General features: G+C 38.1%; 4 protein-coding genes and 1 long non-coding RNA gene across 9 annotated transcripts in view; 3 read left to right on the top strand and 2 right to left on the bottom strand.

Annotated features, from left to right (window-relative positions):
* The window catches only part of znf207b (zinc finger protein 207, b), a 14,255-nt gene extending 7,232 nt beyond the window's left edge, over window positions 1–7,023 (top strand). Inside the window, exons 7-11 of one of the 2 annotated variants that reach the window (XM_052141463.1) lie at window positions 193–335; window positions 754–846; window positions 2,142–2,348; window positions 2,529–2,694; window positions 5,446–7,023. In XM_052141463.1, coding sequence (XP_051997423.1) covers window positions 193–335; window positions 754–846; window positions 2,142–2,348; window positions 2,529–2,694; window positions 5,446–5,606 — 770 coding nt within the window. In that variant the 3' untranslated portion in view covers window positions 5,607–7,023. The remainder of the gene's footprint in view (window positions 1–192; window positions 336–753; window positions 847–2,141; window positions 2,349–2,528; window positions 2,695–5,445) is intronic. The other variant, XM_052141464.1, reaches the window with a different exon arrangement.
* Window positions 7,024–7,181: 158 nt separating this feature from the next.
* On the top strand, window positions 7,182–12,139 carry LOC127654317 (uncharacterized). The gene is made up of 4 exons (XR_007971915.1): window positions 7,182–9,718; window positions 10,049–10,481; window positions 11,001–11,146; window positions 11,500–12,139. It is a non-coding gene; the product is annotated as an uncharacterized LOC127654317 (long non-coding RNA).
* Window positions 12,140–31,380: 19,241 nt separating this feature from the next.
* Window positions 31,381–36,343, top strand: cd7al (cd7 antigen-like). 2 transcript variants are annotated; one of them, XM_052140858.1, is made up of 4 exons: window positions 31,381–31,440; window positions 32,121–32,474; window positions 34,731–34,837; window positions 36,135–36,343. In XM_052140858.1, exons 2-4 carry the CDS (start codon window positions 32,189–32,191, stop codon window positions 36,327–36,329), a joined length of 588 nt encoding a protein of 195 aa, XP_051996818.1. In that variant the 5' UTR covers window positions 31,381–31,440; window positions 32,121–32,188; the 3' UTR covers window positions 36,330–36,343. The 2 variants fall into 2 exon arrangements, with proteins under 2 accessions (XP_051996818.1, XP_051996817.1); XM_052140857.1 differs by lacking the exon at window positions 31,381–31,440 and adding an exon at window positions 31,445–31,584.
* A 1,105-nt stretch (window positions 36,344–37,448) lies between these two features.
* Window positions 37,449–65,083, bottom strand: rhot1b (ras homolog family member T1). Of its 3 annotated transcripts, XM_052140854.1 has the most exons (21): window positions 64,838–65,083; window positions 64,007–64,065; window positions 63,834–63,915; window positions 63,319–63,362; window positions 63,178–63,231; window positions 62,908–62,960; window positions 62,294–62,402; window positions 60,985–61,086; window positions 60,774–60,872; window positions 59,327–59,435; window positions 58,955–59,075; window positions 57,543–57,627; window positions 56,612–56,757; window positions 56,276–56,376; window positions 55,540–55,670; window positions 55,144–55,227; window positions 54,781–54,903; window positions 49,516–49,718; window positions 38,934–39,056; window positions 37,701–37,886; window positions 37,449–37,592 (listed from the first exon to the last, which is right to left on the bottom strand). In XM_052140854.1, the coding sequence occupies exons 1-20, from the start codon at window positions 64,872–64,874 to the stop codon at window positions 37,769–37,771; spliced, it is 1,983 nt and encodes a 660-aa protein (XP_051996814.1). In that variant the 5' UTR covers window positions 64,875–65,083; the 3' UTR covers window positions 37,449–37,592; window positions 37,701–37,768. The 3 variants fall into 3 exon arrangements, with proteins under 3 accessions (XP_051996814.1, XP_051996816.1, XP_051996815.1); XM_052140855.1 differs by lacking the exons at window positions 37,449–37,592; window positions 38,934–39,056 and having other exon boundaries at window positions 37,745–37,886; XM_052140856.1 differs by lacking the exons at window positions 37,449–37,592; window positions 63,834–63,915; window positions 64,007–64,065; window positions 64,838–65,083 and adding an exon at window positions 63,755–63,785 and having other exon boundaries at window positions 37,742–37,886.
* Window positions 65,084–65,345: 262 nt separating this feature from the next.
* LOC127654233 (E3 ubiquitin-protein ligase RNF135) lies at window positions 65,346–69,068 on the bottom strand. Its single transcript, XM_052141328.1, has 5 exons — window positions 68,733–69,068; window positions 68,091–68,186; window positions 67,862–68,002; window positions 67,221–67,335; window positions 65,346–67,114 (listed from the first exon to the last, which is right to left on the bottom strand). The coding sequence occupies exons 1-5, from the start codon at window positions 69,045–69,047 to the stop codon at window positions 66,579–66,581; spliced, it is 1,203 nt and encodes a 400-aa protein (XP_051997288.1). The 5' UTR covers window positions 69,048–69,068; the 3' UTR covers window positions 65,346–66,578.
* Between the last annotated feature and the right edge of the window lie 3,021 nt (window positions 69,069–72,089).

Here is a 72,089-nt window from a genome sequence, read left to right as displayed (position 1 = left end):
ATTAAATCTCATTGAAGAGACTGTGTGTCTTTCCCTTACAGGCTTGTTGTCATTCACGTCAAAAATCAAAGAGGCCGTTGGTGTGAAAAGTCTATTCTGTTAAGTTTTGTTTGAATCAGCTTGAGGACAGTTGTCTGTCCTTGTAAAAATGGTGTAGTAGTTCTGATTAAGAGATTATTTTCTTTCGTACAGGAATGTCATCCCATGTTGCAAGGCCCGGCATGCCTCCTATGGCACCTGCGGCTCCTGTTACAGCTCCTGGTATGGCCAGTAGAACAGCTGTACCTGTCACACTGTCGGCTGCATCCAAACCTCTCTTTCCAAGTGCTGTGCAGGTACTGAACACAGAAACGGACCTAAGACAAACTCCTGGATCTGTAGCCACTGTTTGAGAATAAATCAACCTTTAAAAAAGAGGGAGAAGATTAAAGACTTGAGCAGAATGTAGACAGTGTAATATTTGGCGCTATTTTGTTAATAGCTGCCATTAGAGTATCAGACATTAGCTAATATCAGAGTAAAACAGGGTAATGAAGGCACAGTAATGGTATTATTGCTAGTCTGCTTCTCAAAACATCTAGCTCCTTAAGATGCTGTTGCTGACTATAAACAGTCTTTCAAACTAGGCTTTCTAAATCATAACCAAGTATACGTTGCCAGGTTGAGTGGGGGTAAGGTTACTCAAAGGGATAAGGTTATTAAATCATTATTATGATTATTTTACTATTATTCTTTCTCTTTTCTATGCTTCAGATGGGGACTGGTGTCGCGAGCCCCAGTGCCGCTCCTGCCAGTGCAGAGACACAGTCTTCCTCCTCTAAGCCTTTGTTCCCTAGCTCTACACAAGTATGCTCTAGTTTGTTTGCTTTTCTGTACAGCAATGCAGCATGCAGATCGGACATGCTTATTTCTGCTGTTAGTAAATATGCATTTGCATACAGAGGAGTGGTGTATGTTTATGTGGCTGATATTTAGGTGGGCATTTAGCTGTTTGGAAATGTATAGTTTTGATTTGATACTTGATGCATACTTTAGAGGTAGACCAATATACTGGCTTTACTTATTATTCGGTGCCGATAGTTGCTTTTTGGAGCTATCGTTATTTGCAAAATCTATAGCGACAGTTGTTGATAGTTTTTTTTTTTACGTCAGTGCTCAGTGTGTTTCGGGCTTACTTAATACTCATTATGCAGCAAATCTTCATATTTTCTGGTTATTTTGTGGATTTTGGTTGAACAATAAACTGCATCTAGGATTATATTCATTTAGGAATCTTTGTCTGTCCCTATCATAATTATGAAATAATAGGACTTTTTTTTTTTTTTTACATTCTATAAATACATTTTAAAAACTATTAATCAGTTATCTGCCTTTCCCACCACCTTAGTTATCGTTAGCAGCAAAATCCACTATCATTCGACCTCTAGCATGCATTTTCTTTTTCATTTCGTATTTGAACACTTTTTCAAATTCAACCTGAAATCAATATTGACCCCATTTACTTGATACATGTTTCTGGTCTTGTGAACAATTACAAATAATTGTCATTGTAAGCTTTCAACAATGTAATAATATTAAAACTTGCAATGACTTTCATTTTCGGGTGACATTATGCCTTATTTTTCAACCTCTTCTCTCTAATCGTCTGTCATATAAAGACTAAAATGAAGTCTCGACCTGTATATTATGAAAGGGAAAATGTATTCTGAATACCATTGCATGTTGATTTTAAAGCTGCTGTAAGTGATTTCTATGCCACTAGTGACTTAAAATTGGAAATGTAAAAATGACGGCTTCGAAAGAGGTTTTCCAAACATCGCCCCTGTCTTCCACTGTTTGGGGTGGGAGTACCAAACTTGCACTATTGACAGAGGTCCACCTCCAAATTTGACTGATTGGCTAATATGAGTGTCTATGGGCTACTTTTGTTGTATACAGAGCCTAGGACTGTCACAGTGTGATTTCTCTGGGTACCTATTTCTACTATGCAATGGCAAATGGACATCATTGAGATTTTTATTAACTTTTTCCGCCAGTGCTGTGTCTTGTGATTTGTGGTTGCACAAACCAACTTAGGCAAGACTTTTGTTTTTGTTGCTAAATGTTCTGAAAATGAACACCAATCTCTTCCTCTCCTCCAGGCTCAGCAGACAGTATCAGGACCGTCATCAACCACCTCTGACCCTCCTAAAGTGACATTCCCAGCCTACACCCAGCCCTCCTCCTCACCCTCTGACGCTGCCCCCTACGTGGCTAAGCCCCCTGCCACGGTCACAAGTAAGCCAGCCACCCTCACCACCTTGAGTGCTACCAGTAAGTTGATGCACCCTGATGAGGATATCTCGCTGGTGAGTGCTCGAATTTTGCTCTAACTTCTTTTTTTGACAGTAAGTAATTGTGATAATGATAATTAAAATCAGATGTTCAGTTTACTTGGTTGATAGCTGATGAGAATACATGCAGTCAAAAGTGTATTTATGTTGTTGCAAGTTTCTAATTACATTGTCTTTGCCTTGGTCCCTGTTCAGGAAGAGAGAAGGGCTCAGCTGCCTAGGTATCAGAGGCTAATCCCTCGGCCTGGACAGTCTGCAGCGGCTGCTGCCTCAGCTTCCCCCGGTGGAGCAGTGGGAGGAATGATGCCTGCCCAGCAGGTTATGCCTCCTCAGCAGCCTGGTATGAGGCATTCCATACATGGTAAGATACTGTCTGTTGGATAGGGTTGCCACTGTGTACGGTGTTACCGGTTTTACAAGATGTTACCGTTTTACAAGGAACAACACCGGTGTGAAAATTTATACCAGTGGAAACATTATGCATGGAGCTTCCAATATCAGTACAATAGCCTTACAAATAGAATAGCCTTTAATAAAGAACAGTTGCCTAATGAAGAGTTTGTGACTCATGATAAATTAACCTAAATAATGCATCGAAAGTCAGACGTTTAATTGCAGGTAGCGAATATAATGTGCGTGGTGGGTAACTGTAAGATGTCTCTGATTCAGAATGACACAAGAAATGCTGTTAGACACACAGACGCGCTTGAAGAAACACACTATTATATTTTTAAGAACAGATGACAGAAAATCCGTCTATGCGAATGTCTGACACGCTGTTTGTTCGGAGGCGTGCAGTCTCGTGGAACACGCATATGTAAAAGGTTCTAACTCTTTCTTTGTTTCAGCCTTCTGAAAATGTTGTGCAAGAATAGTAAGTAAGAATGATGTATATGACCTCAGACAGCTCAGGAGGTGCTTTGAGGTCAGGTCATTTTATTTCCACAGAGCAGTTTGTTGTTACCGCAACTCTGCAGGGTCACTTTATATATAGCTTATACACTGGTGGCCAAAGGTTTGGAATAATGTACAGATTTTGCTCTTATGGAAAGAAATTGGTTCTTTTATTCACCAAATTGGCATTCAACTGCTCACAATGCATAGTCAGGACATTAATATTGTGAAAAATGACTTATTACAATTTTACCTTCTTAAACTACAAAGTGTTCTCATCAAAAGATCCTCCACTTGCAGCAATGACAGCTTTGCAGATACTTGGTATTCAAGCAGTCAGTTTGTGCAGATACTCGGATGACATTTCACCCCACACTACCTGTAGCACTTGCCATAGATTTGGCTGTCTTGTCGGCACTTTTCACGCACCTTACAGTGTAGCTGATCCCACAAAAGCTCAATGGGGTTAAGATCCATAACACTCTTTTCCAGTTATCTGTTGTCCAATGTCTGTTTCTTTGCCCACTCTAACCTTTTCTTTTTGTTTTTCTATTTCAAAAGTGTTTTTCTTTGCAATTTTTCCCATAAGGCCTGCACCTCTGAGTCTTCTCTTTACTGTTATACATGAAACTGGTGTTGAGTGGGTTGAATTCAATGAAGCTCTCAGCTGAGGACATGCGAGGCATCTAGTTCTCAAACTAGAGACTCTGATGTACTTATCCTCTTGTTAAGTTGTACATCTGGCCTTCCACATCTCTTTCTGTCCATGTTGGAGTCAGTTGTCCTTTGTCATGGAAGACTTTAGTGTACACATTTGTATGAAATCTTCAGTTTTTTGGCAATTTCAAGCATTGTGTAGCCTTCATTCCTCAAAACAATTATTGATTGACGAGTTTCTAGAGAAAGTGTTTTCAACAGACCGGTGTGCAACACAGTGTCATTTAAATGGTCATTCTCACTCTCTCTCCTCAACAGTTTTCTGTAACTTTTATCTAATGATAAGGCAAAATATCAATAAAACTAATGTATATACCATCTGCAAATATGCACATATCATTAAACAGATGTAATAAACCAACGTCACAAAACTTGAGCAGATCCAGCATCTTGTGGTGCGCTCAATTATTTACCTCTAAAGCACATATTCTATCAGCATCTCCTCAGCAGTTCCCTGTCACTTTTAACATTCTTTTCTAATGATAAAAGGCAAATATCAGTAAAACTTCTATTATATACTGTTTGCAAATATACAGATATCTCGTTCAAACAGAAAAATCCAGTGTTTTCTTCCCATTAAGTACTCATATAATATCTTCCTCTGAAGTGTATATTCTATCGGCCAGAATCAAAATGTAAGGATCAGGATAAAAATTTCCTCTGATTCACAAATCATGACGGACACTGGGTAACAAGCCAAGCAGGCGATCCAGGTCGTTTAAACTGTCAGGAGATTACGTGGGTGCAACTTCAAAGTAAAAGAACTTCACGTGTGCTATAAATAAATTCACAGTCTTACTCACTATGCACTGTATATACAATTGGTTTGATTCTGTATTTTTTGAGAAAATGCGATTGTTAATGTGAACTAGCGAACTCCAGGGGTGGTAGCCAGCGTTTTTACCACTGAGTTACCCGGGCCCCTGTTTTTGTTATGCACTATATTAAATGGTGTGATATATCAGCATTCTATCAGCCACCCTGCTCTTTGATAGGCATCGACCATTAAAAAACCCATATCGGTCGATCACTATAATATAACATCATTAAACCTACATTTTCTCTCGCTCAATCAAAGCAAATGACTCTTGCGCTTCATAAGGCATCTCTCTCCTGCTTCTGGTGCTCCCTTTATAACATTCGGTTTACAGTTTTAGTTCTAGCCGTTTCCGAACTCATACAACACCTGTGGCTTCTAGTGTGCAATTTTATTTTAGAGCTCCTTGTGTGCAATGAAGCGATTTCCATTTGAATGCCAGAGTTACGTACTGTTGGTTTAGGGCATTGCGCATAATGGATAAAATAGATGCAAAAATAATGTTACAAATATAAAACGTCCAATCTGCACGATGCGCATTGTCACATTTTTTGTTTACCTCAATTTATCGTGCCAACTACCCCAGGTTGTTTATCATACTATGTTTTGTTGTCTTCATACAGTTTGCTTCTAGAGAAGTGAAAATGCTTAAGTTTAGTGACGTGCATTTATCTTGGCTTTCAGGTCAGTATGGTGGTCCTCCTCAGCGCATGCCTGGTTATATAGCTGGTGGCATGCCTCCTTTTGGACAGAGCGCCCCAATGTTGCCCCCATACCAAGCTGGCCCACCTGGGGGCCCCATGGGCATAAGGCCACCCCTAATGTCTCCAGGCAGCCGATACTGAAAAGGCACTGTCATCCCACTAGGTTTGGAGGTTAAACCTTTTCTCATCTTGTGCTTAATGTAACCAAACCAATGAGTTCTAAGCCCACTGCTGAAGAAAAACTACATACTGGACATTTTATATGTAACATGACACAAGTTTTTGGATTCAGCTCTTAAAATAAAAACAAGACACAGAAGATAACGGAACAGTATCAATGTTACAGTTGAGACATATATAATATATATATATATATATATATATATGTATATGTATATATATGTATATGTATATGTATATATATATATATATATTGCTTTTCTTCCTATTGTGTTTCATTCAGGTTGTACAAGTACAGTATGTTAGACAATGGTTCATAATATATTGAAGCCGCTGGCCTAACAGTATCTCCATACTCAAGGCAAGTTCCCAGTAATATTTCTGCTTTTATCTTAGTAGTGAAGCCCTCACAGCACCATATTGTGCTGTTGGACTTAATGTCCCCAACATCAGCTTGGTGAGGGCTTCAGATCATTGTTGTCATGGTGTGTTTTTTTAATTTTTATTATTATTAATATACTTTTTGCATCCATTAATTCAGGAGTTAAATAGCACAAGGGTAAAAATGTGTCTCTGTATTTTTTGGAATATGCATTGTAATAAAACATACTTAATTTGATTTTCTTCTTGATTTGTTTTTTGTGTGAGTGTTTCCTGAACTGTGGAGTCTTCAGGCATGATGCCATCAGCAACAGTAACTACTATAAGGAATTTATTTCTGTCGCTCTCCATCTGCCTGCATGCAAGAGTGTGCGCTGTCATCTAAGGATGTGAGAAATCTATAACAATGGATAAAATGTGCTTACTAAAATAAAATTTGTTAAAGTAACATTTAATGAAGTTTGGTACAGTTCCCAGTGTGTCATGGTCTTTTGGACCTTAAAGCATATGAGGTTCTGGGAACCACTGTTCTAGATTATTCATGGAACACTTGGTTAAAAAGAGTGAGCGATAATCAGTCTGTAGGACTTAAAGTAGATGTGATTTAGTTGCATGCAAGAGCTTTCCAGTAATTTGGTCGAATTTAAAATGTTTTTGTGACATGCTTCATTTGATAATTCTCAGCTGTATAAAATTGGTACAATGGCTTGGAAGCTTTATGTGGAAAGCATATCCTGGGCTGCAGGTAAGATCGACTGTGTGAATTACTCTGAAAAGGCCAATCTGCATGTATTTGCATTCACACTTGCTCTTATTCAATGGATTCATTGAACTGTTTGTTTTAGCATCTTGGAAAATGGAGAAAAGCAAGAACAAATATCAACATTCACCAATATCAAACAAAAATACAAACCTGTGTAAAACCAGGCATTCAGAATACTTTTTTCACCACATCTGCGATTTATTGCCATTAAATTGACCTGATTTTCACACAGTATTTTTTTTTTACTGGGGGGGTTATGTCATTGCAAATGTGAATAAACATCTGTAAACTAATTTGACTGCAGTACGATCTGTCACTCTAAACTATGCAAAAAGCTGGTTACTCCTTTTTGTTAAATTGTGCATACTCAAGTCTAACAGCAAGATACTGCAGCATCTAGCCTGCCGAAAAGCAAAAGACGAAGAGTTCGACCAATCAGCGCTGGGATGATTGACAAATGCATAATGTCAATCATATCAAGAGATTGCAAATCGATAGTAATACAAAATAGGTTTTATCCCTCTCGTTCTTCCTCCGTCTGGTTGGTTCATCAAGTGAGGACGGTGCTTTTAACTCCTTTGCGAATTAAACAGGCTGGATGGATTTGGAAAGTTGAAATTGTGAACTCACTGATTCTTGAGACATGGGACAAAACGGTGCAATATTTAAAAAATAAAACCTTGTGCTTAGACAAATTAAACTACATGTATGTATCTAACATGTACTAAGCTACTGAGCTACGCTTCAATACAACCTCCCAACTTTTCTATTTTTTATCAAAATGTGTTTTTTCTTTTTCTATTTTGTGTCAACACCATCAGACACCAAAAACACAAATTAATTTATACTCACATTATGCTAGACCTTTAAGAAGTATAGAAAACATTTATTTTCACCAAGGCTGACAGAGGCCACAAAAAAGTTACTTTCAATATGTATGTATATATATATATATATATATATATATACACTCACCTAAAGGATTATTAGGAACACCTGTTCAATTTCTCATTAATGCAGTTATCTAATCAACCAATCACATGGCAGTTGCTTCAATGCATTTAGGGGTGTGGTCCTGGTCAAGACAAACTCCTGAACTCCAAACTGAATGTCAGAATGGGAAAGAAAGGTGATTTAAGCAATTTTGAGCGTGGCACGGTTGTTGGTGCCAGATGGGCCGGTCTGAGTATTTCACAATCTGCTCAGTTACTGGGATTTTCACGCACAACCATTTCTAGGGTTTACAAAGAATGGTGTGAAAAGGTAAAAACATCCAGTATGCGGCAGTCCTGTGGGTGAAAATGCCTTGTTGATGCTAGAGGTCAGAGGAGAATGGGTCGATTGATTCAAGCTGATAGAAGAGCAACTTTGCCTGAAATAACCACTCATTACAACCGAGGTATGCAGCAAAGCATTTGTGAAGCCACAACACGCACAACCTTGAGGTGGATGGGCTACAACAGCAGAAGACCCCACCGGGTACCACTCATCTCCACTACAAATAGGAAAAAGAGGCTACAATTTGCAAGAGCTCACCAAAATTGGACAGTTGAAGACTGGAAAAATGTTGCCTGGTCTGATGAGTCTCGATTTCTGTTGAGACATTCAGATGGTAGAGTCAGAATTTGGCATAAACAGAATGAGAACATGGATCCATCATGCCTTGTTACCACTGTGCAGGCTGGTGGTGGTGGTGTAATGGTGTGGGGGATGTTTTCTTGGCACACTTTAGGCCCCTTAGTGCCAATTGGGCATCGTTTAAATGCCACGGCCTACCTGAGCATTGTTTCTGATCATGTCCATCCCTTTATGGCCACCATGTACCCATCCTCTTGATGGCTACTTCCAGCAGGATAATGCACCATGTCACAAAGATCGAATCATTTCAAATTGGTTTCTTGAACATGACAATGAGTTCACTGTACTAAAATGAATCCGTGTATCATACGTTCTTTTCATATTCAATTGAGATTCCAAAATCGGAAAATGAAAAAACGGTTTGTTATTTCGTTATTCGTTTATAAATGTGATACCAAAAAACAAATAACGGGTCATTTTTCGTACTTTTGATTTAATGCTCAGATCAAAAAGAGGAAATTAAACAAAGGGTCGCGGACATATTTTGATTTTGATATTTAATTTGTTCGATCTGTGTGAACCGGAAGTCTCGTTAGCTTGATTCACTTCTTCAGTTTAACCAAACATTAGCCTTCAAATGTGAGATCAATCATGGAGAGTTTCAGTTTCATCTTGTTCAGAGGAACTAAACGGGTGACTGTCAAAGAAGACGACATGACGACCGAAAAAATCGGCAGGATCTTCCAGGTAACTTAAGGTGATGATACACAGGGCAACTTTTTGAGCAATGTTGCCGTCAACGGGCAACCAGAGACACAGGACCCACGAGCGATCTAAATTATCCAGATAGAAATGTATTGCCCATTTTCAATGGGAAAGTGCCCAAGTAACAATCGCTTGGCAAGATTGCAGCAACTTTGCTCAAAAAGTTGCCCTGTGTACCATCACCTTTACTGTAGTTTAATCTAAAAATAAGTCTTATTTATTCTGTAAAATTGCACTGACGAAACTGTTAGCTAACGTTACTTTATTTTATAACTAACGTTGTACTGAACCCCTTCCTTCACTGTTTACATTTGCAAAGGTGCATGGGCCCAGTCTCTACATCACCGATGACAGCAACATTGCCATATTTCCTGGGCCTGATGGCCGTTTTAGCACTTTAGAACTCATAGTAAGAGGACATTACGAGGTGCACGGCGAAAGCAGCGTGGAAGACTCATCTACCGGCAGTGTCCCAGCAACACACAACCCTACCCGCTTTCCTTTCCAGCGCTGCAGTTGCTGTTGCAGGTTCTGCTGCAAGGGCTTCAGCAAATCCAAGAGCTAATCTGACAAAAACATTCCAAAGGTGACCAAATAAAACTTTCACCATCACACTAATGTAAAGAGTATGTTAATACGATTTCAGCAATGATATGCTTGTTATGCTAGCCATAACTACAAACAGAAATAACATTTATTCGCAAGTGTGACATAGCATATTTGACACTGATATCTGACATCTGCAGAAGAATGCGCTTTCAATGAAATGGCTACATTATGCTATCAAGTCACTACTATATCTGCATAATTCACCTCGATGCATTTGATAGGCTGTGTTATGATGGCTGTACCATAGGAATAAATCCTAAACAATATAAATTGAGTAAAATAAATGTTTTGTATCATCAATATTCAGAAACATCTTCATCGCTGAACTTGTGGATGGCAAGTTGGAGACTAGCACAACGCTGACTGTGTGTTTTTCAGAATTTGAAGCTTCTGTTATGGGCATCCTCTACAAAGTCAATGATGCCCTTGAACAAGAGGATTCACGCATCCTCACTGACGGCCAGGGGAACAAAATCTTGGACTCGGAAGGAGACTGAACACTTTGTATTGTTTATATGAAAGAAATATGAAATAGTATATAAATCCAGGATACCTTTATTGTATGCTTCAAATTAACTTATTTGTATTAGGAGTTACTGCCCATCTCCTGAGTCATGCTATTTGCATAATTAATGGACTATTTTCTATACAGGATCAGCATTTTGGAAGCAAAATGCAAGGAAAGTATTTGCTGTGAAGGAAGAACACTTCTTGCAAGCTAGTAAAAAGAGGAGACTGAGGTACTTAATTTGGAAAATGCACTTTATAATATTCGCATATTTGTTTGTTTTCATAAATTCATAGGCGAGGAGTAACTGTAAGATGTTATGCCAATATAGGCCCCGTTACAAATAGTCACAAATTGTTCCAGGGAAAGACATTTGACATTTGTACTAGTCACCCTGAGACGTTTTAAATGATTCTAAATATGTATAATATTCAATGATAATTATTCACATTAAACCATATAGATTCTTGTGTGAGTTTCAGTTGATCTTGGCATGAGAAAGAGGGTGAGTGATGAAATGTAGTTTAGAATGAGTTCAAATGTTAATTTGCAGCAAGGTCTTTTGTCTACTCGAGGAGTGGTCATTCCTAGTTGGCACAACTAGTTCTTTCATTTTTTCCAGTCTTACAGCATAAAACCATCTGGCTATTCAATACGATGTCTACAGTGACCATAGTAGCTATTGACAGGGTTAAAATTGTTGCATTTATTGGATATAATTTGCTTGTTGTATATTGTGCTTGTTTTTCAGTCGACGAAAAGATACAGGCCTCGATCTGGTTTTTGATAGAATTGAAGATGTGGAGTTTGCAAATTCCAACCGCAGAACAACACTGTCCCTGACTGAGGCCCAAGCAGCTGCTGTTAGAGATGCCTTTGCCTGTATTGTCTGCAAAAGTAATTTGTTTTTATTAAATATTGTTTTCTTTAAAAACCTGTAATTACCCATAATTCAGAAGTTGTTAAAAAAAAAACATACACTTTTCAATGTCTTATTTAGATATGAATGGCAATTGCTGATAATTAGATAAATATGGAAAATCCCAGGTCAGGTGTTCTGACAACCACAGATGTGGATACAGTAAATAAATAGATGGTACCATACCATAGTACCAATGTTTAGTCTACTTCACACACATATCTATGTGCAACTAATTAACTCTTTCCATGAAGAACACAGACCAAATATAGCAATTCAATTCAATCAAATACTGTAGTTTTTGAAACTGTTTTCTGATTTAAATTGGCAGGTCCAATGGTTGAGCCCATGGTTTCATCGTGCTGCCAAAGCCTTGTTGGCTGTAGGATCTGCATTGAAGAGTGGCAGAAAAATTCTGCCTTTTGCCCAAAATGTCGAGCTGATGATTTTGGTAACAACATTCAAAGACTTACTGGACTCTCTGATGCATTGGCTGCATTGGGAAGCATACTCTGGGAGTGACACTGTGTACAGAATCCAATCATATGTAATTGCATTGATTTACTGTTCTTTGTGTTCAGTTTGTTATTGGGTAACATATGTCAAGTCTACAATTTAAGCAAACTCTTTTTTTGCTCATGTTTCAATTAGAGGTCGACCGATATTGGTTTTTTTCAGGCCGATGCCGATCTTTTGAAATCCGGGTCGGCCGATGGCCGATTAATGCTGCTGATTTAATTTGGCCGATATGTGCTTGTTTTTAACCTCTTATTTGAACCTTTTATTTGAAAGATAAAATGTAACACAAATAATTACTTAAGATAGACAACATTTCTCAACAAATACATTTATTGAACACTTGACCGATCTGAACTTGTACACTTAAATTAAAAATGTTTAATGTAAAAACATATTGTATAAATAATGTATAACAAATATATTAAATAAACAAAGCAGGTGTTACGAACTGCTCCGAGACATGAAGGTTGAGATCCAAATGCAGCTTTAATTAAGGGGCAATCCAGACACGTAATCCAATATTCAGAGCATCCAAGAGAAGCACAGGCATAACTAGGGATGGGTATCGTTAAGGTTTTAATGGTATTACTACTCTTACCGATACTGCTTATCGATCCGGTACTTTAACGGTATTCTTAACGGTTCTTTTTGTTATTTATATATATATATATATATATATATATATATATATATATATATATATATATATATATTACACAAATATAAACGTTATATAGGCACAATGATTTAATTTCAGGAAGGTCTACTAACATTACTGTTCAGGTGTGGTCTAAAAAGAAATCTAATAAAGTAATCAATTGTAAAATAACACTGCATAGTTTATCATAGATAGATTAATGCAGAAGTTATTCATTCAAGAGCTGTAAGTGATTTTCTCTTTGCCTTTTGTTGTTTGATTCGCAGTAATGGCTCAATCGTCACATGTTTAATAGACAGCTTCCCCTTTAAGACCGAGTTCAGATCTAATAGACTCCTGATGCAGCATATTTTCTCCCCAACTATTTCCATAACTACGTCCATTTAAGACATAAACGACTCGGTTACTAGCGTAACCTCGGTTCCCTGAGAGGAGGGAACGAGTATTGCATAAGTAGCTTACGCTATGGGAAAACTCCGTTTCTCGAGAAATATTGAAGTCTTTATGTAAAACGCATTGCAGCTGCACAGCAGACAGCGATGAGCGAGGCAGCTCGGTCATTGGCTGTGCCGCGGCAACTGCTCGAACCAATGACGGGGCGACTCTGAACGCGCGACCAATGGGCGCGCGCCTCGCGTTCGCGCGCTCAGAGCCTGCCGAAATTAGCATAGTCAGGCTATATAATGGGCACCCCGTCATACGAGTTCCTTTAGGTTCAATCGACTGAAGCGAACTGACCAAGCACAAGCACGGCAGCTTACGCAATACTCGTTCCCTCCTCTCAGGGAACCGAGGTTACGCTAGTAACCGAGTCGTTCCCTATCGAGAGGCCTCTCCTATTGCGTAAGTAGCTTACGCTATGGGAACACCATGTAAAACGCCGTGCGTGCTGACTTCGCTCTATAAAACCAGAGGCAGGTGCCTGAGCTTTAAAGCAAAGTGATTATTCCCCGAGCCGCCAACGGCGAGCTATATACTGGGATATTACAGAGCGCCCTTGCCCAAGGCGGCTCTTTGTACAAACACAAGCACACATCTTATGTACTAAGCTTTTTATGTACTGGTACGCATAATAAATCCTCTAAGTCGGTCAGAGACGGACCTTATAAGGGAGGAGGTGATGCCCAGCATACACACACTCTATTCCATTCTATAGTCAGGCTGATAGAATGTTGGAATGCAATGAGGGGACCTGTAGGTTATAAAACCTGATAAATGTCGAAGCGAGGCCCAGCCTGCCGCCACACAAATATCTTCAATGGGTATCCCACTCGACCACGCCCACGAGGAGGCCATGCTCCTTGTAGAGTGAGCTCTGATGCCTAAGGGGCATTGAAGGCCCTTGGCTTCATAAGCCAGCGCTATAGCATCCACTATCCAGCTGATATTCTTTGCTTTGAGACAGTGAGACCCTTAGTTCGGCCGCCAAAGCATACGAATAATTGTTCCGTCTGTCTGAACAGGGCAGAACGTTCCAAATATACTTTGAGCGCCCTGACCGGGCAGAGTAAATTTGCGTCGCCTTCATCTGCTGGGGACGATAGCGCTGCCAGAGATATCACCTGTGCTCTGAAGGGTGTAGAGAGCACTTTAGGAATATACCCGTGCTTTGGCCTAAGGACAACTCTGCAGTCGTTAGGTCCAAATTCCAGGCAAGCAGCGCTTGATGACAGCGCGTGCAGGTCGCCCACTCTTTTAACTGAAGCGAAGCCAGCAAGAGCGCGGTTTTGAGCGAGAGCTGCTTAAGGTGCACGGTTCGGAGAGGTTCGAACGGGCACCCTTGAGTGCGCCCAGGACCGTGGCCAGGTCCCAGATCGGCACTGAAGGTGGGCGAGGAGGGTTCATCCTCCTAGGCCTCTTAGGAAACGAACGATCAGATCGTTTTTCCCTAATGAATGTCCTTTATCAGGATTGTGTGACGCCGCTATGGCAGCCACATAGACTTTGAGCGTGGAGGGTGTGCGGCCCGCCTCCAGCAGCTCCTGCAAAAGGCGAGTACACTTGGTATCTCGCGACGCTTTGGGGTTCAAACTCTTGGTATCACACCAGTCACTGAACACTTTCCACTTTCGGGCATACAAGCGCTCGTAGAGGGCGCCGCGCCTCAGTAATGGTTCTCAAAACTCCACTGGGGAGGTTCTCGGGAACCCGCTGAGGAGCCATGCATGGAGGGCCCACAGATCGGGCGGGATGAAGAATCATCCCGCTGGCCTGTCCGAGGAGGTCTTGCCTCAGCGGAATCGGCCATGGGGCAGATTGCATCATCTGTATCAGTTCTGGAAACCACGCCTGGTTTTTCCAGAGTGGGGCTACCAGGAGCACTGCACATTTCACCTCCCTGATCCGACTGATGACCTGAGGTAGCATCGCGATCGGGGAAAAGCATACAAGGGGCGGCTCGGCCAAACTTGGGCGAAGCGTCCGTGCTTTTGAGAAGAAGAGAGGGCAGTGCGCGTTTTCCTTGGAGGCGAAGAGGTCGACCTCTGCCTCGCCAAAGGTTTGCCATAACCACTGAACCGTCAGAGGGTGGAGAGACCATTCTCCTGGGAGAACCTTGTCTCTGCATAGCATGTACGCTCCTTGGTTCAGGACACCTGGCACGTGCGCTGCCCTTAGCGAGCGCAGGTGGTGTTGTGACCATAGGATGAGCTCCCTGGCCATAGAGTGCAGGGAGCTCGACCTGAGTCCACCTTGGCGATTTATATACGAAACTACCGTCATGTTGTCCGTTCGGACCAGGACGTGTTAGTTATTTAGGTACGGAAGCAGGGCTCTGAGAGCCAAGGTGACCGCTTTCATTTCCAGACAGTTTATGTGTAGGCGCTTTTCCGGGTTTGACCAAAACCCGGAGACAGGCCTGCCCGCGTAAAGGGCCCCCCATCCTATTTTGGAGGCATCTGTCATGATCATTTTTCTCCGCGTACTCACGCCCAGACTCACGCCGGTTTGATACCAGTTGATGGCTTTCCAGGGCGTCAGGGCTTTTATACAGCCGTGATTCGCTCTGATCAAAAAGTGGCCCGAGCGCCACGCGTGAGTGGGGACACGGCTCTTGAGCCAGCGCTGGAGAGGACGCATGTGCAACAATCCTAGCTGGAGTACAGCTGATGCCGAGGCCATGAGACCGAGCATTCTTTGAAATCGTTTGATGGGGCGTGCGTGCCCGTTCTGAACGATGTTGCAAGGCGTCGAATAGAGAGCGTGCGCTCTGATGAGAGGCGCGCTGTCATCTGCACTGAGTCTAGCACTATTCCCAGAAAAGAGATATTCTGGCTGGGGGATAGCACGCTCTTTGCAAAATTGATTCTCAGACCCAGGCATTCTAGATGGCTGATAATCCAAGATCTGTGCGTCATTAACTGGTGCTCTGATTGTGCTATGATTAGCCAATCGTCGAGGTAATTCAGTATTCGCACTCCCCGCTGTCTCAGGGGGGAAAGTGCCGCGTCCATACATTTCGTGAATGTACGGGGGGCCAATGATAGGCCGAATGGTAGTACTGTGTACTGGTATGACTGTCCCTCAAAGCTGAATCTCAGAAAGGGCCTGTGATGAGGCGCTATCGGAATGTGAAAGTAAGCGTCTTTCAATTCCACTGATAGAAACCAATCCCGGGCTGAACTTGCGCGAGGATATGTTTGGTTGTTAACATTCTGAACGAGCGAATCATTAAAGCTTTGTTCAGATGTCTGAGATCCAGGATGGGGCGAAGGCCACCGTCCTTTTCGGACGAGAAAATAGCGGCTGTAAAAACCCGCCTCGCTCAAAGAGGGAGGAACAGTTTCTATAGCGCCCTTCTCTATCAGTTTGAGCACCTCGGTGCGTAGAACATGTGACACATCTTTTCTCACTTTCGTCTCGACCACCGCTGAAAAGCGGGGTGGTCTGCGAGCGAACTGATGTGAGTATCCGTGTTTTATTATGTTCAAAACCCATTTCGGCATGTCGGGGATTTTTTCCCAGGCTTCTGCTCGCACAGATATGGGCTGAATGCTGGCTGGGGGCGTGTCGCAGTGACGTATGGGCCCCACCGGCAAATCGCTTTGTGCTAACACAGAGTCTACGGCTCTCAGAGGCGCAGGTGCGCTCTGAGCAGCCGTATTGAGTGCCGAGTGCAGGGGTGTGTGTGAGAGTACAGGCACGTGCGCTATCTCCGTGCAATACTAGTGCAATACTTTGTCATTGTATGCAATATTTTATTTCACCTAAAAGAGTTCAATACAACAGAGTTTAAAGCAAAGGTTTATTTGTCAAATTATTCAACTGACAACTTGGGCGCACAGTGGCAGTTACATACGATTTTTATAACAATCTGTATGCCTAGGTTTTTTTTAAGAGCAGGGTTATCCAGGGTGCTCTCACAAAACATACAGTAAAAAGTGCAACAATTTAGAGAAGAGTATCAATAGAAGCTGTATGCAGACTGATTACAGTTTTATGAAGTAAAGAACAAAACATACAGAGACCGATCAATAGTCGATTCCAACAGTGTGGAGGGCAACAAAGATTTTATATAAAAACTATAATTGCATAAAGGGTTGACAAACTTTGAATCAGCACTGTAGCATAACAGTCTTATGTCCTAGCTACTAAACACCACAGCATTTCAGTTACTTTTTTCAAACATATCTTTGGGTGACATTTATGAGGTGCAACAAGGCATCTTGGAAAGGTGTATAGTCATTGTTTACTACATGATTAAAAAGAAGAGACATGTCAGGGTAGGTGTCTGCAAAGTCTTGTTCTGCATGACATCTATCCTCCTCAGATGAAAATGGGTCAGTTCCAAAAACTGACTCCCAAGTCAGCGAGGATCCAAAATCTTGCTCATACATGTTTGCCACAACAGAGGCATTGGGCAGCAGCTCTTCAGAGATTTTAGCTGGACAGCCACCTGCTGTTCATTGGGTATCCCACGGCCTAAAACAAGGAAACAAATAACTAACAAAGCAATGCCATTTATGCTGTATGTGGTTGGAGTTTGAAAAAATAACTGCTTCAAATTGTTGTACATACTCAGTTTAGCATACCTGGGATCCTGTGTGCATTCCACGATTGCACCACTCTGCCTAGTCCAATTTGACATGTCAGGTTTGAAATGCAGAATTTAGTCATATTGTCCTCCATGTTGAGGACTTCTTGGTCAAGCAGGTGTACCAGGGCGTGTTTCAATGGGTAGTTCACGCGATTGTTCACCTTGGGCCAAATCCTTTCCACTCGAAGAGTCTGTTGGAACACAAACATGATTTTAGATGGTATGAAAAGTAATAGGTTAAAGATTAGTTTGGGAAATTAATTCCCATTTTAAACTTTTTCACTCCTTATATGTTAGAAGAGTAAATGGCCAGAGTCTTTCTTTCTTTACTATCTTTGATTATATTAGTTGTACTGTTTGTCCGTATTACAAAAACCTCACCCTTTTTGATGTTGTTTGAAGGTATGGTGGCCTGCTAGGGTTGTGTCTATGTCTTGGCAGCAACTCTTGCATGTACAAGCACATGTAAAACTCCCTGCCATGGTCAAGCCTGACTTGGTCCCACATCCCATGGTTAACCACTGCAGATCTGGGATAAAATAATGTGTACATGTGCAAAGGGCTGCACTGAACTTGACTTATCCAATAATGAAAATTACATAAAATGAAAAGAGAATATACATTGAACAGAAACTATTATGACAATAACACTGGTTCTGAATGTATTCACCTGTAAACTTCCTCATAAATCACAAGGTTGTTTTTCACTGGCATGGTGGCATTGGCAACAATTTTGCTGCTGTAGCCATCAACCGCCACAACATGTGTCACTCCGAACATCACAAGCTTCTCGTTTTGTTCCAGGTGAATTTTATGGCCCATATATTCAGCATTATACGGGATGGGATTTAGATTACGAGCACCCTGAAGAATTTTTTTTTATTTTGATTAATGCAGCTCTTTGTCACATGAGCCCAAAATATTCACGAAACATTTTTACAACAAATAAATTATTATGTGCATGGGCTGGTTATATTATTCTAGTTTTTTAAGTTCAACTCCTAAATATATTTAAGCTTTTCTAAAGATTATCTACACCAATCAGCCATAACATTATGACCACTGACAGGTAAAGTAAATAACACGGATTATCTTGTTACCATGGATATATTAGGCAGCAAGTAAACATCATGTCCTCATAGCTGATATGTTAGAAGCCGGAAAAATGGGTGCCGAAATGTTTCTCAGTGTTTGTGAATTATACCTATATTTAAAAAAAACAGCACTTAATTTCATGTTAAAATGCATTGTAGGCCGTTTGTTGGCCAAATGAAGAACTAGCCCCCTGATTGAGCCTGGGTTCTCCCAAGGTTTTTCTCCATTCTGTCACTGATGGAGTTTTGGTTCCTTGTTACTGTTGCCTTTTTCGCCTTTCTTTGCCTTTGTGGCCATTAGCTTTTGGCTTGCTTAGTTGGCAACATTTCATTTTATATTTATAAATATTATTACAACATTATGTTCCTGTTATCTCTGTAAAGCTGCTTTGAAACAATCTGTATTGTAAAAAGTGCTATATAAATAAAGGTGACTTGACTTGATATTGTAATGCGCGTTACTGAGATTGTAATGGGGTATAATATTACAGATTTTAATTTTGTACTGCAAGTTATATATAACTTACAGCAAAATTGCGTTAACAGCAAAAAGCAATAAATTAGGCCTACTGTATTTGCGTTACTTTTGTAACGCGTTACTCCCAACACTGGCAGGTGGTCATTATGTCATGGTTGATCGGTGCTATTAATATTATTACTACTATTATTATTAGACCACATAACAATATCCTGTAGGCCTAACGTTACTTGATTCTTAGCATATGACTTAGCCTACCTGGCGTCGGAATTCGTGGTATGGCTGATGAATCTCTCTGAGGATTTTCCCAACTCGACATTCTCCTGCACGGACTCCCATTGAAGACAGATAGCCAGTCATTAACTTGCGGCCATAAGACGGGCCTGTCTGTTAAGAAAAAATACAGCTAGCTACAACATTTGAAAGACGAGCAGGATATAAAATGTGAAAACCTAAATAAAAATCTTACTTCATATATTGATCCAACCACAGCCCTCTCCAGTTCTGTGTCCGATACATGTCTTTTTCGCCTAAGGTTGTGCTGAACACAGAATCTTCTCACAATCATTTCAGAACATCGCTGGATACCCATCTTCTGCAGCGTAGTGGAAATCTCTGTGTCTTGACAGTTTCAAATAAGTCTTTAATTAAATCAGCAAATGCTTCCAGTGCGGCCATGGTGTCGATACGCAATTACTCAAAAAATACTGAGTCAATCACTGCAAGATTGAGGTTTTTCAGGCTTCTTTTAACTCTTTGCAAAATTGCGGCAAACTTACAAGTGCAACACATGAAGATAACTTCCGGTTCACACAGATCGAACAAATTAAATATCAAAATCTGTCCGTGACCCTTTGTTTAATTTCCTCTTTTTGATCTGAGCATTAAATCAAAAGTACGAAAAATGACCCGTTATTTGTTTTTTGGTATCACATTTATAAACGAATAACGAAATAACAAACCGTTTTTTCATTTTCCGATTTTGGAATCTCAATTGAATATGAAAAGAACGAATGATACACGGATTAAAATGGCCCCCACAGTCACCAGATCTCAACCCAATAGAGCATCTTTGGGATGTGGTGGAACGGGAGCTTCGTGCCCTGGATGTGCATCCCACAAATCTCCATCAACTGCAAGATGCTATCCTATCAATATGGGCCAACATTTCTAAAGAATGCTTTCAGCACCTTGTTGAATCAATGCCACGTAGAATTAAGGCAGTTCTGAAGGCGAAAGGGGATCAAACACAGTATTAGTATGGTGTTCCTAATAATCCTTTAGGTGAGTGTATTTTATATAGATATCCATCTGTTTTTTTAATTGGGATGTGTAATAGAATTTTAACTTTAACAGCAGTCAAGATGTTTTTAAGATTTGAAAACACATTCTCATGTTAGAAGACAGATTACATTTTCACATATGACCAACAATTCCTCAGCAAATATGAAATATCATAATGAAATATTATCAAAATATTCATCTGACGGAGGTGACATAGACCTGACAGAGTTGACGCATATCTGACAGTGATGACAAAAACCTGAATTTGTAGTCATTTTAACTATCAAATACATTGAATCAATCAATTACTGCATTAAAACAAACAAAACTTTGACTATGTTATTGTTTATAAACGTTTTAATCAAGATTCACATTTAAGTATTTTGATATTTATCACTGGAACACAAATGATCTATAGATATTTTATCTCATCTCAAAAAAACGTTAATGTGATTTGCCACTATCTTTGTGTGAACTCCTTCTGGAACTTCGTCGCTGTCCTGCTCCATTTCCTCCATTAGCATGGCAACAGGTCCTCTTTGCAATGTTTGAGCAGTAGCACTGCTACCACCTGTGATCTCAGCATGCCTTTTCGAATTCATCACTTTTACATGCTCATTGAGATCAAACATGGCTGGAGTGAAACACTGACAAATCTTCAGTTCACAGCAAAAGCAAGACAATGATCTGCAAGAGATCTTCTTCCCCTCAGGAATAACCTGATTAACTTTTCGCTGTTCCGAAAACAGGTTTCATGGGTTGAATGAGTTCATCATAGCGCATCATTTCTTCATCTTTGACATTGGAGTTGGATGTTGGTAAGACTTTTCCCCACCATGTCATAGAATGTTTTCCCACTTGCAATATCATTCCCTTGCAGAAGGAGACTATCTGCAGTTCTTTTGACCATCTCTCCGATGCTGTCTGGTGCTCCTTTGCCATGAGAAGTTGCAAAGAAGTTCCAAGTTGCTCTTTGGAATCCGAACCTTAAAGGGACATCACATAGAAGAGAGACATTTTTCTTGTTTTTATATTGTTTGCTAGGGCCATCAGACCAAAAGTGGATGATGTGAGCACCAGGAAACTTGTCTCTTATTGTTTTGAGGACAGGATCCATGTATGCCCAAGTTGAGGCAGCATCCTGATGCTTGGATTCCGACACAGTGCGAAAGCCAACCTTTTCATCTTTTGTGTAGTACATGCCAGTGTGCAGATTGAGTTGAGGGAGGTTTAGATCAAAATGGCATGACTGTACTTCAGAGCTATCTTTGCATTTCCATGCTTCTGTGAAGTCAACATTCATGATTATACTGTTTTCATCACAGTTGTCTATCATCTTCCTGTATTCTCTGGACTGATTTTTAACCAAACACACGTGTTGTTGTCTCATTGCGCAATAGGTGTTCATACAGCCGTATGAGTTCTGCTATGGTCCCAGTATGCTTCACAAGTGTAGTGTTGTAGTGAGATTCGCCTGCCACTTGGTCCTTTACCCATTCCCACTGCTGCCACTCATCATTGATCAGCTCTTGCTGTGCTGCAATAGGTGTGCTTTTGTGAAGACATCGAGTACAAACGTGCAGGAGACATGCTTCACTTGCAACAAATAAGCTAAAAACTATCCTTAAGCTTGCTACTCTGAGTAACCCCATGTTCTCTCAAGACCTCAAGCATCATCTTTGCATTTTCATGGTATTGGCACTGACAGGTCTTTGGATCAGACAGTTTGGGTGCTGTGACATAGAAGGGGCGAAGAGTGCAGAAAGATGAATAACTCAGACTAACGTCTGGGTGTTGCTTGGTCAACTTTTTGTGGAGGTTAATCATTGTGTCTGTAATGCTTTTTCTTTTTTCATGTAATTGTGTCTTGTTTGTCAATGGTCATACGTGCAGAATTACAAAATAAGTTTTGGACTGTTTGTGTGATTGTTTGAAGGTATGTGGACCTTCTGACTCTGGATTTCTTTGGCCTTAGTGTTTTGTATGTCAGATTGCCTCATTTTGTATAGCAGCCTGTATTTTTTAAGAATCCTCCCTGACAAAAGAAGGTTCTTAGATTTTGCATGAGATCTCTGAAGTGGTGACTGTTTTCCTTCGTTGAATTCTTTCATTAGAACATTGTGGAACAGGAGAGCATTCTTTACTGAAGGGGAGCTTAAATTTCTATCGCGTATCATTTTCTCTCTGGTGATTCTTGGCAATTCACATTGTGTGCTCTTGTGTGTTGTTTTCTGTTTTATGCGCCATATCTGCTTTCTTAATTTGTGGTTCTCTTTTTGGGCCTTTCTGAATTTTTGAAGTTCTCTAGAATGTACAGTATCTGCCTTGATTTGACTTTCTCTTTTCCCTGCAGCAGCCTGCCTGCTCTTCTGTGGTGTCTCATTCAAGTAATTTGATGGACTATCTGGGGGGTGTTTCCAATGGTTGAGTGTCTGTCTGTCTTTCCACTCTTGATTTTCTCTGGCTATGCTTCCAGTTCTTTCTCCTTTTCCTCTGTTCTCTATCTCTTTGATTTGCTTTATTTTTCCTTCCTCAACTGTCTGTTTCCACCTTTGTCTCTCCTGTCTTAGATATTCCTCTTTTAATTCTGGCTGTGTACTGATTTTCTCCCTTCGCTTTTTTTGAGTCTATCTGTTCCTCCCTCTATGCTCCTCCAATGAGAGATGCTGCCTAGCCAAGCTGGACTGAAACACACAACAGCACTCTGAATATCTTTAATCATATTTGCCTATACTATGCTAGAGGGGGAGTGTGTCTTCCCTCAACCCTAACTCAGCTAGAGTTGATGACTATCAATCCAAAAAAGCAATATATGCTGTCATGCCACATATTTAGTATTTATACATTATTAGAAAAACTAAACACTATTTCTATATTTCATATAATTAAAATGTACTTGATAACTACAAAAACATGACGACTTAACATTGAAAGTCAACTCCGTCACTGGCCCGTCACCACCATCAGACAAAATATCTGATGGAGTTGACATCTGATGGTGTTGACACATTAGGCATTTCTTTCACAAAACAAATGGAGTTCATGTAGTAGCAATTTAGTTTTTTCTATTGATGCTAGATGCTAATAGAACCAACTTCAGGAGATTAAAATGATCTAAACATTTCAAATAATTTCCTCAGAAATTGGTAGAGGATGTTGACATATCATGGTTGTGACACAGGAAATATTAACATTAAGATTTAAAATATTCTAAAACTATAAAAGTTACCAGAGCCTGTCTGACATTGATGCACTCTGCAGAGGTGGGAGGTGGGGTCTTTCAGAGTGACAGCAGCCCCTGATAGTGCTGATTTTATTTTACATTTTAATGAATGTCTGACGGTGTTGACAAAAAGTGGGGACACAACTTTGAAACCTTATGAAACATGCATGTGCTGTTGAAAAACAACCTTGCTCTGATATGAGATATTATTAAGAGTTGCTTTTGATTTAACAAGTTCTTTTTAATAATTAAAAACACATTTGTATCCATTTTATTGCATATGAATGATTGAACCCTTCTCTGTGGACACACTGTTTTAGATGTAGTGAGAAGACAATAAGTTCCATAAATTTGATATAATAATCATTAAATGAATTTGATGGGGCAAATTGTTTTAAATACATTCTATTATTAATCTCTCATAACATCTACAATTTAAAATATTTTCATTTTTAAACCTAATAGCAGTTACAATTGCAGGACGTGTTTTGTCTCAAGAATCAGTGAACTTAACGCAGTCCTTTCAAACTTGGGAAAATATTTAATGCTAATAACGTTAACTTAACGTTATGTAATTTGCAAGCTAGCTTGCTTGTTCATCAGGCATTAAAGATGGTAATGTAACGTTAAATTATATGGTCCGTGTGTCACAGATTGTTAAGCCTCATTTAACAATAGTACTGTATTCATAATTATTATAGGTGCCAAACCAGTCACCGTAATGAGAGGAGCAGATCGTGTCAGGATGAAAAAAAAGCGAGCACATGTGCTGCATAAATAACATTACCTAGAAAGTTACCGGGAGGTGTGTGTGCCTTGCAGTTAAAATAATTATGACGTCAGATGAGGAGGACACTGACCGGAAGAGAGAGAAACGGACCTAAAAAGAAGCGAAAGTTCCTCACAAAGAATCAGGAACAATGGCCGTGCCTTATTTCCCTCAAAACTGCCAAATCAAGCATTTTGCCCATTGTGCAATTACGATTTTGACGTCCAAGGAGCTTCGGGTAATAATGTGGCCAAACATCTATTTACAAAGTCCTACATTCCTATATATATATATTTTTTAATTGAATAGGCTACCTATTTTTCCATTAGGCCTATAATATGTGTTTATATAAGCTGATTCAATTATTTAATTATTAAATTAAATGGAAATCTTGAACAGAAACTTGGGTTTTATTCATAATTGACAGTGTTTACGGTGTTTTATTTTTATTTTTATTACAACACAAGTTTCTGTAAATACTTTAAAATGAAAACATATATTACAATATATATAATTTTTCCATTTTATTAAATAACTGAATGCAGTTCACGTATGGTTATCAGTTTAAGCACACATAAAAATGGTGTGTTTCATCGTATTCAAATATTCATCGTCAAAAAAAAAATGGTTTTAAGCAGGTATACTGAATCTTTTGACTTTCACTGTATATTTTTATATAGCCCAGTGCAAGTTTGTATAATATTAAAAGAGTTCTTCTCAAGAATATATGATTGTATTGTTTTCTTCATGGCCGATTTATATGTTGAATAACTTGATGAAATGGTGGTGAGTAGGGAAATTACCATGTGCAAAGTAAAGTGCAAAAGCATGTGAACTTAGTGTTACACTATTGTGATACTCAAAATATTTTCCCATGGTTGGCAGGTCTGTGACTGTAATGAGTCTAATTTCTTGATACCAAATACAAATGTTTAAAACTTCAGAATTTTAATTCAGATTTTCAGCATGAAGAAGAGTAAACCCTTCATCATTTGAAGGGTTATCATTTGATGTAACTTCATTTTTATGTAGCTTAAAAAAAACTTCCTGAGTTGATAAAAACAAGAAACCAATTTAACGCTTGTGCATACATTTAAAAAAAAATTCCTCAGAAGACCTTCGAAGACAAAAATGAGAATCAGCTTGATTGTCAAGTATGCTTACACATACTCTACAAGGAATTTGTTTTTGTGACAGGAGCTTCCAGTGCACAAATGATACAGCAACAAGACAGAGGCAATAATAAAAATAAAAAGTGAATAGAAAATAAAGTATATATATAAATACACAATAGGACTATATATACACACATATATACAGTGGATATAAAAAGTCTACACACCCCTGTTAAAATGCCGGGTTCTTGTGATGTAAAAGAATGAGACAAAGATAAATCATGTCAGTGTTGGATGTGTGCTTTGGGTCGTTGTCGTGCTGAAAGGTGAACTACCTCTTTATCTTCAGCTTTCTAACGGAGACCTGAAGGTTTTGTGCCAAAATTGCCTGGTATTTGGAACTGTTCATAATTCCCTCCACCCTGACTAAGGCTGAAGAAAAACAGCCCCAAAGCATGATGCTACCACCCCCATGCTTCACTGTGGGTATGGTGTTCTTTGGGTGATGTGCAGTGTTGTTTTTGCACCAAACCCTTTTGGAATTATGGCCAAAAAGTTCAACCTTGGATTCATCAGACCATAACATATTTTCTCCACTTGATGATAACTGTCTTCACTGTGTTCCATGGTATATCTAATGCTTTAGAAATTCTTTTGTACCCTTCTCCTGACTGATATCTTTCAACAATGATTTCCCTCTGATGCTTTGGAAGCTTCCCACCACCATTTCCTTTATGTCTATCTCTTCTAATAGTATTGTATCCATGCATTTGTGGTTTTAGCCATATTTCTTGTACGCATATAATGTCAGGATAATTTTCTTGATTTGTTATGAATTTCTTAAATTCTTGTCCGTTAGCAATTAAACTTCTTGCATTCCATTGCAGGATCGTAAATACCATTATGAACCACCACATGCTGCCTGACTATTTACTGTCTGACTGTTTGCTGTTTGCATCTTAAGCCTTTCGTTTATCATATCAACATTAACATCCACTAATTCCAAGTACTTTTCAGCAGCTCTGATAATAATTTTAATTCTTTCTGTCCTACTTTCTGTCCTACCTTACAAAACAGCAACATTTTACCATCCCTTAAGGTCTTAACACTTTCAGTCGTCCCTAATATTTCTTTCAGTGCTTTAGTTAATTTCAAAGGGCTGATGATGTTTACAGATTCTGACATAAACTTCAACAACACCTTATATTCCTCTTTCCTCCTTCTTACCTGTTGATATACCTTCTCACTATCCGTTTCTGATATTTGCCCCCAACTTTTCTTTCTTTTCCTAGCTTCTACCACCTTCCATTCATTACTTGCATTTCCTTCTTTATCCACATCCGCCATTTCATCCTCCATTTCCGGATCGCTTCCGGAGTCCACGCTACTTCCTACCATCAGTGCTCCAGTCACAATCCAGCCGTCACCAACCGCCTTTGTGTCGAAGAGTCTCGTGCACCACGCAATCTCAGGAAAATCCTACTAGAACAGCTGAACTTTATTTGTGATTAATCAGAGTCACTTTAAATGATGGCAGGTGTGTAATGACTTCTATTTAACATGAGTTTGTATGTGATTGGTTAATTCTGAACACAGCCACATCCCCAGTTATAAGAGGGTATGCACACTTATGCAACCAGGTTTTTAATTGTCATTTTCCCCCCCAAAACATTTCAGTTTGTTTTTCAAATGAATTGTTCCCATTATAGGTCACATTAAAAGTGAGAAAAGTTCTGACATGATTTATCTTTGTCATATTCTTTTACATCACAAAAACATGGCATTTTAACAGGGGTGTGTAGACTTTTTATATCCACTGTATATGTGTGTATATATGGGATGGGGGGGGGGGGTCAAAATCAAAAGTAACAGTCAGTATCTGGCATGGCCACCAGCTTTATTAAGTACTGCAGTGCATCGCCTCCTTATGTAGGCTACTGCACTAGATTTGCCAGTTCTTGCTGTGAGATGTTACCCCACTTCTCCAGCAAAGCACTGGTAAGTTCCCGGACATTTCTGGGGGAATGGCCCTAGCCCTCACCCTCTGATCCAACAGTTCCCAGATGTGCTCAATGGTATTGAGATCCAGGCTCTTCGCTGGCCATGGCAGAACACTGACATTCCTGTCTTGCAGGAAATCATGCACAGAACGAGCAGTATGGCTGGTGGCATTGTCATACTGGAGGGTCATGACTGTTTGAGCCTCCAAGAAGGGTACCACATGAGGGAGGAAGATGTCTTCCCTGTATTGCACAGCGTTGAGATTGCCTGCAAATACAACAAGCTCAGTCTGATGATGCTGTGATGATGATGATGGGGCAGCTGTGGCTCAGGTGGTAGAGCAGCTTGTCTAATCTAATCGCAGGGTTGGTGGTTTGATTCCCGGCCCACACGACTCCACATGTCAAAGCGTCCTTGGACAAGACACTGAATCCCAAGTTGCTGCCAATGGCAGGCTAGCGCCTTGCATGGCAGCTCTGCCGTCATTAGTGGGTGAATGGGACGTGGTGTAAAGCCCTTTGAATACCGCTAAGGTTATGAAGGCTCTATATTAGTGCAGACCATTTTACCGCCCCAGATCATGACAGACCCTCCATCTCCAAATCAATCCCGCTCCAGAGTAAAGGCCTCGGTGTAACGCTCATTCCTTTGACGATAAACGCGAGTCCAACCGTCACCCCTGTTGAGACAAAACCGCGACTCATCAGTGAAGAGCTCTTTTTGCCAGTCCTGTCTGGTCTAGCAAAGATGGGTTTGTGCCCACAGGAGACATTGTTGTCTCTGATATCTGGTAAGGACCTGCCTTACAACAGGACTACAAGCCCTCAGTCCAGCCTCTCTCAGCCTATACCGGAGAGTCTAAGCACTGATGGAGGGATTGTGCGTTCCTGGTGTAACTCAGGCAGTTGTTGTTGCTATCCTGTACCTGTTCCGCAGGTGTGATATTCGGATATACCGATCCAATGCAGGTGTTGTTAAACATGGTCTGCCACTTCGAGGATGATCAGCTGTCCTTCCTGTCCCCCTGTAGCACTGTCTTATGGATCTCACTGTACAGACATTGCAATTTATTGCCCTGGCCACATCTGCAGTCATCATGCCTCCATGCAGCATGACTAACGCACATTCACGCAGATGAGCAGGGACCCCGGGCATCTTTCATTTGGTGTTTTTCAGTCAGTAGAAAGGTCTCTTTAGTGTCCTAAGTTTTTTATTGACAATTAACTGACCTTAATTGCCTACCGTCAGTAAGCTGTTAGTCTTAACGACTGTTCCGCATGTGCATGTTCATTAATTGTTTATGGTTCATTGAACAAGCATGGAAATCATTGTTTAAACCCTTTACAATAAAGATCTGTAAAGTTATTTGGATTTTTACAAAATTAACTTAACCTGAAAAAGAGATGTTTCTTCAGGATTTTAAACCTTTAAATGTCTGTTTCAGTTTGTGTATGTAATGCCACTTTTGTTTTATATGGAGAAAAAAAAAACCATGAAATTATTTTCCATTCTAAGGGGAAATGCTAAGGGGAATTTGTTTTCTTTTTTTTTTTTTTGGATTATCACAGTTTGGGATATGTCAATGATTAGCAGCAGCATTGTTTTTGATGCATTATTTTTTTTTTTGTGCAGTGTCAGATAAAATAGTACCTGAGAGTACAAAAATATCCGTGTAAAAAAACTGCCGTATAAATATTATATATTAATATTATTTTCCACTTTCACAGATTTTTTTTAATCAATATCAGTCCTGATCATCACTACCAGATATTCATACATTTTCAGGATTTTAACCATTTAAAAGCCAGTTTGTTTAAATGTTTTTTACACACACACACACACCCACACCCACACACACACTTCTCAATACACATACGCATTTACCTTTGGTAAAATTTATGCTGTTGGCATTAACACAGCCAAAATGATCGAAAAGACAAACATTTCCTGAAGGTCGCACAAGGGTTAAAGTTGTCACAATGGTTTTCTTTACCTTTAAGAGGTTTTTTCCAAATCAAGAGGTATAGTTGAAACATTTCCTCTTGATTTGTATACAGAGGCAAGGCAATTATGTGAACCCTTTGGAATTAGCTGGTTTTCTGCATTAATTGGTAATAAAATATAATCTCATCTTCTTCAAAGTCACAAGTATAGACAAACATGGCGGTGCTTAAGCTAACAACACAAACAATGATACCCTTTCATGTCTTGATTGAACATATTCCATTAAACATTCACAGCGCTATAGTAAAAGTAAGTGAACCCTTGGATTTACTAACTGGTCGATCCTCCTTTAACAGCAATAACCTCAACCAAGCATTTCTGGTAGCTGCGGAATAGACTTGCACAACGTTCGGAAGGCCTTTTGGACCATTCTTTCTTACAGAACTGGTTCAGCTCAGCCATATTCTTAGGATTTTTTGTGTGAACAACTCTCTTGAGGTTGTTCTACATCAGCTCTATTGCGTTAAGGTCTGGGCTCTGACTGAGCCACTTCAAAAGGATGGTTTTCTATTTCTATTTTATTTTTCTATTTCTCTGACATTCTGTATTGTATTTACTTTGATGTTTAGGGTCATTGTCTTGCTGCATCACCCAAACTCTTCTACTGAGCTTCAGCTTTTGCCTAGCCACCCAGACATTATCTTGTAGGACATCTTGATCAACTTTAATTCATTTTTTCCTCGATGGTGGTAAGCGGTCCAGGCAACGAAGCAGCTCCAAATTATGATGCTCCATGCATAGTGCTGCATGTTCTTCCCAAACAATTCAACCTTGGTTTCATCAGTCCACAAAACATTTTCCCAGGAGCGTTGTGGAGTGTCAAGGTGGTTTTTGGCAAACTTCAGGCGTGAAGCAATGTTTTTGTTGGAAAGCAGCGGCATCCTTCGTGGTGTCCATAATGTTAACCAGTTCTAATGATTTGAGTTATTTTGGCTGGACGACCACTTCTATGGAGAGTAGCCACAGTATTAAATTGTCTCCATTTATATAGCTATCCATGAGTTTCATTTATTTTAGAAGCAGTTCATTTAGGAAACTTTTTAATGTTCCTGTGTTTTGTAATGCATGTGATTCATCTACAAAAACGTTAATCCACACTTCGAGGGAGAGTAGCCGCAGTATAATAATATTTTTGTATTATTATTATTTAAAATATCTCTTACCCACACCTCAAATCTTGATTCGTTAAATGAATTCCAGGTTTGCCAACTAATTTGCTTTTGTTCACATCATTAGCCTACGGGGTTCACCTAGACTGTGAATGAGTTTTGTATTCAATATGTACAACAACAATACAATCATCTGTGTGTTATAAGTATATATATATATATAGAGAGAGAGAGAGAGAGAGAGAGAGATACACTTTATACAGATAGAGATGTATGATAGCACAACCCAGCTGAAAGAAAACCCCTTAAATCAAGAAACAATTTATTATAATTGTATATGTATTATTATTTAAGTGTTCAACTGTTTTTTTATTTTTTATTTTTTGCAAATGGCTGATGATGGTCTGTTACATTAAACAAAATTAAGTATCCAATATTCCAGGAAAATAAGGGTACTTGCAGAATAATATATTTATCTGTTGGTACTTGTTTTGAATCGCCAAAACAAAAAGACATTGCTGAGATCATTTGAGTAGCTTTATTTTAAACACTATCAAATGAGTTCAGTAAAGTATTTTTATATCAGTATATTCACACACTCATGATTTAAACATTGATAACATCAACTGAGTTTGGGTCAGACAATGAAGATGTTTGCTGTTGCTAGTTAAAAGACCTGAGAACATAATATACCATTTCTTTTTTGGAGAGAAACCTACAGTTAGCAAAAATGGCATTAAGCTGCTTTTTGTTATCCTTTATCCTATTTTTCTGGCACATTTGCAGCAGCCCTCCTTTAAAACAGGCCATGATGTGATATTGCGGTTTTGTGCAGTGACTCTTTTTGTGTGACAAGTGACAGTTTTGAAATGGTTGTAAACTTGTGACAACCCAGTTTTACTTCCTTTTGATGAATACAGGGCCCCAACTGCACATCCCTACAAGGTGGAGTCAAAACATTGTGCTATTCATTTTCATACGAGGTGATTTCTTGGTTACACTCAGAGTTGAATGTTTCTTTCTTACTGTGCACACTCTTTCTCTTTTTCTTTAATCATCTTCAAAGATGTTTGTCTATAAGTATGCTCAAGTTAATCTGCTGTTTTTTATCATCATCTCTATAACAGGTAAGTACATTTTTCAAATAGAGTACATACCAGTTTTAACCCTATTATTATTTGTATTTTTTAAGATTTGCTGACCAATTTTTAATTGTTGTTATATGTTATATAATATTGGCCAATAAGTGCCCAACATAGATGGGAACTCCTTCAATACTGTTTAAAAAGAATCTCAGGGTGATTCCTCAAGAAGTTGGTTGAGAAAATGTCAAGAGTACATATCTGCAAACTCTAGACAAAGGATGACTGCTTTGAAGATGCTAAAATATAACACAGTTATATTATTTTGGATTTTGTTTAATCACAGCATAATTCCCATAGTGTCATTTATGGTATTGCATAGTTTTGATGACTTTACTATTATTCTAAAATGTGAAAAAAAAACAAAAAACAAATACAATATATTGTAGTCAGACATATCCTTCCATTTTATTTAGCCAATCCATGACTTTTATTTTAGAAGCTTTTTAATGTGCCTGTGTTTTGTAATGCATGTGATTCATCTACAAAAATGTGACTAACTTTGGACCATTTCACCTCAGCACATGAGGGTTTTGTTTATATCCACAGAATAAGAAATTCATCCGTTGACATTTCCTGTGAATCAGCAATGAAAGAGTACAAACCGTTTGCCTTTTCACTGAAACGCAGACTGCTGCAGTCCAGATCAGTGCTGTATCTTTCCAAAGGCTTATCAGCATTCATCAGTGGGCCTGTGGACAAAGATCGCATTACTGTCCATGATGAGTTAGACAACCATACAGTCCATCTTAGAATCTCAAACCTTCAAAGACTGGATACAGACGTGTACTACTGTGAATTTCACTATAGTGATCTTCCATTTGATAAGAATATTCCTGGCAAAATGGAGTTCTTTATCTATGTTGAAGACTTGAGTAGGTGACCCTTACAAGTGCTACATTCAATTTACTGATGTGATTTTGAAGAGCAGTTTACATTCAGTCTGCCATCAACTCAACAAACCTTTATAAATTAATACAAGACTAGTCTATTTAATTATTATCAGGCTGATAGCTTGTTTATTTCAGTAAATGATTTTTATCCAGCACAGATGGATAATGCCTCCACCAAGCCCTGAAAAAATCATTATAAGTGCGTCATTCTGTCAACTCAACCTGATTTGTTTTTTTTACTGATATTAGATAAACATAAATGGTGAAAGCCAAAATATGAAATGCCATGGATCAGTAATTACTGATTTATGCATTATTTTGTAAAGTCAGCTGATTTTAGTAATACCTACCATTGCATAATTATGCACACAAATCTCTATCTAAAAATAAAAATAATTATACTGCTACCTTTCTAAGGTTATTTTTTTAACTGTGCTTTTGCTCCAAAATCATAGCCTAAAATTGTTGTTTTGACACTACAAATTAATCATTCATGTTTATCTTTCATTTGATAATTTATGGTAACAATTTACAAGAAGGTTCCATTAGTTAACATGTATTAATCTTAGTATTCATTTTAACGTATACTAATACATTTTTTAAAATTGAAAATTGTTTTTGTTAACATTAGTTAATGCACTATGAACTAGCAATGAACAATTGTGTGTTATTAACACATTTAACAAAGATTAATTCATGCTGTAAGAATATAGTTCATTGTTTGTTCATGATACCTTATGCATTAACTAATGTAATGGAAGGAACCTTATTGTAAAGTGGTACCAAATGTATTAACAAAATCCAAAATTGAATCCAGGGAGTTTTCTAAAGATTGGTTGATTTGACATGGAAGAATTAACCCGTGTAAGTGCTGCTGTTTTAGAACGTTTAGTTTGTGGGAGCGCATGCTTCAGAATGTTTCAATCAGCATACTTTAGTCCTGTTAAACCGGATGGAAACATTTTGTAACCTTTAAATTAATTAAAAATATACAAGCCTTATGCACTGGATTCCCACTGCAATTTCCTTTGGGTAAAACCTCATTGAGGTACAAGAAAAGTGTTCTGTGAGTGAAAGCAGGTGGAGAAGCTGTGAAAGTGAGATATTTCTCATGAAAGTTGTGATACAAACAGATCACAGGAGTATTTATCCATCCTACACAGGTCAATGACAGATTGCTAAGAAGGTTGTTTTTGTTCAACATTTTTTGTGCATAGTTCTCTCAACCTCTGTATTTGCTCTCTTTTACACCTTAACAGCTGACTTTTGTGTGTTTTGTTGCATTTCTGTAATGATCTACTCTGCACTACCAGGCAAAGGTGGTGTTATTGTCAGGCCATATCTGTGTAAGGCTGGAGAAATGTCCTTGTCTGCATTGCACTTAAAGTTTCTCACACTGGCAAGACTTTCTAAGTACATCTGGCATTCACACATTCTGACTGCAAAGTATAATGATAGCCAGTTACTTGATTTAGAAAATCAGCCATGCATATTTTTTTTTTTTAAATGTATTGCAGTCTGGGTTAAGTTGTCGCATGAGCGAGTTGTCACAAGCAAGAGTAATATCTCATCAGCTTTGTGCAATCAAAGTCCAGTTGCACAAATGTGTCTTCTCTAGCAATGCAGTACATTGCTTCAAGCACCTAGTTCAAAACCCTCTTAAAGTATTTGTGTAGAATAATTATATTATTAAAAAAAATTCCAATATCACATTTTTGTTATAAGTGTAATAAGTAAATAACATAAAACCACACTGGCATACATTTAGACAAGCATCAATGATAATTACTGTAAGTGTTTTTAAATATTGGTTTGCTATTAAATGGCAGGTTCCATTGTGACAACTTACCCCATAGAATTTCTCCTGGGCAAAAGCACATTGTTCAGTAGCTTTTTCAGTACCCAAGACCTTAAGGGACACTATATGGCCAAACGTGTGTGGATGCCCCGTCTTATTATCAGGTCTAGTCATTCCAGTGAAAACAATTGTTAATGTGACACCATGCAATGGCATTCTAGAGAATTCTTTGCTTACAACTTTGTTGAAACAGATTGGTGACACTTGTAGTCAAGTGTGTATGTGCACATAACTTGACCCTGAGAAATATTCACTGGAGTAGTGAAACAAACAAAAACTAAACATTTAAAGAAAATAACCACACATTTTGTTGAAATAGTGTTTTAGAGAGTGGTAAAACATGTCTTCTTATCTGAGCAAATATTTGTTGACTGTTGCAGCTCATCAGACCTGCAGTTGTTTAGGTTACCTGCTACTGCTGTATGTGATCTCAGGAGCTGCATGTGTGCTGGGTCTTCTGGTGGTCACCCTCATCACAGCTTATTATGTAAGTATCTCTCTCTGTTTCACTTTTGCTTTAAATTATAAAGTGCTTTGCATTTCTGTTCAAATCAGGTACAGCTGGTGGCAATCATTTTGTTGAATAATAAACTGCTGTTGTAACCGTTGTTCACACACCAGAGCCACTAGTGTAAGATTGCTCTCAGAAAGAGAGTTAATGCAGTAAAAAAAAAAAACAACTATGTTTTTAATTTCAAAATGTTAATAATAATTTATAATATTGGTTCCACAAAATATATCTTCAGTACAATTACTCTGTTCTAAACTGTTGATCATACATTTGGAATGTTTTATATTTAAGCAATATCGCACAAGCAAGAGTGCTGTCGCTCCATTATTTGCAAGGAGAAATTAGATGATACAAATAGTGAAGCGTCCCAGTGCTGTTAAACTGTACTTCAGCACTCTTGGAATGTTGCTCGTCCAATCAGATGAGGACAGAACTAACTGTTGTATAAAAGTGGATTAAAATACTTGTCTCATTCATTTGACCTCTATGTGAATTTGGTTTTCAACTGGTTTTGCATTGGACATCAAGTGGTGACCCAGCAAAGTACCAGAATTGTTAATCATACAAAATGTATGAAAACGTTCTTAAAATCAAACATGAAATGTATTAATATTACCATATACTGGGCCAAAGAGGTTGAAAAATTATTAACATGACAGAGCCTGAATATGAAAATTGACAATTTTGTTAAATGTACTGTAAAAAATTTAAAGATACTCGGGAGCACCAGTTGGTATTTCTTTAGCTGCAACACTGATGAGTCCTCTGGAGGTCCTCCAGACACCTTTATTAGTTTTCTAAGAATCTTACTCTTAGTTCCTGCAAGAACTATAAAGGAATTTAAGGGTTGTCTTAGAGGCACTAGAAATATATCTTGAATTTCCCTAGTGACATAATGAATTTCAAAATTGTGATATTGTGTGATACCAGACTCACACACAGAACAAATACTGGGGTAAATATTGTATTAGCATAAGCCATGTTACAAAGTGACAGATGCATTTGTGCAAAAATACCATGGAGTTTGAATGAGAACAGTGTATTTTATGCCAACAACACTCCCTTTTAAAAGTTGATAATCCTATTTATTTAGCTAAACTTAACTATGCAGAATTATATAGTAAATTGCAATGTATTTTTTGCATTTAGCATAGTTTCCCCTACTGTCCAGGACCTAATCTGAACAGGCAATTGTGAACTACTGTTTTGCGTGGTTTTTGAGGTTGTCTTTTTGGTTAACCCCTCCCTTCTACTAACTTCCTTTCACATACAGTGCAAGTTTTCTAACCGTAAAAATCCACAACATCTAGTTCCTGTTTATGAGGAGATGACTGGGGTGCGGCCAGCCAAAGGAACAGCCACCAGCCGTCATGTGGAAAACACAACACTGGATGAGGAAATTGACTCCACCTTACTCAGTAAGGAAAACATCTATGCTAAGTCTAATTCAAGAAAATGTAGCAAATGAGGTGCTCACACAGAGCTCACTCTTCTGGGGTTCACTCATGATGTCATGCCACGGGGCATTGCTGAATCATCACTGGAAGTTTTAAGTTGAATGTTATGAAAAGAATTGTCTTTTCATCTCATGTTTTATACCTCCAACTTGTTTACTCTTAAGACATTTTTATTACAACAAAAAAAAGAATGTCAGCTTGTCAACCTTTTTTGTCTGTAGCACAACACAGTTAAAGGAGTAGTTCACCCAAAGAGGAAAGATTTCTCATTATTTACTCACTATCATACAGAAAATCTCAGCTCTGTATATTCATTCAATGCAAATTAATGGTGACCAAAACTTGGTGAATGGTGATCAGACCTTTGTAGCTAAAAAAAACAAATCACATAAAGGAAACATAAAAGTAATCCATATGACTCCAGTGGATAAATCCATATCTTCAGAAGTGGTTTAATAGATGTGGGTGAGATACAGATCAAAATGTAAGCCTTTTTTTTTTTTACTCAAAATTCTCGTGTGGTGCCGGTTAAGATTTAGGGTAAAAACATTTTGATCTGTTTCTCACCCACACCTATTTTATCCACTGGAGTCATATTTCACTTGTATTGTATGGACCTATAGGCCTGAGATATTCTTCTAAATATTTTTGTGTTCTGCAGAAGAAAGAAATTGAAATTGGTATGAGGGTGAGTAAATGAAGAGAGAGGTTTCATTCCATTGTCTGTCTGCAACTTCTAAGTGGAAAACATTTTATATCACAAAATACACTGTTGCAAGACCTGTTTATTGAAAAGTTTGAATAAATAAATAAATACAACTGACAATGGGAAAAGCCTGTTTATAAGCCATTTACATAATTAAAAAAATACCACATTGAAGCATGCAAATGGAGTCCAGAAGCTTCAGTGTTTTTACAGCTTGTCATTAACCTAGATAGAAGCTGCAGAGAAAAGTCTCTCACACAGTTATATGATTATACATTTATTTTTACCACTAACACCCTCAAAGTTTGAAGTAAAAAATAAATGTGGATATGCAAAAGCAAGCAAGTGTATTTTTTTTTTACATGTTTAACGTGTTGAAGAGATATGAATGCTGTTTTCATTAACATTTCATCAAATAAATATGCTCTCATTATTTACATTCTATTTACGGTTTTTCTGTTTGTTTCATTATTAAATATCATTTCAAATTCAAAGCACATAAACAGGGGATACAACAAGGGTCACATATAACAAGGGTCTTGTTTTCCATCTCAAGACTTGGGGGACACTAGAGAAAAATGTACATACGACAATATTTAAAATAGAAGTACAAATATAACAGCTATGTTTCTTCGCAATTTGTTTAAAAAAAAAAAAAAAACGAATCAAATTTTACCCCTCTTTCTTTTGGTTCTCTCAGCAGACGGGAGACAGCTAGGGCAGTAGTACGTTTTAGGGGTTTGCTCATCGGGATCTGAGGAGGGCCCTGTACATGGCAAAGCCAAGCACAGCACAAACTGTGGCTCCAATACTCGCTCTGAGCCAAAATGTAGAGCTCTTCAGGTCAGCATGTGTAATATGCCTTTAAAAGAAAAAGCAAATGATTAAAAAAGGTTCATTAAATGTTTGGTAGCTTACATTTACAGTACATATCTGAAGCAACAACTTAATGAATAAAAAAGTCTGAATCGATGTAAAGTAGAACTGAAACACACAAATTCGGTGGAGAATGATGCTTGAAAAGTGAAAAACTGAAGACTTCAAACTGAAAGTGAGCATGAGACTTAAGTGTAAATCAATAATTAGAAACATGAGTAGTCAAAGGTAACGTTCAAGGTATAGAAACAGCGGTACTACAACATGTTTGTTGTCACACAGAGTGGAGGAAATGATGAATGTGCAGACCAAAACTTTATGAAACTGAAAAATCAATGAGCCAGAACATGAAGAAGACAGATTGAGAGCAAAAATAAACTTAGAGGAAAGAAGGTTGGTCTCCACCCAGCAAATAACTGTCACAACTGAGAATAAGAAACTAAATTGCTGCATGCCACAAACTGTAAATCAGAAGAGGATTACAAAAGAACAATGTTGAAGATTAACAAAACAAATACTAGTTGTCAGGTGTTTTTCCTTTTAATTTATAAAAACACAAAAAAAAACCTGGTGCATCACAAAATTAAAAACTTTGATTTGAAGCAAAAAAGTATTTGAAAATCAAAAGATGAAGTTACAAAATGGTACTTGTCTTTATTGAATTAACTACAATCCCATGAAGCATTGCGAACAACATAAACCGAAAATGATGGAAATAAAAAAAAACTATAAATATTAAGTTGCTGATAGTAAGTATAAAATATATTTTAAGTTTGCAAAATATAGTTCACTTAATGTCATATGTCTACTTGAATATATGATGTGCTGTGGTTTCCTGCAGGAACCCATACATGAAAGGATGCAATCTGCCACTAATGCAAACAGTTTGCCAAAAATGCTTCAGTTAAAAAAAATAAATGATCAGGATGAAAGAACGTGCAGTAAATAAAGAAACAAGAGGATGAAATAAGATACATGAACAAGACATGACTGGAGAAGAAGGGAGACATCAATAAGAGGTGATCCTCAGAACCTGCTGAAGATGACAGTGTAGATTTTGGTCCGAACCGTCTGCACAAGCTCAGAGTTGAGGAAGTTCTGACAGAGGCAGAATGTGCACCTGTTACAGGTACACATGCAACGCAGACGTGCATGGCTGCCAACATACAAAGAATATACAAAGAAAAAGGGCAGAAATTAGCTATTTATAAGAAACAGGTTATAAAATATCATACTAAAAGAAAAAGACCCAAAGTGGAGAGGTGGAAGAATCACAAGATTACATTTGAATGTTCTCTCAAAACCATTAAAGGTGCAACATGACATCTAGTCGTGAGACCCAATAAGAACCGATGAGGTTTGATGTTATTGACATATCTGCCATATTTGTGTGCTTTATTAATTATAATACAAATGTATCATATTCCTTCAGAAGACTTGAATATGTTGCATATATGAATGTGAGTGCATTTAATTTTATCACCGGTCTCCTCAGTGGTGTTATTTTGTCATAAACCATACATCATCATATGGTCTCTGTTTAAACACTAAAAAAATATAATCTTAGGTAAAATTTGTTTAGTTAAAGCTGTATTGATTACTTTTACTGTGGTTTTATGGAGCTTACCAGAACAAAGTCACAATTTACTACTCATTATTGCAAATAACCCTAAAAGAAGACTTTAAAAAAAAATCACCTTTGGGGTTACACTGAAAAAAGCAATACTGGTTTTGGAGTAAATGACAGAATCTTAATTTTAGGGTGAACCATTCCTTTAATGAGCTACAGATTGCCTGGTGTGTGTTTTCTGGCCACATGTAAGCAAAGTAAAGTTTTTCTCTTGTTGTCTTACACAATGATGGAGCAACAAAGAAAAACATGATTTACATCATATATTTAGGATTACACAAATTGCACTGAATGTGCAAGTGCTGTGCAAAGCGTGTTAATTTGCTGAGATTGCAGTAGAAGAACAGAAAACAGATAATCTAATATCATGAGAGAAAGAGCTATCTTAGAGACTGAGTTTTTGTTAAGGAAATGTTGACCCCCTGGCAGTGTTATATTAACCCTTGTGCGACTTTCGGACATTTTAGCTTTTCCCGATCATTTTGGCTGTTAATGCCAAGGGCACACATTTTGTCAAAGGTGTGTAATTTTGGGCGAGTGTTGAAATTTCAACCTCAGTTCCTATTTTATATCTATAATACACTGTGTACACAAATAGTTACACTCAGGATCTTAAGGACAAAAATGTCCCCATTGAAACACATTAAAACTGCAATATTTGATCCCAGTGCCATTAAAGCATGATATCGTGAATTCTATGATATTATGCTTCCATTTCGGAGCCCTGGCTTCAAAATTAAAAAAAAATAATATTTTCCACCAGATGGTGCCATTTTTCTCATGTTTATCCTATGGAGGAAATACATTCTTTTTTCCTATTTTCTGTTTGCTGTATTAAAGAGCACAACAGGTCAATTTAATAAATGATTCTGCTAAAATTGTGTGGGTGCGTTGATATGGATTTCAGAGTGTGTTTTGTATTCTTTAATGATTCCGTATAAACTTCAAACAAAAGTTCTGTAGCATATGATCTAAAAAAATTCAGCAGCAAAACCATCTGGCCCCGGAGCCTTGCCTGTAGGTAAGGCCTTAATTACTTTGCCAAGCTCAGAGGTTATCTCAGAATCAAGCTCAGTTGTCAAATTAGAGAGTTTTAATGGTTCCACAAATTTTCTAATATCTTCATCAGTAGACGAAGACTTGGAACTATAAAGATCAAGATAGAACTCTTTAAAGGCATTATTAATATCAATGGCCGAGGTACAAATTTCAACACCAGCAGATTTCACTGAGGGAATGGTAGAGGAAAAAACACTCTCTGCTTTATATATCTAGCCAAAAGCATCCCTGCTTTATCCCCCAACTCAAAATATGACTAACTTGCCCTGAATAACCAAAACTCCACTTTCCGCGACAAAATAGGATTACAGTATCTCACAAAAGTGAGTACACCCCTCACATTTTTGTAAATATTTGATTATACCTTTTCATGTGACAACACTGAAGAAATGACACTTTGCGGAAATGTAAAATAGTGAGTGTACAGCTTGTATAACAGTGTAAATTTGCTGTCCCCTCAAAATAACTCAACACATAGCCATTAATGTCTAAACCACTGCCAACAAAAGTGAGTTCACCCCTAAGTGAACATGTCCAAATTGGGCCCAAAGTGTCAATATTTTGTGTGGCCACCATTATATTCCAGCACTGATTTAACCCTCTTGGGCATGGAGTTCACCAGAGCTTCACAGGTTGCCACTGGAGTCCTCTTCCACTCCTCCATGACAACATCACGGAGTTGGTGGATGTTAAAGACTTGTGCTCCTCCACCTTCCGTTTGAGGATGCCCAACAGATGCTCAATAGGGTTTAGGTCTGGAGACATGCTTGGCCAGTCCATCACCTTCACCCTCAGCTTCTTTAGCAAGACAGTGGTCATCTTGGAGGTTTGTTTGGGGTCGTTATCATGCTGGAATTCTGCCCTGCGGCCCAGTCTCCGAAGGGAAGGGATCATGCTCTGCTTCATTATGTCACAGTACATGTTGGCATTCATGGTTCCCTCAATGAACTGTAGCTCCCCAGTGCCGGCAGCACTCATGCAGCCCCAGAACATGACACTCCCACCATGCTTCACACCATCTGAACCAAATAAGTTTTCTTGGTCTCATCAGATCACAGGACATGGTTCCAGTAATCCATGTCCTTAGTCTGCTTGTCTTCAGCAAACTGTTTGCGGGCTTTCTTGTGCATCATCTCAGACCAATTTGATGCAGTGTGCGGCGTATGGTCTGAGCACTGACAGGCTGACCCCTCACCCCTTCAACCTCTGCAGCAATGCTGGCAGCACTCATATGTCTATTTCCCAAAGACAACCTCTGGATATGACGCTGAGCACGTGCACTCAACTTCTTTGGTCGACCATGGTGAGGCCTGTTCTGAGTGGAACATGTCCTGTTAAACCGCTGTATGGTCTTGGCCACCGTGCTGCAGCTCAGTGTCAGGGTCTTGGCAATCTTCTTATAGCCTAGGCCATCTTTATGTACAGCAACAAAAAAAAAATTTCAGATCCTCAGAGAGTTCTTTCCCATGAGGTACCATGTTGAACTTCCAGTGACCAGTATGAGGGAGTGTGAGAGTGATGACACCAAATTTAACACACCTGCTCCCCATTCACACCTGAGACCTTGTAACACTAACGTGTCACATGACACCAGGGAGGGAAAATGGCTAATTGGGCCCAATTTGGACATTTTCACTCAGGGGTGTACTCACTTTTGTTGCCAGCGGTTTAGACATTAATGTCTGTGTGTGGAGTTATTTTGAGGAGACAGCAAATTTACACAATTATACAAGCTGTTCACTCACTACTATACATTGTAGCAAAGTGTAATTTCTTCAGTGTTATCACATGAAAAGATATAATCAAATATTTACAAAAATGTGAGTGGTGTACTCACTTTTGTGAGATACTGTATATCTGTATTTCAGTCGGGTCAATTCTCTGACTCCATCAGACGACATTCTGTGCTTCAGCTCCGCTTCTGCACTTTTAATATTGCCTTCCAACTCCACAAGTTCTCAGGCTTTGTATTTTTTGTTAAATGAGGTATAATGTATGATCCAACCCCTAAGAACTGCCTTAAGTGCCTCCCAAGCAACACCCACAGAGGATACCGAGGACCAGTTGGTATCCATATAAACATTGATTTCAGTCTTTAACATTTGTTGGAAATCAGAATTTTGCAAAAGGGATACATTAATGCGACAACTGTATGACCTATTTTTCTCTGTATGTGGCAACATCTCTAAACTCACCAGGGCGTGATCTGAGACTAAGATGTTTCCAATTGACCAATCAACAATAGATGAAATGAGAGAAATCATCTATTCTAGAATAAATCTTATGGACTGATGAAAAAAAATTATAGTCCTACCAGATGGGTTCAAAAGTCTCCAAATATCTGCAAGACCAAGATTTTTACACATCCTGTGAAGCGTCAATGTTGCTCTAGGGGGCTTGCACACTTTTGCTTCACTATGATCAAGGACTGATTCCATCAAAAGATTAAAGGCTCCTCCCAATACTATATCATGAGGGGTGCCAGCGGCTTGCAACATCCCTTCCAGATCAATAGAAAAGCCATCAATGTTAGGTGCATAAATATTAGCCAAAATCAAACTTTGCCCCTGATTAGAAAAAATGTATTGTGTCAAAAACAAGATTATACAGACCACATTAGTGCAAGAATAAAACCCTGAAATTTCCCCTGAACAAAACAAACAGAAAAATAAAAAAAATGTGCATTAACCCCGGAACAACTTTGCCATCGGATTGCAGATGCACCGGATTTGAGCACAAATTTTATGAGGCAAAATTACATAACAGAAAATACTTTGTAAAACAAACACTGCCAATAGGCAGAACAAACACAAATAACATATAAATTCATCCAAGAACTGTCTTGAAGGTGTGCTCCTCCACAAAACAAATTCCAACCGATACAAAGCTACATAGTTTCATCAGACAAACAAACAAGTGAACACTTGTGAGCCGCCTGTTTATGAAGAACAGCAGATGATGTAATCATTCCAATGTCCCACAAACATACTCCACAATACAAACTCCAGCCAACAGGAGGCATAGGCACAAAGAATGAACAGATTCATCCACAACTGTCCCGAAGCTGTGTTATTCCACAAATAAAACTCCAGTCGCTAGCCGGAACCAGCACAAAAAGAAATAAAACAGGCATCCCGGTTTCACGGATGGTCAAGTGTGTATTATTCACTTGGAGGCCACATAAAAAAATACACCATGACTTAGTCAGTCAACTTTATAAAAGACATCCTTTGTTACGGCCACCCATAGTATCCATTCTCAATCTGGCCAGGAACCCCAATGCAAAAGCGATCCTCCGTCAATACAAAAGTTTCTTGAAGAAGTGTTATTCCACAAAATAAATGGCACCCAGCTTCCTCAGACAGCCAGAGTAAGTACAGCGATTTAATCCACTCTAGAGCTACATGAGAATCACCAAATGTTTTACCCATTGTTTCTATGAAAGACAGTGCTTTTTGGGACATCCTTAGCATCTATTCTCAGCTTGGCCAAAAACATCAGTGCAAAAGCGATCTTCCATTGATGTAAGGATTTCTTACATTCCTTGAATCGATCACATTTCTCACTTGTCAAATTCGCAAATTCCGGGAAAAAGAAAATATTGTGATTCTTCCAAGAAAGCTTTCCTTTGCTCCACGAATCGCGCAACACAAGATCTTTATCGGATTATCTCAGAAAATTGGCCAGAATTGATCGGGGTCCGTCTCCCTCAGCAGATCTCCGAGCTTGCTTGATTTCTAGTTTATGGCCTGTTATTTTGGGCAGACTGGGGAAGCGCTTGACTAGGACATTCACCATATCTCTGCCTTTATGCTCAGGAATTCCAACAATCCGTATGTTATTACTTACGGTCCTATTTTCCAAATCTGCCAGTTTATCCAAAATGCCCTCCACATCTGTTTTGTTTGCTAGTGGATTAGCGGACAATTCCCTTTCTGATGACTCCAGATAATCAAACAGTTTCTCAACATCTGCCACTCGTTTCCATCGGCGAAATCAATCGACGTATTACAGTGAGATCTTCCAAGTCGGCAACAACCTTTGTCAGCATCACAAACATGTTGGACAGTCAATGCTGGATTTCACCCGCCGCACCATTCAAATTGAGTCCCTGGTCCGCAGGCCCATCATCGGTTTCATCTTGAGCATATAAGTGTCTTTTAATGACACCAGAGCTCAAGGATTTTGACTTCTTTGCCATGTTCACCTCCAAGAACAAATATGTAGCTAGGTGTATCGAATCTCACCGGATTATAACATGAAAATAATTGTAAAAAAACTAGCAAAGTGCACAGAGTTTGCAGTCTACACATCTGCTCCTCGCATGCCGTCACGTGACCCCCAATTGTTTGAGATCTTCAAACCAGGTTTAACACAATACAAAAGGCAACCAGAGTACACACAAAATACAGTTTTCAAAATATATATATTTTTTTATTGAATCAAAAAAGTTATCCAACACCTATATCACCCATATGATAAACTAACTGCCCCCTTAAAATTAATTGCTGGTTGTGCCACCTTTAGCAGCAACAACTGCAACCAAACACTTCTTTTTAATTTAGGTCAGAATTTCACAAGATGCTTTCACAATGCTGTGGTGGAATTTTTAGACTAACGTGTGCAAGAAAGTTCTCTCTCGCACACCCTCTTTAGACAGTAGTTCCTATCTGTTTTGTACAGGAATGTGTGTGTGTGTGTGTGTGTGTGTGTGTGTGTGTGTGTGTGTGTGTGTGTGTGTGTGTGACCAATTGTGTGCATGTTTGTAAACAAGATTCAGTCCCAGTGAGTGACAAAAAAATGTGTAAGAGAGTATGGGAATGACACAAAATGTAAGTGAAGTATTTATAAGAAAAAAATCGTATTAATAAATGTTAATAAAAAAATCTACATAATATAGTGTCATGCCACAGTTGATGCCCTGGTCAAAATGTACCCGCAAAAACCAAAGATGTAATAAATTTTTTTAAATGAGATACATATATTTAAAATTATTATCTACCTTTCCCGGGTCAAAAATTAACCGAATGTAATAGTAGAGTTAGGCAAATTTGAAATAAAGTGTGTATATATATAAGGATAAATAGGGCAACAGGTTGCACAATAGTTTTTGTATATTCCTACATATTTTTCAACAACTTTGGTAACGTGAGAGCGGCAAGGTAACTTAAAGGGAGCTGCACACCAGATACATCTAGCAGACAACATGGCGCATTGTAATATTAGAAAAAAATATTTTCTACGAAGGTACAAGTATACCTTTTTGTGGTTTGAAAGCTTAAATGAAACCAGGTTGCCGTTAAATTCCATCAAAATCATTAACAAAGGGCATAGATTATTTAATCTAAACATCACTGGATGATATATTGTGTATATGTATCTTTCATATAGCCTTCACAATGTATTTTCAGTTACAAGTATACCTTTTTGTGGTTTGATAGCTTAAATGAAACCTATTTATAGCGTTACATGTTGGACAAAACAGCGCAAGCGCATAAACACAGCGAGCAAGTGAATTACAACAGTGTGAGCACCATGACACAGTTCGCACATAAAAATTTAAACATGCAGAACTTGCAAATCCCACTAGAGCACAAAAAATATGATTGTGCACACAAATTAACAAATTGCGAGCAGAAATAACAAAACCCCACACACGCGCGCAGATCTGAACACACGCGCAAGTTATTTTCTGCACACGAGCGCGCAGATCTGTACACATATGGAGAGCCATCCAGTTCAAAAATATGTGACTTCTTACAAGTAGACAACACGTTGTTTGCACGTTGTCTTACTTTTTCACGTGTTGTTAACGCATTGTTAACGTGTTGTCAACGCGTTGTCAACATGTTGATTTCACCTGATTCTGAGCCATTTGGCCACTTGTCCAGTTTGAACTGGTGATTGTTATACTTTTCCATTGGCTGCTGAGTAGTAGGGTTAAACCTTTTCTGTAAGCCTGGGGAGGTTTGCCTACCACTATTAAACATGCTAAGGATCCTCTAATTTCTCTTCCTTTTGTGTGTAGCCTATAACAATTTTATATTTGGATTGCAGTATTTTCATCAAGATAAATTGCCTCCTTTTGCTCCTTTACTGCCTATTTTGGTAAACAAACACATCAGAGGGAATTCATGCTTTTTTACACCATTCATCAACTTTAGTTTTATATCTTAAAAAACATTACCAGTTGTGCGGGGAAAAACTAACAGCAGTGTTACTCATTTAATGTTGGTGTAGGACACAGACCATTGTAATAAATACTGTATATGTCTTTGGAAAACAACATTACCCTTTTTCAGCATTTTAATTTAGGGCTTTGAGCAGCAGAGAGCACATTGTGACTAATTATGGGGCTTGTTAAAACCTAAACGGACCTCTTTTTGTTTAGACATTAAGCACTCAGACATATGTACACAGGTGATATTACCCTTTTTGATGAAATGTACAGCCTTCCATAGACAGTCAGGATTAGAATGAGAGTTTGTAATTAGGACAGATAGGAACTGATTTGACTTACCTGACAGCAGATGTACACTACTGTGCCAAACTGCTAGGTCATCTACACCCTTTCAAACTGGACAAGTGGCTCAGTAGTTTTTGGATTATAATAGAGGATTGTGTGTATAAGTTCCAAATATGAATGCCTTGTCCATAGATAAACCACATTTCAAATTAATCAAATGGCCCATTTCCCCTAAAGTCACAGAGACTCACATTAAAATCATTTATAAAATATATCTGGTTGCTGACTTTCTTAGAAAGAGGTTTAAATTGGAAGTAGATCCCTGTGTATTTTGTGAGGCAGCTGATGAGACTCTGGAACACTTGTTCTTTGTATGTCCTATGGCCAAATGCTTCTGGTCTGATTTACATAATTGGCTGTCATTTAAGACTAATGACATCCCGATGTTTGACTTACCACACATTCTCTTTTATATGGATAATGTAGATTCATCCCTATCTGATTTGGTTAATATGAGAGTTCTCATTGGTAAATATCATATTCATTGTTGTAAGTGGAGATATTCAAAGCCTTCTTTTTCATGGTTTATGAACGATTATAAATTGTATTTTTCCTCACTGAAAAAGTAACGTGTAGTGATAGATCCAGACAATTGTTTTGATAAATATCCACTTGTATGCTATGTCTAAAGGATGCTTTTTTATATATATATATATATATATATATATTTTATTTGTTTCCTCTAGACTTTTGCTCTCGAGAATTTTTTTTTTTTTTAACTAATACCCCTTGTTGTTTGCTTTTTGTTGTTCAGTACAGTGTAGGGGATGCTTTCCTTTCATTTACACTGGCAATAATTGTATTGTTCCTATTGATGTATATTTCTTATTTCTCCCCTCATGTTGTTTGATCATTCGTTGTCAGTTGTTGCATGTGTTTGACCTCTCGTGTGTTTCCTGTATTTTTCCCACCGTGGATGTTTTCTTTGTTCATGCGTTTGCCCGTTATTTTTATTTAGTTTATCTTTCCATTCAAATCCATAGACACACTTAGTTCCAGCTCTCTTGACTTTTTTCCTAGTGTTACAGAACAAATGACCACGAATGATCAAACAACAGGGCTTAAATACACAAAGGATAATGACTAAATGAAACACAGATGAGGACAAGGAAGGACAGCTGGCAGAGATGAGAGCAGGGAATTATGGGAAGTGTAGTCCGGGAACAGAGGAGAAACACAGGCAAGACAACAGTGAATAGTGACACCTACAAGAGTTTTGTATGTTTTTTTTCTTGTAAAAAAAAAAAACAAAAAAAAAAAACAAACACAAAGTTCCAGCTTTCTGTCTGTCCTAGTCCAACAACAGCCAATCACGAGAGATTTGACGAGATGCAGCCAATCAATACAGGATTTGGTCAGCAGCCAATAGCATTTGTTAACAGAAAGGATTGGGCCCCGCCCCTGAGTGTCAAAACCGACTTGTGTGCGCAAAGATTTCAGCTGCGCGTGTGCAGAAAATAACTTGCGCGTGTGTACAGATCTGCACGTGTGTGTGGGACTTTCATGTGTGGGTCATTACTCGCGGTTTTGTTATTTCTGCTCGCTAGTTGTTAATTTGTGTGCACAAACATATTTTTTGTGCTCGAGTTTGAGATTGGCAAGTTCTGCAGGTTTACATTTTACGTGCGAACTGTGTCATGGTGCTCACACTGTTGTAATTCACTTGCGCGCTGTTTATGCGCTTGCGCGGTTGTCCAACATTTATCGCCATACCTATTCAAGGCTACATTCAGAAAAATTGCATGATACACGTCAACGTTTCCAATTGTTCAGTTTGCGCAGTTCCACCAATATCACACACTAACATAAAACTCATCAACGTCAATATGTTCATTCTTCAAGTAAAAAAAAAAAAAACTTAGTAACTTAGTAGCGTGACTAGATCAACAACTTTGTTTGGACTGCAAGCTGCCGCATCGACGCGTCCTGTGACTGATAGGTGTACCTTGTCCTACCTTGTCGTGACAGGTATCACACCCTTCTGGTCTCCCAAAGCTATTACGCCAGACTACAAAACATTAAACGGAAGGCCAACTGACAGTGAACTGGACGGCACACAAATTAGGCTTCTAATTTAAATGTCGGCTTATGTTAATATATCAATGCCTCAAAAACTTATTGAAACATGAACTATCTCTAAGTGTATCAAGTGTAAGAATTACGATGTCCTGAGGTTTTCTCAGGACCTGTTAGATAGGCCCCTATTCTGTAAGGTTTTTTTTTATTTTTATAAATATTGACTTTGTTGCCTGTAGGTTTTCACATAATGTGTATTTGTGTCTTACGTGTGTGTGTGTGTGCGCACATTGTGGTTGTTTTGTGTAACCTAATAACCTAATAAAGCAAAAAAGAATTCCACTGTCCTTGTGTGGATATTGTGGATAATGAAAGCAGACTTACGGGTACATGGCCATGGTGGTGAGTTTGATGAAGATGTCTTTGCTGGGAGCTGCAGCTGTGTTACAGGTAAAGGACTGAGGCGGAGGCATCTTGTGTTTGCGACAGAATTCCAGTGGTGTCATACAGTATTGCTGCTTTGTTTCTGGCAGGTCTGACTTCGCAGAAATCAACATACATGGAGTCTTACTGTCCAAGAAGTATTGCTGGCAAATAAAGTATAACAGGAAACTCATATTTCACAATGATACAAGATAACTATTATACACACCCTTTTTTAAATTACACCACACTTTTTAATTGACTTTGTCTTTAAATGACTTTTCAATAACCTTTCCTGGCATTTGGGCTAAGTGGATAATTTTTTTAAAAAATAAATTTGATTAAGAACGATTTGTTCATGAATCATTCACAGCAATTCATGAACTGGTAAAATCTACTCAAAAGAATGATTCTCTCACAAATGAAACATCACTATGGCTTATGCAAGTTTTACTCTACAAAATGTAAAACTGTTCTAATATTAACAGGTTTTCAAAAACAGACAATGGGGATCCTGATTATACAAAATGCATAATACAGTATGTACTAAATATGTTATATAAATTACAAACAATTTACATATGTTAAAAATTATAAAATAAATTCAGTTATAAAAGTTATTTATAATTTATATACATTTAAGATAAAAATAAACAATGTCTCTAACTTTGTGGTGTATTGCAAGTCATTAAAGTATATAACCAAAACAGAATTCAGATTAGAGTATTCAGGTCTAAATTGGTCCATTTACACTAGACTTCTTAGTATCGCCCTGATTCTTGAGATAAGGGACAAAACATGTTTTAGTGTTTTTATTTTATAATACTAAATTCATTTGAAATGGATATATTTGTTGACAAATGTCTCAGCTTACGAATCATGTAAGGGAACAGGTTTGGGTAAAAACACTTTTCTAAAAATGTACATTTATTCACTTTTAAATAAAAAGATTTATGCATCTGGAAAGTATTCACAGCGCTTCACTTTTTCCACGTTTTGTTATGTTACAGACTTATTCCAAAATCATTATTTTCCTCAAAATTCTACAAACAATACCCCATAATGACAACATGAAAGTGGGTTGTTTGAAATCTTTGCAAATGTATTAAAAATAAATAAAAAAAAAAGATCACATGTACATAAGTATTCACATCCTTTGCTCAATACTTTGCACCAATTACAGTCAAGTCTTTTTGAGTATGATGCTACAAGCTTGGCACATCTATTTTTGGGCAGTTTCTCCCATGTTTCTTTGCAAGACCTCTCAAGCTCCATCAGGTTGGATGAGGAGCATCGGTGCACAGCCATTTTCAGATCTCTCCAGAGATCGGGTTCAAGTCTGGGCTCTGGCTGGACCACTAAATGACATTTACAGAGTTGTCCCGTAGCCACTCCTTTGTTATCTTGGCTGTGTGCTTAGGGTCGTTGTTCTGTTGGAAGATGAACCTTCACCCCAGTCTGAGGTCCAGAGCCCTCTGGAGCAGGTTTTCATCAAGGATGTCTCTGTACATTGCTGCATTCATCTTTCTCTCGATCCTGAATAGTCTCCCAGTTCCTGCCACTGAAAAACATCCCCACAGCATGATGTTGCCACCATCATGCTTCACTGTAGGGATTGTATTGGCCAGGTGATGAGCGGTGCCTGGTTTCCTCCAGATATGATGCTTGCCATTCAGGCCAAAGAGTTCAATCTTTGTTTCATCAGACCAGAGAATTTTGTTTCTCATGGTCTGAGAGTGATTCAGGTGCCTTTTGGCAAACTCCAGGCATGCTGTCATGTGCCTTTTACTGAGGAGTGGCTTCCGTCTGGCCAATCTACCATACAGGCCTGATTGGTGGAGTGCTGCAGAGATGGTTGTTCTGGAAGGTTATCCTCTCTCCACAGAGAAACGCTAGAGCTCTGTCAGCGTGATCATCGGGTACTTGGTCACCTCCCTGACTAAGGCCCTTCTCCCCCAATTGCTCAGTTTGGCCGGGAAGTCCTGGTGGTTCCAAACTTCTTCCATTTATGGATGAGGGAGGCCAATGTGCTCATTGGGACCTTCAATGCTGCAGAAATTTCTCTGTACCCTCCTCCAGATCTGTGCCTTGATACAATCCTGTCTCGGAGGTCTACAGACAATTCCTTGGTCTTCATGGCTTGGTTTGTGCTCTGACATGCACTGTTAACTATGGGACATTATGTAGACAGGTGTGTGCCTTTCCAAATCCTGTCCAAGCAACTGAATTTACCACAGGTGGACTCCAATCAAGTTGTAGAAACATCTCATTATTATCAATGGAAACAGGATGCACCAGAGCTCAATTTTGAGTCTCATGGCAAAGGCAGTGATTATGTAAATGTGATTTATTTTTATTTTTATACATTTGCAAAGATTTCAAACAAACTTCTTTCACGTTGTCATTATGGGGTATTGTTTGTAGAATTTTGGAGGAAAATAATGAATTTAATCAATTTTGGAATAAAGCTGTAACATAACAAAATGTGGAAAAAGTGAAGCGCTGTGAATACTTTCCGGATGCACTGTATATGTATATATAGCATTTCTGAAACTTACCAGTCCACATGTCCTACTTTTGCATCCCCCATGAACAGGTACTCTGAGTTATTGCTGATCATGAATCATTACAGAGCTGATACAGCTGATCATTACAGAGGTAAGGATACAATCTTGAGTGAATAAGGATATCAGAGTGGCTAAAAGAAGCTATACTGATAAGCTGAAAAACAAGTTTTCAGCTAACGACCCTGCATCACTGTGGAGTGGCCTGAAACAATTGACTAACTACAGGACCCCTACTCCCAACACTGTAGTGGACCAACAACTAGCTGAAGACCTGAATGTGTTCTTCTATATATTTGAAAGTCCTAATATTACACCCCAAACCCGCTCTGACCTTCACTTTACACAAACATCAACACCTCCTGCAACCCCCTCCTGCTACTCAACCCTGCACTTAAGATCTGTGAAGAGGTAGTGCGCCGTGTCTTAAAAAAACAAAAGACAAGCAAGGGACCTGACTGCTTTACCCACTTGCCTAAAATCCTGTGAAAACCATCAAGCCCCCCATATTCACCCTGATCTTCAATAGATCCCATGCTGCTTCAAATGCTCAATCATCATTCCTGTCCCAAAGAAACCCAAAATCACAGGACTTAAATACTACAGACCCATGATATAATTTGAGAGGCTGGTGTTGGCCCACCTGAAGGACATTACTGGACCGTTACTAGATCCACTTCAATTTGCTTATATATAATAGGTCTGTGGATGATGCAGTCGACATGGGATTGCATCATATTCTGCAGCATCAGGACAGACCAGGGTCATAAGCAAGGATCCTTTTTGTGGACTTCAGTTCGGCTTTCAACACCATCATCCCAGATATTCTCCAAACAATTTACACCAACTCTCTGTTTCCATGTCTATATCTGTCAGTGGATCAACAGCTTTCTGACGGACAGGTAGCAGCTAGTGAGACAGGGGAAATTCACTTCCAGCACATGTACAATCAGAACTGGTGCCCCCAGGGATATTTGCTCTCCTCACTACTCATTTCCCTGTATACAAATGACTGCACTGCAAAGGACTTTTCTGTCAAGCTCCTAAAGTTTGCTGACAACACTACTGTCATAGGCCTCATCCAAGATCGTCGAGTCTGTATACAGAAAGGAGGTTGAACGGTTGGCTCACTGGTGTAGTCAAAATAACCTGGAGTTGAACATGCTCAAAACAGTGGAGATGATTGTGGACTTTAGGAGGAACACCCCAACATTGCCCCCCCCCCCTCACAATTCTAAACAGCACTGTGGCAGCAGTGGAGTCATTCATGTTCCTGGGCACTACCATCTCACAGGACCTGAAGTGGTAGACCTACATTGACTCCATTGTGAAAAAGGCCCAGCAGAGTTTGTACTTCCTTCACCAGTTGAGGAAGTTCAACCTGCTACAGGTGCTGCTGATACAGTTCTTCTCAGTAGTGATTGAGTCTGTCATCTGCACTTCAGTAACTGTCTGGTTTGGTGCAGCTATGAAATCGGATATCAGAAGACTACAAAAGGACAGTTCGGACTGCTGAGAGGATTATTAGTTGCCCCCTGACCTCCCTTCAAGAACTGTACACTTCCAGAGTGAGGAAAAGGGCTGGAAAAATCACTCTGGACCCCACTCACCCTGCCTACTTCCTTTTTGAACTGTTGCCTTCTGGCAGGCCCTACAGAGCTCTGAGCAGCAGAACTGTCAGGCACAGGAACAGTTTTTCCCTTAGGCTATCCATCACATGAACAGTTAAAACTACCCTATTGAGCAATAATTATGTGCAATACACAGCTTAATCTATTTATATTTATCCAACATACCATACATCTTCTTCCACTACATTTATTTTTATTATTATCTCTGTCTTGTTGTTGTATTGTTTGTGCACTGGAAACAAATTCCTTGTATGTAGTAAGCATACTTGGCAATAAAGCTCATTCTGATTTATTCAGGATTATTCATGGGGCAGTGGTGGCTCAGTGGTTGAGGCTCAGGGTTACTGACCAGAAGGTCAGGAGTTCAAGCCCCAGCACCACCAAGATGCCACTGTTGGGCCCTTGAACAAGGCACTTAACTCCAGGGTGCTCCAGGGGGATTGTCCCTGTAATAAGTGCACTGTAAGTCGCTTTGGATAAAAGCGTCTGCCAAATGCATAAATGTAAATGGGTTATAAAAATAATAATCTGACAGAGTTGACGCAAAGTGAGGACACAACTTTGATAAGCAGTTTTTTATGGAAAATATTATTAAAAGTTTACTTTATGTATTGTTTATTATCTTACAGATCCCTACCTATCATTTTATATTTATATTTATGAATTTGTTGCACTTTCAACACTTTTTTTTGGCAGTTTAACATTGTGACCTCTTGCTGAGGACAGGTTAAGTTACATGTGCTTCCAAGTATAGAGCAAGCATTTAAAAAAGATTATATTTATATTATTTCAAAATATAAGTAATGAACACCCTGAGTATATACATTTCCTGTAAATAAAACTTTTTCAGTATTTGTATTATTATGAATTTCTTGATTTTTAACATAAAGATGACTTTTGTACAGTATATAGGACATGTTTTTCCCTTATCTTAAGAGTCAGTGATTGGTTTTGTTCCATCTGCAGAACTGAAAAATGTGTGACATCGAAGTGTGAAGTAACAACATTCGTACAGTTTTAGTGTAACATACCTTGAATATTCGTGCACAGGATTCAAAAGAGCACGGGTTGCTGACATCATAAATCAGACACACAATGTCACAAGCAAGATCGGTCTCAGACAGGAAGTCAAAATCTGCAAAGACTTCATGGAGCTGAAGACAAGAAGAAATAACATATTATATCTGTTATATGAGGATATGGTCGACAAATACAGTACTATCTTTAGCACTGTTGTTTTTTTTTTTTGGATGAGTGCGCAAGTTCAAAACATTTTTGGATTCTGAAAATGGCCTGAAGAACTGTGACTGGCTTCTCTAACTGAGAAAGTGTTCAGAATTAGTTCCACAGTCAAAAACAAACTATGTGTAAGTTCCTGCAAGACAAACCATTACCAGTAAGTACTTCTCCTGTCCGTACACATGTGCAGTGCTGATTGCATAATAAGATTTATGTTCTTCTCTTATTGTCCTTTGGCGCTGTGAAGAACAGACAATACACAAACATAAAAAATGAAAATTCAACATTTCTGAAGTTTGATAAAAAGAAAAACTTTTGATTGACAGATCTCGATTGAATCAAAACTGTAAGAAGAGCAACTAAATGCCCTGGTTACAAAATCATGTAACAGGCTGTTCCTTTGGACTGTGATGCGATAGAACACTACGCAAGACAACTAACGGTAAACATGTTCTTTTATTTAATTTCCCAAAACTGCATGATTATTTGAAGCGTTCAGTATGATATGTGATACGTGACTTTAGAAAGCAGTTTTTCTTATTGTAACTGACCATGAGGTTTCTGCCAAGGAAAGCCTGCAGAAAGCCACTTTTACCACTTCCCATTCCTCCAAACACATTACAGCGAAACACATTCCGCTGCGTCTGCTTCTTCTGAAGATCAATCTTCTTATCACGGGTCACTAGCATGTATAAATACATTCAATCAGTACCACAGTGTTGGGGTGTCATAAAACATTTCATTTTAAAACAAAACTCCATAATAATGTTTTGATTTATGCATATGCAATTACCATAACAACCAAGGGAGGGCTCAGTGATCAATGAAAAGTACATTCATGAGATTTATTATTAGAAGCCATGGAGGCACAATGCTGCCACACATTTTATTACTTGAAAATGTCTTTTTACAACATACAGTAATTATCCAGTTATCTAGTAATGAGATAAAAAAAAATAATAATTTACAAGAAAATGTTATTTTTACCTTGTTATAACTAGAAAATATACAGTTTTGCACTAAATAATATGTACACTAAATATTTACCAAATAATAATAATATAATACATTAAATATTAATACTATATTCCTTTAATATAATACATATTATAAAATATAATAATATATATTATAATATAATGACATGAATGTGTAATTAAAATGTTGCAAGAATTTGCCATCATATCCATCAATCATATTCAATCTTACATGTCCAAGAAGGAATCTTTGCATATTCTGCTCAAAATAATACTCTGAAGCAAATATATGTTTATTCTTACAACTTACATGTTATGGCAGATGTCTCAGATTCTTGCTCAGCAATAATAGAGTAACCAAGGTAACCAAGATATTCCAGACAGCGCTGTACATCCAGGTATGTAGTTAACCTGTAAGATTGATGACTGGTCAAATAGTGTGACAGAATCATTTGCACAGAAAATCCAGTATTTTAGCCTGTTATCTTTGCATGTAAAACCTTTTAAACTGTACAAAAACATAATATTTATTATAAATCCAATTAGGATCATTTAATTTTGTACATCTTAATGTATATCTAAACTTATTTTCACATTACACCACCATAATTCTTGAACTGAGACACATGGCATGTTTAATACACACGTCCACTGTGAGAGATAGCCCTGGTAGGTGATCCAGCCCTGGTCATTTGTGCAGACCGTGTTGTTCACATCCAGTCCCCAGGGGATGTAAGGGAAAACATCAAACAGATCCATTAACTCCTCAGGGGACAAAGCACAGTCTCTGTCCTAAAAAAGTACAGATGAACATTCAGCAAATAGAGAGGTTGATGCCGCTAACAAAGGTAACTGTAAATTTATATTTTACTACATTTCAGACTGTGATTGTTATCTAGAGAATGAATCAATTTAAACACTCCCTTTTAAATATATTGTGCACTGTAGAGGGTGAAATGCCCAAAATTCTTCCAATTTGTCTATGGGGAACATTGTTCTCAAAGTTCTTGATTAATTGCAGAAGCAAAGGTTAGCAAATTGACAAGTCTCGAATGATCCTTGCTGTTTAAGGACAAGGCTGTTTTTGTTGGTTCCTTATATACTATGACACCTATAAATGACAATATTTAACATCTCTTGTTTCACATTGCCTTATTTCAACCTGTCAAATAGTTATTAGTCTTAAATTGTCCCACTCTCAACTTTGTTGACTCTCAAGCATGTTGCAATCATCTTATTTGAAATAAACAATGAAATCCACAAGGTAAAACTTAATATAATGTGTTGTAGTAGTGCTTTTGATAAAGCAAAGGGTGAATATAATTTACAAATCACTAATTTTTTATTTTTATTAGCATTTTTCATACTGTCCCACATTTTTTAGAATTAAGGTTGCAATAATAATTGGATATTTTTAATAATAAATATCTTAAAGTGATGAAATACGATTATACATATCTAAATAGTACATGACAATATGAAATAAAATATTGAATCTGAACATTCATGCTGGTCTAACCAAACTTTGATCAACGTTTTGTCAGTAATGCAGTCTTGAGAGAGTTAGTCATATATACCTTATCATGTTTGTCGAAGACACTCTGTAGGAACAGGTAAGCATTGTGATTGAGCTCAGTGGTGCAGTCTGGGGGTATTTTTAACCTGTGGGAAAAAAAAAACATTTAAACTGTCTCAGAAGGGGGGCCTGGGTAGCTCAGCGTGTACTGATGCAGACCACCACCCCTGGAGTCGTGAGTTCGAATCCGGAGTGTGTTGAGTGACTCTAGCCAGGTCTATTAATCAACCAAATTGGCCCAGTTGCTAGGGAGGTTAGAGTCACATGAGGTAACCTCCTCGTGGTCGTGAATAGTGCTTCTCGCTCTCAATGGGGCACGTATTAATTTGTGCATGGATCACACAGAGTAGCATTAGCCTCCACATGCTGGGCGTCTCAGCGGTGTCATGCACAATGAGCCATGTGATAAGATGCATGGATGGATGTCTCAGAAGACGAGGCAACTGAGACTTGTCCTCCGCCACCCTGATTGAGGTAACTGCACCACCTCGAGGACCTACTAAGTAGTGGGAATTGGGCATTCCAAATTAGGAGGAAAGGGGATAAAAAAAAAATGCAATAAATAAAAACTGTCTCAGAAGGATGACCGTAAGACTAGCTTAACTGAATTAAAATTAGGATCCCTTAAATTCACAAATGTGGAGCGATCAAAGGAGATGAAAGTTAAGAGAGATCCAGTCTTTTCTTAATCACACTGTCATTGACACGGGAACACTCCAAAAACACATTAAACCCTTGATTGTGTCCCTCACACACAATACATTGATAATTCCTGTATACTGTTTTTGGTACTGGAATGTGGACACATAAAAGGGATAGTTCAGTGTGGAGCGGAGGGGGGCGGGGCCAGGTCGGAATATCGCGCTTTTCTCTCCCGGACGGGCGCTTGACCACGGCCCCGCTGCCACATCCACCCATCATTTACTGGTACAAACATTCATGTTGTTCCAAACCTGTATTATCTTATTTCTTCTGTGGAGGAAAGTATACAGCTATAGTCACTATTCACGTTCATTTAAAAAAAAAAAAAAAGATTAATGGTGATTACGGAGGCTAAAATTCTTCCTAACTTCTCCTTTTGTGTTCCACAGCAGAAAGAAAGTCATATGGGGTTTGGAACAACATGTGAGTGAATAAATGACAGAATTTTCCCACATTTTAATTTGAACAAATGCACGAGAGACTACGACCGATGCCCAGTTGTACTTCAATAACATTTTAACATGAGGGACTTGAAACAATATTCTAACCAATAGAAAACACATCAGGCTTCTTTTCATCAAGACTGAACTATGGATAATTTCCTCTTGCATGTCAGGTGCAAAAATGAGAGCTGATGGAGAGAAGGCTTCATCCTTGGCTAATCTACTTGACTGGCTGAATGTGTGACTGATGGGAAGAGGTTGTGCTCACTGGGAAAACAGTAAGTCCTGATGCAGCTCTAGATCATCATCATAGCCAAACCTCCGCAAGACGGCCCAGGTTGTCTCGTGCCTCCCTCTTTGGATGAACAGAGAATGCAAGAAGAGGAAACCTGTAAAAAGATATATCAATATAAGCCTTGCAGAATGATTGTTTAATCAATTTCCTGGACTGTTTGGGTCCTTTGCCTGCGCCAGACAATAAGTGAGCGTAAATGAGAATAAATGAGATAGCATGAATGAGAGATAGCGGAACACAATTCTGAAATATGCTTGATTACCTGATCACTGACATGAAAGTTTAAGGTATGAAGACCACATTTACTTTAGACCATGTTTTAAAGCTTTATAAATGCAGCATCACCTTTCAGAGTGAGTCCATTGTCACGCACTCCATCTGTTAAGTTTTTTCTAACAACATTTTTTACATCCTCCAGGGCCTGAGGAGCTAGTGGGGTGTTAAAACAGGTTCTCTAGAAATAAGAATCACACAGTGACATTTAATACTTAGGCCAATTAAAAAGTAATAGATTTCATTAAAAGTTATTTTCAATCATTTGCACAACATTATTAAAACAAAAAAGAGCTTTTGTCATGACCATGCTAGGCACAGTGCAACAATCGTGCATTACATCTCCAATTTTCGTGAGAGTGCTAATTGTAAGCACAATTTTCATGCCAGCACAAAGCACAAGTGGGCATCTGTGGGATTGTTTGCGCTATTTGTGGGTTTACAAGGCGCAAATTATGGGTGTATTGTACTGCATTTTAATGAAGTGGCGCAAAGCGCAATTGGATATTTTTCTGAGAAATCAGTGTTTGCACCAAGACGTCTGAAAAGCACGTTATCTCGGCGTAAAGTCTAAAATTAGTTCCTGCATTTGTAGTTTGAGGATTAGAGAGTTTGAGAGTTTATTTTATACAGCGCCTTTCCAAAAGATCAAAAACGCTGTACAGAAATGAAACATAAAACTTTAAACAAAGATACATTACAAAACAATAAACAATGGGAGAGAAGAAAAGCATATTTCAAGCAGGATGAGCAGGCGAGCAGGACGAGAGCCAACAGTCCCAGAGACAACGTTAGAGAACAAATAACACACGCATCGAGGTCAGCACCACAAGTGAGAAATGCAGCAGGGGATGCATTGCATAAAGAGCACTCCCAAATTCTAAGAAATGGGCGGTCTTCATTCATATCGATGTTGCTTGACAGCAAATTAAATGTATAATAGGATGCTGACAGTGCAATAACTAGAGAAGAACCTCAGAATTAAATGGCACTTGACCCAGCCCATTATCGCTTTGGGCAAGCGATTTCGCCAACCTACTTAAGTCTGAGACATCCGTATAGAGATGCAAACTTCACGGCCAGGCCAACTGACTTATCACGTATGACGTTCCGTAGGCTTAGCGCTTGATTGTGACATTATTTTCATTCGGACAATTAATTTATGGCATTTATTTATTTCCTTTCAAACAGCTCGTAAAAAAAAGTTTAAAGTCTTGTTTTGGCGCAGCGGTTGATTGACAGGCGAGGGGTGGCGCTTCGCTGCTGCCGGGACACACACAGGACAGATTAGTGTTTACACTTCAAACGTGATGCGATCACATGCGTTTTTGACCACATTCGTATGTGGTTTTTCTGATTCGATAACAAAACGTTTTAGACCCTGTTTATACCTGTATTTAGCACTGACCACATGTGATCCAATTACCAAAAACGCATCTTAATACCAGACGGAAACTGGGTCAAAGACCTAATCAACAAATACATTAAAGCACAGGAAAATACACAGCAGAAATCTCACCTGGAAAAGCGTAAGCTCATAATCATTCAGAATGCCATCGTTATCCAAATCTGACACCTTGAAGATCCGTGTCAATGCCTGAACACAGGCAGATCTCATCTGTGAACCAAACAATTTATGAACATAATAAATGATGCAGAGTTTTAAAGAGTACTGTAACTTTTATTTAAGCAACCAAATAAATACATTTAAAATATAAAAGGGTGCAGACCTCTTTCTGCTCAGGACAGTAGAGTGGCCCTGTAGGGTGAAGGACAGCCTTCTGTGCATAATAAAACAACTCAGAAATATTCTTCAGATTCTTGGCTGAACACTAAAGGAAAAGGTAAAAAATCTACACATCAACAAAGACCATTAGCTTTATTTAAGAGTTGGAGCTGAATGTTTTATTGGCAAATAAAAACAATAAATAGTAGTAAATATAGTAAAGACAGAATGTTTTATTAAATACCAGAGTAAACTAATTCCTAACAATGCTAAAGTGTCACAAAGTAGTTTAGCCTCAAGATAATTATGTAATTATTATTTTAATGCCATGCCAGCATCAATGGCTATTTTCATGGCAAGATCAAAGTAAAACAAGACACAATATTACAACAATAACAAGAAACTATATAAGATCCTCAAGATAATGAACTGATATTGGACATTACATTCTATATATAACCCAATGGAAATAAAACAGCTTTTTTAGTACTCACTAAATACTGGTCAATACATATTCATGTATTTATAATATTTTCTCAAAGAATACAAGACATAAAAAAGCTGTTGAAAGTTAAACACTGAAATCACCCAATAAAATACTGGTGCACATGGTTTTGTCTTGTTAGTCTAAAGTGATTTAGACTAACAAGTCAGATAAGCTTTTGAAATTAGTAAATCTGACAGCCAGGATCAACATCATTAAACTATCCAGAAACAGGACTTGAATGTAGTTTGCTGCATGGTTGCTTCGCACATATAACACATTCACATAACCATGCCAGTTTTTATATTGTTATCGGCCCTATACGGAAAGTTTCCCCAAGTGAGACAAGGGAAGAGAAGTTCTGTATCCACAAAATAAGAGCACAAAACAGATCTATCAGCAGCACCAATATTTGATCATGCAAAACAAATAGTATAAACCCTCACAGTGAGGTGCGAGGAAGCAAGACACTTTTCTAGCCACATATCACCAGTGGCCTAAAAAAAACTGACTTTTCCTAATAAGAGGACTTTTCTTGTGTCAAGTTAAACCCATGAAGTCCAAGAGTCAAAACAAATAGCTTTGCATCTAAAGATCACATTCTCATTTACCATCATTATTTCACATGTTGATCAACCAGAGAGATTGTGTCAGATATTAACACAGAGTCTTTAAATATAATGTATTATTTTCTTCTACACCACTGACTGACTTCAACATTGCACTGATTTTGATCTGACCAAGCCATTACGTATGACGATTAGAGGAGGTCAGGGGACAGAAAACATTCAGATCCTAAGCACACAAAGATGTGCATTTCATACAGTACCTCCACACAGGTCTCTATCTCTGTGTATTTGTTCATGATGGGAAGGACAGTCTCCATACTGCTGTGCTCAACCAGATCGGATTTATTCCCCACAAGGATCAGAGGGACTCTTATACAAACACAAACATAAACAGTATGTGGGAATTCAATACATTTAATTCAAGTGAAATGCTGTTTATCAGTTTTCAACTTCAAGATAAATACATTTATGCAATAGAGTACTCTTGAAAGGCCATGTTATATAGTGAATTAATAAAAGGGAGAGCTTTGGTCCTCAGTGCTAGTTGGTCAATAAAGCTTTTCAGCCATGAAAGACTCTACAATCTAGTAACAGCTTTGATATGAAACCCCCTAATGACCATGTTACTGTGGCAATATTGATTTAATAAATGAATATCGACTTGTGTGAAGATTTTTTTTAAATGTCTGTGCTCCACAGATGACAAAGTCATACAGGTTTCAATGGACATCGGGGTGACTTAAGAATTATAACTTTTTAGCAAATTACTCCTTTAAATGGCAACACACCCCCTAAGAAAATGGAATGTGTGAGTGTGTGTTTGAGATTGAGACTATTGCAGTATTCTGATCCCAAAACACCTGTAGTTACCCACCTGCTGTCTTTATCTATTCTCTCATTTATCAGGGGAATCCAATGACTTGTCACCTGTGAATTTAATAAAAATGAAAGTAATTGTAAACTGTTCTCCATGTACTACGTTAGAACAAAAAAAAAGAATTAAAAAAAGGATAATCAATCAGTAACATTTCAAAAGTCATGGATCAAATCAGCTATTATTCTAATGAATGATTAAGATAAGTTTGTTCATTTGACTTACAGCATGAAGGCCAGGTTGTCCGATATCTATCATAAATGATCTCACCTTCTCAGTAGACTTCTTGTCGTTCACAGAGTAGACTATACATATAACACTGGCCTGCAGAAGGAAGGGCAAGATTTAATTTCTCCGAAATATTCAACCAACCAAATATAACAACAGGTGTTGTGAATCCACATCTCTTACCTTTGATATCTCTTGATAGAGTTGCTCATCTGTCTGTTCAGCCTCTGTGTAGATTTAACAAGGCAAAATTAAGCTTAAGTTTATCATAGAGACCATTGTGGTCACTACAATCAACTTATGCTTGTGATGCTTTTGGGAAACACAGCCAGGTCGATTCCTTGGCTGATATTTGTCTATTTTGATATTATCGCCATTGGCCAATAACCGTGCCAACTTGGGTGATTAGCAGTTGTAATTGCCCCTTGAGTAATTTCCAAAACATACAAACAGTACAGTCAATAGATAATGCACATTTTCTGTTCTCTTTTATGATTTTAAATTTTGAATAAATGCATGTAAAATAAATGCTTATTTAATTTCAGCAATTTTGTGTAGGTTTCATTCTGCATTTTTTAAATTGCATTACACGGTATAGATTACACATTACGTCAGACACCATGCTCTCTTGATGTCGGTCTCAGCCATTGAAGAACCCATATCAGATTATCACAATTACTGATATGTTGTTTTAATACCGGAGTAGTCTACTATGTGTGTGGGTACTCTCTCTGGTGTGACATCTGCTGGTATGGTGATTTCCTCTGCTCTGTAAGGAACCTGTTATGAAAAATCCATAAAGACAATCTCAGACACAGTTGGAAGTAATAATGCCAGAGAGAATTTATTTTAATAATAATACATAACATACCACATTTGGGAACTCCTCACTGACCAGTGACATGATCAGGGATGTCTTCCCCACTTTGGCTGTTTACACACATACACACACACACACACACACACACACACACACACACACACACACACACACATTATTTCTTATCTCACCATGCCAACCTGGTAAAGGATAAAACCCTTAAGCTAATGTAGAAAGGAGAATTCCTCATGCAATTTTAATTTACATTTTAATGGGGAAGACCTTCTTCTGTACTATGGTATGTAGTCCACCAGATCTACATATGAAACTTGAAAATGAAACCCTATTATAGCCATAAAACTCATAAAGAGCTCAGATAGGCACATGTACTTGAGTTTGGCATGCTCTAATATTTACCAACCTTGAGCTTAAGCTTATCCAACCCATGTCACATATGAACCTCTTTTTATTTATGTTTCCCCACAAATCTCCCTCTACACCCAGAACAACTGCTATTCCTCACATGTACAGGATTTGCGGATGCGGTAACTGAAAACCAAGCGAACAGACTACCTACCTAGACATCATTCTGTAAACCGAGAGAGCCACAGCACCAAGACCTTATTCTGCATAACTAGAAAGATGACTACCTAGAGACCATTAATTAAACCTAGTACGCTGCCTACCTAAACAACATTTTCTAATCCAAGTGTGCTGCATTTTTGGCGCACGCACACGAACCTCAGCTGACTTGGAACGTGCATATGATGCCCCAAAAACGCTGTTTAGATAGGCAGCACACTATATTGTTGACACACAGCCAATGTGTCCTTCTCAAAATATCACAGATTGTCAAGACATCATTTTAACAAGAGGACTTACGTTCTCCAACCAGCAGTATCCTCACATCCTTTCGCATCTTTCTCACTTCTGGTGTCAGATCTATTATTGAGACGCATTTACACGATAATAAACGTCGGGTTCCCACAGACGTCCACAGCAATGCACATTAAATCCTAATTGAGTTTGAAATAATCAAACGGGTTAGTTATGCAATGCTGTGTATGTTTCGGTGTTGAAAGTCCCTAAACTGCTCACTGACTCTTAGCGGCTGTAAAATGGTTTAGGTGTAACACATACACGCCTCCTTCTGACCTCCAACATGCCTACGGGTCTCAAATGGGGACAAACTGTGCATATGTAAAACGAAAACGCAGGATTCCTTTGTTTTCAAAAGTATCGTTTAAAATTATACTTTATCGGGATACTTAAAAGTGCACTCACTATTTGTTTTTCTCAGTAGGGAATTTTTATCTTAAAAAAATAATAATAATAAGTGTGAAACGTGTATAAAATCATGAGCACTCAAAGGAGATAAGCACTCCAGATATCAGAATCAGCTTTATTGCCAGGAATGCTTACACATACAAGGAATTTGTCTTGGTGACAGAAGCTTCCAGTGCACAACAATACAATACAGCAACAAGAAAATAAAAGAAAGAATATATAAAATAAAAATAGTAAATAGTAATAAAATTTTTTAATAGAAAATAAAGTAAATATAGAATACACAATAAGACAAAACCAAATATTATACACACACACACACTGTCCATGAGATAGATAGCCTGAGGGAAAAACTGTTCCTGTCAGAACAGAGTTTTATATATTAGAAACTTTACAAAACTGCTTTATTCTACACAAAGAGGGTGCTATCTTCTTTGATCTCTTTTAAGAATAATAGTAAATCTGGTAAGACTTCTTATATATATATATATATATATATATAAAGTGACATCTGTATGAAGCTGATGGATAAGTGATGCCGACATGTAACATTTGTGGTATAATTATTATTAGTTATTGCATTATGATAATATATTCCAATGTACTGTGTTTTGTATGTGTTAATAATAATAAAAAAGTGTCCCCCAATGGGGGCTGCCATGATATGATCACATGACCAGACGAATACTATTTGTTTAATCTCACTAACCACCCTGTTATTGGACACTTTTACTCATGGATTAAGTTAATCATGGTTGAATTTAAATAATTAATTTCCACAATGACATTGTTAGCTAAAAATCTATTACGTTTGAATGATACTTCATTCATTCCACTAGGTATCGGTATACGTCCAAGATGACAAAAAGAAAATTACTGAGTGCACCATTAATATTATTCAGAACATTTCAAGACATAGAGTTTCCAGTATATTACACCAGTATATAACAGTCCATTTACATTGATTAATTTATCAGACAATTTTATACAAAGCATCTAAATACAAGAGAGGAGAAACATCATTTGAAATGTATCATAAAAGAGCCAACAATATTAGTAGTACCACAATATGACATTTATTTAAAATAAAATGGTTTTAAGGTTATGAATATGTTACGTCCTAGTGAAAGAAATGTTTCTTCAGCAAATAGATTACATACATGGTTGTGTAGTTTAATGATTAAATGTCAGAAAGCAACCACTAAAAAAAATAACCAGAAAAGCAGGCCAATGAAAAAAAGATCTTGATTCATGATACCGATATGATGGAAAGAGTATGATGTGCAATCAAATAGTTGTATCTAAAGCAGTGTAAACTCTAAGGATTTACTTAATCCTAAACACGAGGTCTAGGAAGGGATAACGAATTTTTGGACAACCCATAGAGCCAGAAGACAGGACTGAGAGGGTTAGCAAAATCCACCTGGAAACTGTGTAATTCAAGCAGGTTCTCACACAAACTCTGAAAGCATAGTTGCCCATTAGTCATGTCCAGCAGAACTCTGATCCTTTCAGGGACACTGTGCTTTATACAAGTCTTCGTATTATTGTGGCAAGCACTCAGTTGCCCGCTGCTCTTTTCCAAACACCAAGATGAGGAGGTCCTTCCCAACCTCTCGTTACCCTGTAGATTAGGATGTGCTACACCAACAGCCCATCCAGTGCTGCCTGTGATGTTCACATCCCAGTAAAACTGTCCACTTGTAAATTGCTGGTCTGCCATCCACTGACAGTCATCAAACCGGCCATTTGAAGTTCTAACTTGCTGGCTTGGCAGTGTCCTTATTGTACGGATCTCTGTAAAAAAAGACAAATGCCGGTTTCCCAGGTGGGGAGAGAAGGAAAGCTCGGCAAACTCTGCATTAGGAGCAGCTGGCAGGAAAAAGAAACATAGGAGTGAGAGGCATGAATATCATCATAGATATGTAATTAGTAAGCTAAACCAATTTTCTAAATCAAACAAGCATAAAAACACTACCCTCAGCACTGTTTCTGTTGTACTGCAGTGCTTCTGCACTAGGAGGTAGATGAGTATTCTCAAGCAGTGAGTCTGTATCCATTGAATCATCCTCTACCAACTCCTGTGAACTCCCCTGTGAGAGATGACATTTTTGACTATCAGCCCTTTTCTAGAATAATGCCTTACTTAGGCAAAATGCAGTAACTATGCCAACACGTAAGTTGAGAAAAAATGGCTTCATAGTTGTTTGTCCAGCCAAATGTGTTGTAGGTTACATACACACATGATAATGCACTGAATAGATGTACATGAATCTGAGCATATTTATGTCCAACCCATCAGTCACAGAACAGATTAAAGTCTGAGATTTCGGTCATAACTCATTTTACCTTTGCACAGGAGAATGGTATGAGGAATCTATAGATATTTCTCAGCATAATTCCATCAGTTTTGACCAAATCCCTACATTACTAGCTAATATATGCATTGGCTGGGGCTTCTTGACAAGATGTTTGGGAAACGGTTGTCATCTAGGCATCTTACATGCTGTACATATAAACAAAATGTTCTTGGCTGGCCTGTTGCAGAATGAACATTTATAAAAGCAAACTCGCAAAATTTTATTGAAGTCAGTTGTAGTGGTATAAATCTTCAGACACCTCTTCAGGCTGAGAAAGTTGCTGATTTTCTCCTGATGCCAGACTAGAATTTGTGTCATCACAGCTTGCAGCAGCACTGTATAGAGATGAAGTGGAAGCTTCTAGCGAAGAAGTCAGGTTTTTAGAAATGCCAATCCTATCCTGTGTGATTCAGAATTAATTTGTTATTACTCAAGATACATTCTTTGTATATGCACAAATTTGAAGTCTGAAATGCCATATGTACTACCTCATACACCTGGTTTGAATTTAGTTCAGCTGAAAGTTTGTCTTCTGTATTTTTGATCTCCACTTTTAACCACTCCAGATGCTTAATTAAACTCTCCTGAAGGACAAGTAGTTAAGATGAACGTTACAACAATATTATAAAACTTAACCCAGCAGATGCATCTTCTTTGGTGCGGTTGTGAACCGGTTTGGCGATACTTTCATGCAAAGTTATGAAAACCACCTGGTGAGGACATTTTAAGCAGTCCTCACTTTTGAAAAAGGCTCAAATTCTTAAGAAAATGTTTTCTGTGAGGTTAGCTTAAGGGGTGGGGTATAGCAAATATCAAGTTGACAAGTTTGAAGTTCTTCAAAATTTTAAATAATATTTTAATCATCTAGCTTTTTTCTTTTGTATTTTTTCTTTCTTTCTTCACATAGGCCTAAATAGACATCCGGTGTGACAAATTGACTTTTACAACTATTTCATTAAGTTTGGGTAACAAAACTGTGTATAAAAATTATACCAGAATTAGAAAGAAAAAATAATAGTTTCAGATTACCAGTAAGTATAGCACTGCTGTCACAGATTGACATGTCATGTGAACTACTCTCATGATGAACATATATTGTTCTAGGCTGTTTGATAAGAAAGTGAACTTGCCACTTTAGTTTTCCCAGTGTGTTGCGCTTCTTGATCCATTTCTGTCAGAATCTGCTCCCATCTCTCGTGACCACCAAGCTCCTGTAGTTCCAGAATGGCACGCAGAGTAAAATTAATTTCTAGTTTACTATTGCTTACATCTTGTCGGCAATGTGGGCAGTCTTTCTTTGCTTTTTTTAAATATTCTGTGATGCACTTGTGACAGTAGTTGTGCCCACAAACTAGAGTAACTGGCTTTGTGAAAATCTCAAAACAAATCGAACATTTAAGATTGTTCACGACGAACTTCACAATGTCTTCATATTCTGTCGACATGATGCCAAGAATTTCCTTAAAGAATCGAAACTGAAACTCAATAGCGCGTTGTATTCCTATGCGGTGGGTCCATATATTCTCGGAACTGTATGTACGCGCGATGTTTCCAAACGAGCCGATATAATTGACGAGAAATTGCTTTATTAAAAGTATATCGATAATTTCTGGATAAAACTACAAAAACACGAGATATTATTATTATTATTAAACAGAGACGTACAAGTGCTGCATTTTTTTATAGCGTTTATTGTACTATTCTTTATCAAGTATTTGGTTAAAGAAAGTACATTCGACTAATTTACCTACCGCTAAAATAAAGGTGAATGACCACCTGACGGCCAAATGAAGCCTGACATTGACATTGGCTGCATCCGAAAACGTAGGCAGCTGACTTGCTGGATCGTTCGCGAACGAGTCGGCTCTAAGAGCCGGCTCTTGTAGGTGAACGTTGGGAGCCGGCTCGTATATCAGAAGAGCCAAATCTATGTATATATATATATATATATATATATATATATATATATATATATATATATATATAAATAAAATAAAATGAAATATGAATAATTAAAAGATTTAAATTTTAAAAAAAGTAAAATAATAATATAGGCCTAAATGCTCAAGCGCACACACATTTGTTCTGAATGTCTGCTCAGACTAACAGCCTCACATGTTGTTCCTGTCAATGCAGTGTCAATGGACGGATCCAATTATGTTGTTCAGATTTTATTCGTTTTGAATTGTTACATTTATATGCACTTTGTTTATACACATTAAAAAAGTTATACTTTAAATGCAAATGTTTAATTGCATCCTTCTTTTTTACATTTATTTCAATTTGTGGGATGCCGCAGTTTTGCATCCATCCAGCCATCCATCCATCCATCGTCAACCGCTTATCCTGTGTACAGGGTCGCGGGGGGCTGGAGCCTATCCCAGCTAACATTGGGCGAAAGGCGGGGGACACCCTGGACAGGTCGCCAGTGCAGTTTTGTTTTTATTTTTCTTTGATATGGTGCAATATTCTATTATGCTGTTCAGACTGTATTCGTTTTGAATTGTTACATTTATATGCACTTTGTTTAAATTATACTTTAAATGCAGATGTATAACAGCATTCTTTTTCATAACAAACAAATGCATTTTTAAATACATTATGGTTAAGGTAGAGTATGATTTCATTTAATAATTCAATTAGAATGGTTTTAACACCAATTATAGTCAAACTATCGCAAACTGTCTGACTTTAAAAAATGCAAAACATATTTTTTTTTAAAGATCCGTTTGGGAGCCAAAAGAGCCGGATCTTTTTGGTGAGCTGAACCGAACGAGCCGGCTCACTGAAAAGAGCCGGAATGCCCATCTCTACTTCCTAATTAGTTAATGGTTTAACTGACAGCTGTTTTTAATGAATGGAACTTTTAAGAAAACTGTTCTCTGCCGTTTGAAAAGCATAGATTCTCTATTTCCAAAACGTGTTGTCAGTCCCCATTAGAAATAAGACGTCAAAAATTATCTGTTGCTTTCTGGATCAATTTACTAGGGCATAAACAGGATAATTTTACAAAAGCAATAATAGAGGGGAGTTCGGAAACAATAAACTTAACAGGGAACAGGATTTGCATGGAATGCAAAGGAATGGGCTACAGAAATGTTGCTAAATAATATATTATTTTCATTAACGACTACCATTTCTCCAATACCCCCCTGGTTTTTTAGCCAACCTGAAGTTGATTTACAAATTCATGAGTGTGTTAAAAAAGGACAAATTGATATTAAGAGCTATACAATTGAATATATCAGAACAGTTTACAGGCTTATGCGAAATATGCCAAGTAAAGGAAACAGTTGAACATGTGTTGTTATTCCTAGGTATGAACAGGAAAGGAATGAGTTAATAATAGAGCTACAGGAAATGGGATGCAAAGAATTTACAATCAATAACATATTAAACACAAAACAAGGATCCAGGGAAATTGTAAGGTCAGTTTTAAAATGCATTAAGCATAGTGGTCTTAGGAATAGAATCTAGACATCTTTTAACATACATCTAGATTGAAATCACTTCACACTCCAGCACAGGTGGTGGCGGTATGCACCATAAAATTGGTATGCAACCCGCCAATAAATCCATAGAAGAAGAAGAAGAAGAAGAAGTTTGAAAAGACTCTTATTTTCATCCTACCTCTGTATACAGCCTCCGAAGGCAACATTTTCCTGATTTCGGATGCAGCCACAGAGATGTTTCAGCTCTTTCTTTAAAGGTGCACTCAGTTACTTCTGTCTTTGTGTCATCTTGGACTTACACTGATAGCAAGCGCCTTGGATTCAAAATAATTTAAAATGAACTGTTTTCCGTGTCAGGTGCCATTGTAGAAATTTAGTATTCACAGTCAGTGATTCTAACATGGCAGCCCCCATGTGCGGACCTGCTCCATGTAGAATAAAACATCTTTTATAAGGTTACTGATATGACTGGAGACATTTTAATGTGAGTGGCAATGATATCCTACATAAATACGAAAATTACCTTTTTATCTTAAATGCACCTTTAAAAATGATCTCCAAAATAGAGGCATTTTACAATCTCATTGCGTTCGGGTAGTTTTTGACCCAGGAGAAGTAGATCATTTTTAAATACCACATAGATTTTAGTACAGGAACCAAACTTTGTGACTTTGTCAAGACTATCAAAATACACAATTGTTGGTGCCCGACGGGCTGGTTTGAGTATTTCTGCTATCATACATCTCTATCTGTATACAGTCTCTCTCTCTCTCTCTCTCTCTCTCTCTCATATATATATACATATATATATATATATATATATATATATATATATATATATATATATACATACACACACACACACACACACACACACACAGATCAGCCACAACATAAAAACCACCTGCCAAATGTGGCATAGGTCCCTCTCATGCCACCAAAACAGCGCCAACCAGCATCTCAGAATATCTTCAGAATGCTATTCTTCTCACCACAATTGTACAGAGCGGTTATATGAGTTACCATAGACTTTGT

Source organism: Xyrauchen texanus, chromosome 13 (genome assembly GCF_025860055.1).
Source record: "Xyrauchen texanus isolate HMW12.3.18 chromosome 13, RBS_HiC_50CHRs, whole genome shotgun sequence".
Taxonomy (NCBI): Eukaryota; Metazoa; Chordata; class Actinopteri; order Cypriniformes; family Catostomidae; genus Xyrauchen; species Xyrauchen texanus.
This window is presented reverse-complemented; position numbering and strand designations above follow the sequence as displayed.

Excerpts from the sequence above, each read along its gene's own strand:
- rhot1b (XM_052140854.1), bottom strand. The coding sequence starts at position 64,874 with ATGCGAAAGGATGTGAGGATACTGCTGGTTGGAGAAC. Across the intron at positions 60,873-60,984 it reads ACTGTCCTGAGCAGAAAGAG|ATGAGATCTGCCTGTGTTCA; the intron begins GTCTGCACCCTT and ends TTTGGTTCACAG. Across the intron at positions 54,904-55,143 it reads GACAGGAGAAGTACTTACTG|CTCCATGAAGTCTTTGCAGA; the intron begins GTAATGGTTTGT and ends TCTTGTCTTCAG.
- cd7al (XM_052140857.1), top strand. The coding sequence starts at position 31,524 with ATGTTTGTCTATAAGTATGCTCAAGTTAATCTGCTGTTTTTTATCATC. Across the intron at positions 32,475-34,730 it reads TATCTATGTTGAAGACTTGA|CTCATCAGACCTGCAGTTGT; the intron begins GTAGGTGACCCT and ends TGACTGTTGCAG. Across the intron at positions 34,838-36,134 it reads CCCTCATCACAGCTTATTAT|TGCAAGTTTTCTAACCGTAA; the intron begins GTAAGTATCTCT and ends TTTCACATACAG.
- LOC127654233 (XM_052141328.1), bottom strand. The coding sequence starts at position 69,047 with ATGTCGACAGAATATGAAGACATTGTGAAGTTCGTCGTGAACAATCTT. Across the intron at positions 68,003-68,090 it reads ATTCAAACCAGGTGTATGAG|GATAGGATTGGCATTTCTAA; the intron begins GTAGTACATATG and ends TGAATCACACAG. Across the intron at positions 67,115-67,220 it reads CAACAGAAACAGTGCTGAGG|CTGCTCCTAATGCAGAGTTT; the intron begins GTAGTGTTTTTA and ends TTTTCCTGCCAG.